Source organism: Nicotiana tomentosiformis, chromosome 3 (genome assembly GCF_000390325.3).
Source record: "Nicotiana tomentosiformis chromosome 3, ASM39032v3, whole genome shotgun sequence".
In the NCBI taxonomy this organism is placed as follows: Eukaryota; Viridiplantae; Streptophyta; class Magnoliopsida; order Solanales; family Solanaceae; genus Nicotiana; species Nicotiana tomentosiformis.
The window spans coordinates 96,570,805-96,642,893 of NC_090814.1; the positions used below are offsets into that span (position 1 = coordinate 96,570,805).

The 72,089-nt window shown below is 39.5% G+C and overlaps 3 protein-coding genes and 1 long non-coding RNA gene across 4 annotated transcripts; 1 reads left to right on the forward strand and 3 right to left on the reverse strand.

The window, feature by feature from the left end:
• Positions 1-3,231: 3,231 nt before the first annotated feature.
• Positions 3,232-4,208, reverse strand: LOC138908204 (zinc finger BED domain-containing protein RICESLEEPER 2-like). The gene is made up of 3 exons (XM_070198852.1): positions 3,533-4,208; positions 3,433-3,435; positions 3,232-3,287 (listed from the first exon to the last, which is right to left on the reverse strand). Exons 1-3 carry the CDS (start codon positions 4,206-4,208, stop codon positions 3,232-3,234), a joined length of 735 nt encoding a protein of 244 aa, XP_070054953.1.
• A 21,291-nt stretch (positions 4,209-25,499) lies between these two features.
• LOC138908787 (uncharacterized) lies at positions 25,500-31,655 on the reverse strand. Its single transcript, XR_011415190.1, has 3 exons — positions 31,399-31,655; positions 28,087-28,258; positions 25,500-25,730 (listed from the first exon to the last, which is right to left on the reverse strand). It is a non-coding gene; the product is annotated as an uncharacterized lncRNA (long non-coding RNA).
• Positions 31,656-41,747: 10,092 nt separating this feature from the next.
• On the reverse strand, positions 41,748-47,635 carry LOC138908205 (uncharacterized). Its single transcript, XM_070198853.1, has 8 exons — positions 46,799-47,635; positions 46,313-46,713; positions 45,184-45,740; positions 44,955-45,081; positions 43,954-44,608; positions 43,089-43,191; positions 42,533-42,900; positions 41,748-42,161 (listed from the first exon to the last, which is right to left on the reverse strand). The coding sequence occupies exons 1-8, from the start codon at positions 47,633-47,635 to the stop codon at positions 41,748-41,750; spliced, it is 3,462 nt and encodes a 1,153-aa protein (XP_070054954.1).
• Positions 47,636-65,663: 18,028 nt separating this feature from the next.
• LOC138908206 (uncharacterized) lies at positions 65,664-70,126 on the forward strand. The gene is made up of 6 exons (XM_070198854.1): positions 65,664-66,252; positions 66,861-67,036; positions 67,876-68,594; positions 68,795-68,993; positions 69,101-69,568; positions 69,620-70,126. Exons 1-6 carry the CDS (start codon positions 65,664-65,666, stop codon positions 70,124-70,126), a joined length of 2,658 nt encoding a protein of 885 aa, XP_070054955.1.
• Positions 70,127-72,089: the final 1,963 nt, after the last annotated feature.

The window sequence follows — 72,089 nt, forward strand, 5'->3', positions numbered from 1 at the left end:
CAGTTGAAGCAGAGAATAATGTGCGATAGTGACTAAACGAGCACATGGTTGTTTTAAGTGTAGTGTTTATTTTATGTTTTAGATTTCATGTATTATGTGTTTTTTTATTGTATTTTAGTTTATGTTAATATGACGTATTTTTTGTGTTCTTGTATTAACCTAATCAATAAGACTAAAACTAAAAACACAAAGCTCATAATGTAAAAAGATCAATACCATTTAAAAACAATTAATCCCATATATACAAATCAAACTACATATCAATGTGTCCCACATCATGTATGCTTTAGTATGTTGGCTGGCCTGAGGCGCATACCATCCCGACCGGCTATGCTATCCGGATCATCCTTATCTCGTCGCCTCTTTATCTGAGGATGCACTGCAACATGATCGTCTGGAAGGCTAGCAGGATCAGTAGAGGCCTCTGTAGGGCCATCAATAAGCTACAAAATATTAGCAGATTAGTATATGATATATAGAATAGTAACATAATAGCTAAAAGAATTATAGTCAAACCAGTATCTCAGCCGGCTCCTAAATAAGATCATGCGTCTCCGACAATCGAGTATCACACGATGTCGCCTCCGTGATAGATGATGGAGAAATCTTAAAAAAATATATAAACAAATTAGATATTACTGACTAATAATTAAGGTCAAATAAATTAAAAATAAAGTAATACAAATAAACATGTGTCTGAGTGGGCACACAATGCTCTGGTGGAACTCCGAGGTGCATTGGAGTAGATGAAGGTTGTGCCGTCTCCACCGGATATGATGTCTCCATTTCTATGCCTAGAGGATCATCAACATCCCTAGATGCATAGCCATAACTCAAACATCTTCCACTCTGCACATCTCGCACCAGACGAGCCTCTGTAATCCTCGATGAGCCTGGAACATGAGGATAATACTCATCCCAATCAAACGACGAAATGGTGGTGCTTGTGATCAACAATAGAGCTGTCAGGGTCAATTGTGAAGTACCCGGTGATAGAAGTCTGAATGTAGGCATATTATCGCTAACATCGTGTGCCTCACCAAATTCACCCGACAAATCCTCACTAATATCTTCCACGGGTGCCTCAGTGCCCCCTTGCTGGGGATCCCGTCCTCGCTGACCACCACGACCACGCGGGCCACCCATTCCTCTTTGGACACGCCTGACTCGTGTACCACGTGCTGGGGGCACACATGGCCCATGGTGATAATCCTCAGGCGGCACATATGCAGCATCAAAACCTAATCGCGCATCCGCTTGAGCATCTACTAATGTATCAACAGCAAGCTGAGAAACCTGACGACCCCACTCGTGCACAAATGATGCTCCATCGCCTACATGTTGTTGCATCTGCAGACCCATATGGTATAAACGGTGTAAGCCAATAGTATGCATAAGATATAACATATTAATTAAGGAAATCTAACATGATAAGTAAGTATATCAAATAATATACCAGTGTCTCATGCCTCCTGGCGTATGGAACGTACAGACCATTCTCCCGATGAACGGGATTACCAATTAGAGTGCGAGTAACATGACGATACCAAGCCATGTACTCATGCTCACCGTCAACACGGTCATGTGGAGGGTATGGCAGAATCAAGCCCACTATTTGATCTCAGTCCTCTATCTGGGATTCTAACCATGCCAAGTGTGCATGGTCAACCCTGCTGCGATCATCCTGCTCATAATGTGTGGCATGCCAATAGGGAGGAGCTGGTATAATCTATCGACGACCAAAATGTCACAGGACGCGTCCGGTCGGATGATGCTCGACTATATTAAGACATATTAGTGGGACCTCAGACATCCACACAGCTTGACCGCGTGAGCAATAATCTGGCAAACCGGCGATGAGATCGTCGCCGTATGGCCTCCATATGAACTATTTATTAAATGCAATAATAGTGAGTAAACGCAAGACAGATCAAACATTATCAAATAAACTTAGTCAAATATTTACCTGAGCGCATTTCCAAGTAGATCCAACAGATCCTTGTAATAAAGGAGATGATATCGAGCCTTGACGTCGCAGGCGCAACCTCGCCTATCTATCCACCTCCTAGCACGTGGTAGAAATAACGGAGGTGATGCATCTGGAGCTATCGGTCGAGGAAGGGGTTGCATTTACAAGAATCGCTCCCAAGCCCAAACCTAATATTGATTGTAGACGTAAATTTGAGTAATTTTTACTATCTCTATGATAATCATGAAATGAACTGATAATGTTATCACTTGTAGTAGCAGAATAAATCCAGCGATGTCTCTCATGCTACACATGGACGCCCTATACAACTGCCTATAAAGGTACGCTTGAACGGCTCCACCCCAATTGTACATGGGTAAGTGATCTAACCGCTATAGATGATGCAAGAATCGCAGGCAAACAAGGTTTCCCAAAGTGTTCGAGCAATGAATTCAACCAAATATCATCAAGATCAACATCCTTGACTGCCGCTCAATAGCCTCAAGTGGTGACTCATCCGTGATATGCTCGTGCATCGCCTCCAAATGCTGCCTAACAAGAGATAGCTATAATCGACTAACGCCACTGATAGCAGTTTGCTCTGCCGGCTGGAATCCAGTGCGCCTCTGCAGCATCTGTAGATAGTCGTGCCTCCTATAATCCCTAAGAGCAGGCGGGTACTGGACATCTAAACTAGGGGTGTCAATGGTTCGGTTCAGTCAGTTTTTTTTTTATAAAATATAAACCATACCAATTTTTCAGTTATTCTATTGTGTGTAACCAAAATTGGACTTTTCAAAACCGTCCCAATCATTTCGGTTTCTCTTCGGTTTCGGTATGGTTCGGTTAATTTTCGGTATATTTTTAAATAGTCACATATAAAATATAGATTAAGACAATACCTAAATATCTAAATAAGTATGTACTATTAAACAGTCAATGACTCCTAGTTTATTACTCCACCCATTTTCTTTTGCCAACATTGATCTGCGAGACTTCTACACCCTCTATAAGAAAAATAAACTTCACACAATAAATATATAAGGTACACGATGTCTAATTTTACTAGCTGCCATACTTTAACGTGGATCATCAAGAACACATAACATGAGAAAAACATATAAAATGCACCCAAAGATAGCATAAGTTTAAACAATAATTGAGTCATATTCCTGTCTCTGCAATATTTATAGCTTCTATTCATTTCTTTTAAAAAAAATTATAGAAATACTACTCATAAAATAACAAAACTTATAATTGATCTAATAAGGCAGTGAGGCAGCAACGATACCATCAGGAACATCAACTGACCTTCTATCTGTAAAGAAAGAGAAAAGTAAGTTGTCATTCTTTTATAAAGAAAAAGCCTATGTGATAAACTAACTAATTTGGTTCTCTTACAAGTGAGTCATGAACCTCAATTATTCATCAAAATTAGCAATAATGGTTGGTGCGATTCAAACAATCTGCAAAAAGTAAAACAAACAAAATTAACTTAATAAATATTGTAATCTTTCACATTAATAAAGAAAATAATAAAATTAATAAAGAAAATTTTATTACCTTCTTCAATCTCTTCAAGACTTTCAATATTACCCAGCGATTCACGTAAATCAATAGGAGTAGAACGTAACCAATTTTGCGCACATATAAGAGCTTCTACGGTTTTAGGAGTTATAGAACTCCTAAATGAATCAATTACATGACCACTAGTACTAAAAACTTGTTCACTCGATACGGTAGACACTGGAATGGATAAAACATCCTTGGCCAACCTTGAGAGAACAGAAAATTTAGTTTTATTTCCTTTCCACCAAGCCAATAGATCAAATTCAATTTTTTTTCCAATCAACTCATCATTCAAGTATTTGGCTACCTCCGATGCATTTTTTGTTTTCTTTTGTGATTCTATGCGCTTTGCAAATTGAGAGTCAAGAAAATCTAAACTTTTATCACATTCATCAGTATCCATGCCATGAAAAACTTTATTAGAAGTTAAATCTTCAAATTTCTCTTGTTCAAATGTATACAATCTCTTATATTCATGATACAACTCATCCAAACACTCTATCACACTAGCAATTCTTGATTTTATTACGATATTATCATGACCATATATTTCACCAAAGCAAAACTCAACATATTCTAACTTAAAACGTGGATCCAACACAATAGCAACAAACAACAAATAATTGGTCTTACTATTAAAAGACCAATATTTATCGAATTTTCCCATCATTTTTAGTGACATGCTTCTCTAGTGACATGCTTCCCATGCCATCATCCTTATTAAGGAAAGAGATCCAATTGCAGAATAGACATCAACCAATTCACGGGAAAAAGTGTTAGAAGTAGTGTACAATGAGCCAAAAAACTTCAATGTCACATTATAAAATAACTTTAAGAACTTTGCAAAGCATCTTGCAGCTTGAAAATCTTCATGCTTAGGAGGGCCAATGATTTTCTTATCTCTTTTTTTCTTATTCACGAACTTCTTCCTCCCATCTCTCAATTCTTCACAAAAATTACTAACATCATTCATATTGGAAAATCCAATAATTTTTTGACCTTTTTCTTTATTATTTTTTGTCTCTTTTTTTTCATCTCCGGCTCCATTATAACCTCCATCAAAGTACTTCTTATAGTTTGAATCATCTAATTCCATCCTTACAAAAGCTTTCTCAAATTTCTCAACATGTTCTAATATTTTATATGTGGAATTCCATCTAGTATCAACATCAAGACAAACAAGATGATTCCATGAAATCTTCTCTTTCTCAACACATTTTTTGAACAAACTATACTTGGAAGGAGAAGATCGCACATACTTTATTGTATTTCGAATTCTAATAATGGCTTTATCCTGTTCTGCTAAACCTTCTTTTACAATTAAATTAACAATGTGAGCTGCACATCTGACATGCATGTATTTGTTGTCTAAAATTGAATCTTTTCACTTAACACACTTAATCAAGTAATCAAGACATGTATTATTAGAACTTGCATTGTCTACTGTTACTGTAAGAACACTTTCAATTCCCCAATTAATTAAATATTCCTCAATAGAACTAGCAATAATCCTTCCCGCTTGGCTCTCAATAAGCTGAAAGTTTAAAATTCTCTTTTGATAAAATCAATCATCATCAATCCAATGTGTTGTGAGACACATATAATTAAGGTTTTGAATTGATGTCCAAGTATCTGTGGTAAGGCACACACAGTGATTTTTAATTATTATTTTCAAAATGGATTTCTCTTTCATATAAAGCTCTAGACAATCTTTTACAACTGTATTCCTTGAAGGGATTATAAATATTGGTTCAAGTACTCTACTATATCTCTTAAAACCTTCCCCTTCTACAATCTTAAATGGCAATTCATCAATAACAACCATAGTAGCAAGGGCATTTCTAATTTCCTCTATATTAAGAGGCCTTAGTTTACCAACTTCTGTTTTATCACCTTCCTCGCCTTTGATGGTAAAATCAGTTATAGATTTTTGATTTTTTTCTCATCTAAAAGGATATAATTTACACCTATTCAGATGGTTCCACATGTCTGAAGTGCCATTTTGCCCTGAAGCGGCAATTTCTTTTTTACAATAATTACATGTAGCCTTAACTGGTTCACTTTTTTCAATTCTAGTAAAATGATGCCAAGCTTCTAACCCATGATCACTATTTTCTTTTGAGGAACTTTTTGATTGGTCATTTTTCGCTTTTGAGGTGGTCGGGGAGGATTACCTGCTTTAGAACCTGTTGTACTATTTTCTGCATTGGCACGATCAGAGATATTCTATTGAAGAGATTGCTCCATAAATTCAACCTGTTATAATAAATCAAAAGTAAGTTATTAGTAACTAAAAGAAAGAATTAATATTCCAAAAAGTATGATTAAATGATAAAATTTCAGAAAGAATAAAACTACCAAATCAACGATTGTAGCATATGAAAGCATCATATACTAGTAGCAACAGTGCGTGTTATAACTTAATAGAAGTACTTATTTAAATTCGATATAGACAATTTGAGTTGTTTGTGCAAAATTTATATTGATATACTATGCATAGTTGAATAATAGAAATCAGTAGGCATACGATACGAGAGGAGAGAAATCAATATCTTGTGCTTTGTGATTTGTTGCTAAGTGCTAACTGCTAAGTTAAGGATGATAGCACAACTTTGGTTTCAATAGAAGCAGTCTTAGACTCTTTACTCTTAGTAGGAAAATTAGGTTTTAAAAGTAGGAATTTGGGATATTAAATACTTGTAGGCTCAAGGCCCAAGGCCCAAGACCAAAAATTTAATTCCTTATTATATATATATATATATATATATATATATATACATATATATAATGGAAGCAAAAGTATTACTTTGCTTAACAGAAGTATCTTTCTGTTTTTGAGCAGTCAAATATGCCTGCAAATGTGCGTATAACAGACTATCTTCTGGAATATCTTCCAGAGGACGGATGGTCCAATCGATGATTCTTCTCTGAGAGATATCCTCTCATTGACTAAATTCCTTCTTCCCATTTGTATAACTGGGGAGTTTGATGAGGATCCGTATGACGATCCCGAAGGTGATGACCTTCCTTTGGACTGTGGGGATGATCTTCCCCAACCTCTACCTCTTCCCCTACCCCAGGGGGTTCCATCCTGTAAATATTCACGAGATAAGAAATCTGGCAGAGAATTATCAATTCCCTTTTTATATTGTATTTCAAAATCAAAAGGGGCTAATTGAGCTTGCCATCTTGCAAATATCATTTTTGAGGTATCATGTTTAAAATCTTTATTAAACATATATTTAACAGATTGTGCGTCAGTTTTTATCAAAACTTTTGATTGTATAAGTCGTCCTGAAATTTTAAAATACATTTTACTATGGTTAACATTTCATGTGCCACAGTAGCGTATTTTTTCTGGGCTTCAGATCATTTACCAGAATAAAATCTAATCAGATATTCATGTTTATCATTGGGATTTATCTGTTTTAATATCCCTCCATAACCAATATTAGACGCATCAGTCTCTATAATTTTTTGCCATGTAGGATTAGCAAGGGTTAAGCAAGGTAAAGATTTAACACGTTGTTTAATATTTTTTACCAAAGTAGTGTGACTATCAGTCCAAGGGCTTTTATAATTCTTTTTTAACCTATCATATAAGGGGGCTAAATCACGTGACAGATCTTTATAAAAAGGTGAAATATAATTTAAACTTCCCAAAAATCTTTGTAACTGAGTTCTATCAGTAATAACATCGGGAAATTTTGAGGCAAAATCAATCGATCGTTGAATAGGAGTAATCTTCCCCTGACAAATATAATGTCCTAGGAATCTAATGTTAGTTTGAAATAAGCTCATTTTTTGTTTTGAGATTACCAAACCATTTTGTATAACAATTCTTTTGAAAATATCTAAATGCTTAATATGCATTTCAAGTGTTTTGGAAAATACCAAAATGTCATCGATATATACAATGACGAAGTCTAGATAAGGGTTGAAAATATCATTCATAATTTTTTGGAATTCTGAAGGGGCATTTTTTAAACCAAAAGGCATAACATTCCATTCATATTGCCCAAATGGAACATTAAAAGCAGTTCTATAAGTATGCTCTTTAAATATTTGAATCTGCCAATAACCAGATTTTAAATTAAATTTTGAAAATATATTGGCGTCATATAATCTAGACAATAAATCTCTTTTATTAGGAATAGGATACCTAACCCATTTCAAATATTTATTCAAGGGCTTATAATTAATGACTAATCTAGGAACACCACGTTCCTTTTCAGCTGCGTTATTAACATAAAAAGCTGTACAAGACCAAGGAGATTTTGAGGGTTTTATCAAACCCTTTGATAGCAGACTATCAATCTCTTTTTTGCAAAATTCCACCAATTCTGCATTCATCTGACAAGGTCGAGATTTAGTAGGAATATCATCCTCAGTGAAATTATCTTCATATGGAAGAGTAACAATATGCTTTTTTCGATTCCAAAAAGCACTAGGATGCTCAGCACAAATATCAATAGCAATCTGCTCGGAAATCAATTTGATTTTTTCCTGTACTTTAGTAGAATTCAGAGTATCAAATATATTCATACTAAACATTTCTAATTGTAAAGAATCAACATGTTTTTGCTTCATATCAATTAAAGCATTAATATCTCTAGTTACTGGATCTGTAACAAAAGTATAACTTATCTCTTTATCCTTATAAGTAGCAGTAAAACCTTTCGAGTCTATGCTAGTAAAAGGATAAACGGCGTTAATAAACGGTGTTCCAAGTATAATTGGAGGGTATAACTGGTTTTTTACCAAGAAAAAGAAGTGAGGAATACAGACTTTATTCTGACAAATACCCGTATTAGGAAGTTTATACTTTATATCTAAAGCATGTCCGGATGCAGATCTAACCATATGAGTAGTTTTTTGAAAATATTTCGTAGGTACTAAACCTTTTTGAATGCAGCTAACATCTACTCCACTATCAATCATGGCAATGTTTGTAATTGAGAAACTATTATCAATGAGAATAGTACATTTGATGTACCATTTATGAGCAGTAATAATTTGCATCATTCCTAAAAACATATCATGTTTAGGATTAAAATTAATAGGTTTTTCTTCAATATCATTTTCAAAAATACCTTTGTTTTTATCATTAGATTTCTCAGCTGGAGAATTGATTTTCTCAATCTGAGTAATCCTATGATCACAAATCATTTGATTTTGTTTAAGAGATTTGATCTCTCGTTTTAAGTTTTCAACTTCAATTTTTAAATCATCGAAAGAAGAATCTCTTGCTGGAGATGCATTTTTGTTTAACAAACGGTTATTAACCTCTAGTAAGGAATAAGGCGGGGAATATTCAAATTCTTTTTCAAAAGGTTTTGCAAAACCAGAACTTGAATTAGAACTTGAACTAGCAGCCAAATTAATAATTTTTTCACGAAGTTTTTCATCATTAACTTCTTTTAAAAGTTCTATTACATTATCAGAAGTAATAGTTTTCATGTTTAGGTCTTGAAAATGTGATTGTAATTTATAAAATTCATCATCACAAGTACATGTATCACCTTTGCAAGTTGTACAAGTATTATCAATATTTTTATCACTATCAGATAAATCAAGCAAATCAATTTCAGCTTCGGATTCTGATTCAGAATAATAATCAGATTCCGATCCAGAAGTATATAACAAACTATAAACCTTATCACGTAGTTCATCTTCTAGTCCTAAGGTTTTCAGCTTTTGAAGCTTACAATTTGGAGCTATATGGCCAAATTTACCACACTTATAACACTTAATGTCAGCAAGATCTCACTTAGACCTATTTTTGGTAAATCTAGTAGACTTGCGATGTGCTTTCTTGGCTTCTCGTTCTTCTTTGGATCTATATCTAGATCTCTTTTTCCTATAAGGACTGTCTTGGTTGGGGTATCTATGATACTTATGTTTCTTTTTCCTATGAGTAGAAGTTTCGGGTAAACCGAACTGGGCGCAAAAGTCCCCTAACTGGTTTCTTTCTTTAAGCTTATCCATCTTAAGTTGTCTGGACAATCTTAATTCATTGCACAGGTTTAATCCTTCCTGTGTGCAAATTCCTATTAATTTACCATAGGTATAGTCTGCATAAGGAATTTCTCCATAACTACCTCTTAAAACCTTTCTAACTCTTTCGGCAAATAAAGAGGGAAGGCCATCTATGAACTTAGCTTTCCAATGTTCAAACTTATTTTCTGGTAGTTCCATCACTCTACTCATAAAGGTGTCTTTATACCACCTAAACTCACTTTGCTTTGCTTAACAGATTAATTCCTTATTATATATATATATATATATATATATATATATATATATATATATATATATATATATATGTATATATTCGGTTCGGTTATTTTTCGGTTCTTTAAATAAAATAAAAAACCTACCCTAATTTTTTGGTACGGTTATAAATTTATAAAAAAACCTATGATTTTAATAAAAAAAAACCTACAAATCGGTTCGGTGCGGTTCGGTCGGTTCATTCGGTTTTTAAATAACCATTGATACCCCTAAATTCCAAACCATCAACGGGCAACCTGAATAATACCTCCACGCCCTCTAGCGTGATGGTCGCCTCGCCGATTGGCAAATGGAATGTATGTGTCTCAAGTCTCCACCGCTTGATCATAGTCGTGATTAGGGGCCAATCGAACTGCAACCGGCCGACCTCTACAATCCGGTAAAAATCAGTCCACTTAAGGCACGCAACTGTACGAGGATAAAGTGGGCGGTCCCTAATAAACTCCCAAAAATCGTTAATACGTCTCGGGTGGAAGTTGTGGCTAAGAAACTATCCATCCCAGATGTGTGAAGACCTATGACCCGTCTAGAACAAAATTAGCTCTCGAGAAGCAGGTCCAGGATGCACAGACGGACGATCCATGATGATGTCTGTAAATTAAATAATATTAATTAAAATATTATTCTCTTTAATCGTTTAACGTCTTAAAATATATTGCAATATTTTTTATATTAATATTTAATTCATAAATTTTTATATTATTACTTAATTTGATATAAAGTATTTATTTATATGTTAGTTTTTAGTATTTTACAACTAAAATTCGGTAGGGTTTTATTTGTACTGTCAACTTTTTATCATATTTATTCGTCGTTATAAGAATACTAAATATTTAATTTGTTTAACTTATCGAGATATTTTTAATAATTATTTTTATTAAAAGTACTATTAAATATTTATTGCGTTCGTAATGATCTATATCTTAATTTGTTGCCTTTTACCAAAACAATACGACACAATCTCTTTTATGTACTGTCAATTTTTTAACAATTTTATTCGTCATTAAGATTATACTAAATACTTTTTTTTTTTAGAATTTGGAACTTTTATTAGAATATACTAAGGTGCTTCCACACTGTTATACAAAATACTAATACCCTTAAGGGCATTACAGTTGCCAAGTTTGGCCAACATCCTACAAGCATCGTCTACTACATGCCTAACAGAGGTAGCACCGTTTTTGTCTGCCAACATCCTGGTTATAACAAGAGAAGGTGGTACTTCTAAATAAATAGGTTTATTGATGTTAGTCTCGTAGGATACTTCCCTAGATAACAAGTGAGCTACTTCATTTCCTTCTCTGAAGTTATGCATGACCTTTAGCTTCCCTATTCTGGATATTAGCCACCTACAATCATGAAGTAAAGTGTTGTAAGTAGGGTATCCTTGATCCAGATATTTTATTACCTCGGTTGAGTCAATTTCCACTTCTAGATGAGTGAGATTCATATCCAAAGCTAGTTGAAGGCCTTGTTTGAGTGCCAAGATTTCCGCGTGGAGTGGAGATACTGCTTGTGAGAAATGTTGGAAGCCAACAACCCAATCACCATTGATATTTCTTATCACTCCCCCATACCACAAACTAGTCTATCTCATTTAAAAGCACCATCTATGTTCAATTTATACCAACCGATTGGAGGCTTATGCCATTGGATTCAGATAAGAATCTTTTTAGCTATGTTGCTTTTTCTATCAGTAAGAAGCTTATATTCCACAGCTTTATTTATGATGGTCTTGGAACTCAAAGTATTATTTGTGTTGTTAAGGTTATTTCTATTCCTGTTCATCCAGAGGCTCCAAATTATAAATGAAAAGAGATCCTTCCACGAAATATAAGAATTTTTACCATAAAAGTTAACTTTAGTTGATTTCGGTCAATATTTTTGGTAAACGGGCTTGGATCCATACTTTGATGGTCCCACTAGGTCCGTATCGAATTATGGGACCTGGGCGTATGCTCGGAATCGAATTCGGAGGTCCCTTGCTCAAGTTACGAATTTTTGAGGAAAATTAAATGTCTGAAAATTTATTTGTTTCTAAGAATTTATTGATGCACTACATTATTGGTATCGGGTCCGTATTTTAGTTCCGGAGCCCGGTACAGTTTCACTATAATATTTAAGACTTGTTTGTAAAATTTGGTGAGAAACGAAGTTGATTTGGCGTAATTCGAACGTCCAGTTGAGAAGATAGGACTTTTAAAGTGTTCTTGAGAATTTCATTTGATTTGATGCTAAATTTATAGTTCTAGGTGTTGTTTTGGCGATTTGATCGCGCTGAAGATTTGGAGGCACTATCTTTACAGCGTGCCATGTGAGGTATTCACTGATCATCGAAGCTTGTAGTATTTGTTCAAGCAGAAGGAACTCAATTTGAGGCAGATGAGGTGGCTGGAGCTATTGAAAGACTATGATATCACCATATTGTATCATTCCGGGAAGGCAAATATGGTGGACGATGCTTTGAGTAGAAAGTCAGTCATTATGGGTAGCCTTGCATATATTCCAGTTGGTAAAAGATCGCTTACATTGGATGTTTAAGCATTGGCCAACCAGTTCGTGAGTTTAGACGTTTCTGAGCCCAGCCATGTTCTAGCTTGTACAGTTGCTCGGTCTTCTTTATTTGAGCGCATCAGAGATCGGCAGGATGACGATCCTCATTTACTTGTCCTTAGAGACATAGTGCGGCACGGTGGTGCCAAGGAGGTTACTGTTGGAGATGATGGGGTTTTGAGGATGCAGGGTCGTATTTGTGTGCCTAATGTGGATGGATTTCATGAGTTCATCCTTGAGGAGTCCCACAGTTCCCGATATTCTATTCATCCGGGAGCCGCCAAGATGTATCAGGACTTGAGGCAGCATTATTGGTGGAGGTGAATGAAGAAGGACATAGTTGCCTATGTAGCTCGGTGCCTAAATTGCCAGTAGGTAAAGTGTGAGCATCAGAGACCTGGTGGTTTACTTCAGAGGTTAGATATTCCTGAGTGGAAGTGGGAGCGTATCACTATGGACTTTGTTGTTAGACTCCCACAGACTCAGAGGAAGTTCGATGCAGTTTGGGTCATTGTGGACAAGCTGACTAAGTCAGCGCATTTCATTCTTGTGGCAGTTACATATTCCTCGGAGCGGTTGGCAGAGATTTATATTCGTGAGATCGTCCGTCTTCACGGTGTGCCCGTGTCTATCATTTTTGATCGAGGTACGCAGTTTACCTCGCACTTTTGGAGGGCAGTTCAACGTGAGTTGGGTACGCGGGTTGAGTTGAGCACAATATTTCATCCTCAGACGGACGGGCAGTCCGAGCGTACTATTCAGATTTTGGAGGATATGCTCCGCACCTGTGTTATTGACTTTGGAGGTTCTTGGGATCAATTTTTGCCATTAGCGGAGTTTGCCTACAATAACATCTACCAGTTGAGCATTCAGATGGCTCCCTATGAAGCATTATATGATAGACGGTGTAGGTCGCCAGTTGGGTGGTTCGAGCCCGGGGAGGCTCGGTTATTGGGTACAGATTTAGTTCAGGAGGCCTTGGACAAGGTCAAGATTATACAGGATCGACTTCGTACAGCTCAGTCCAGGCAAAAGAGTTATGCTGACCGTAAAGTTCGTGATATTGCATTCATCGTTGGAGAGAGAATATTGCTTTGGGTATCGCCCATGAAGGGTGTTATGATATTTGGGAAGAAGGGCAAGTTGAGCCCTAGGTATATCGGACCATTTGAGATCCTCGAGAGAATGGGGGAGGTAGCTTATAAACTTGCGTTGCCTCCAGGGTTATCCTCAGTTCATCCGGTATTCCATGTGTCTATGCTCCGGAAATATCATGGTGACCCGTCCCATATGTTAGATTTCAGCTCTGTCCAGTTGGACAAAGATTTGACTTACGAGGAGGAGCCGGTGGCCATTCTAGACCGGCAGGTTCGTCAGTTGAGGTCAAAGAGTTACCCTTCAGTTCGAGTGCAATGGAAAGTTCAGCCTATTGAGGCAGCTACTTGGGAGTCCGAGTCCGATATGCGGAGTAGATATCCCCACCTTTTCACCAGCCCAGGTATTTTTCTATGTCCGTTCGAGGACGAACGGTTATTTTAGAGGTGGAGAATGTGATGACCCAAAAGGTCATCTTATGTTTTAGAACTCGAATCTGCGCTCTTAAGCCTTAAAAATCTCATTTTTACCCTCCTCGATTTGCGTACGCAGTCCGGGCAGATTTTCGAAAAGCTTTTATGTTGAAAACAAATGAAAATAAGAATTTTTACCTTTAAAGTTGATTTTAGTTGACTTCGGTCAACATTTTTGGTAAACAGGCCCGGATCCATGCTTTGATGGTCCCGGTAGGTCCTTATCGAATTATGGGACCTGGGCGTATGCGCGGAATCGAATTCGGAGGTCCCTAACTCAAGTTGAATTTTTGAGGAAAATTAAAAGTCTGAAAATTTATTTATTTTCTAAGAATTTATTGATGCATGGCATTGTTGGTATCGAGTCCGTATTTTGGTTCCGGAGCCCGGTACAGTTTTATTATGATATTTAAGACTTGTTTGTGAAATTTGGTGAGAAACGAAGTTGATTTGACGTGATTCGAACGTCCAGTTGAGAAGATGGGACTTTTAAAGTGTTCTTGCGAATTTCATTTGATTTGGTGCTAAATTTGTAGTTCTAGGCATTGTTTTGGCAATTTGATTGCGCGAGCAAGTTTGTATGATGTTTTTAGACTTGTGTGCATGTTTGGTTTGGAGACCATAGGGCATGGGTGAGTTTCGGATAGGCCACGAGATGTTTTGGACTTGGGAAAAATCTGCTTTTTTGCAGATTCTGGTGTCTGACATATCCTTCTTCGCGTTCGCGAAGGTCCTCTCGCGAACGCAAAGAGTAATTTGGTGAGACTAAAAATTCTTCTTCGCGAACACGAAGTGATGGGGGGTTTACCCTTCGCGAACGCGACCTGACCATCGCGAACGCGAAGCATTTGGGGACCTAGGGGAGGGTTGGTCATGTTCTTCTACGCGAACGCATCCACTGGGTCGCGAACGCGAAGGCTAGGGGGGAATTGCCTTATGCGAACGCGAAGGAATACTCGCAAACGCGAAGGCCTTAGGCCGCTGTGCATCGCGATCGCGACATGCCTCTCGCGAACGCGATGAAGGCCTGTCCAGTGACTTAAAACAGACTCCAAACACGGGTTTGAGCCATTTCTTCAACATTTTGCAAGAACCAAACGGGTAGAGGCGATTTCCAAGAGTCATTTTCTTCCCCAAATTGTTGGTAAGTGATTCTAAACCATTTTCTTTTAATTACCCATTATATTTCTTGAATTTTTAACCTAAAATCTAGAGTTTTCATGGTATAATTAGGGGTTAGGGTAGAAACTAGGGATTTCTGGAATTTGAGGATTTAGACCACAATTTGAGGTCGAATTCCACAACCAATTATATATTCGGGCTCGGGGGTGAATGTGTGAGTGAATTTTGGTCCGAACCTCGGGTTTTGACAAAGCGGGCCCGGAGTCGATTTTTTAACTTTTTGGAGGAAAATTTGGAAAATTTAATTTATGCAATATAATTGATTCCTTTAGCAATATTTGATACTATTGAGTCATTTTTGAATAGATACGAGTGGGTTGGAGGTAAATTCCAAAGGAAAAGCTGTGATTGAGAATTAAGTGGCCTTCAGAGCGAGGTAAGTATTGTGTCTAACTTTGGCTTGAGGAAATAGGTATTGTGTGAGTATTTGCTATGTGCTTGTTGTTGAATACGACGTATAGTTGAGGTGACGAGCATCTATACGTTGTGGTCGAGTCATAGCATGCGAGTGAAATTCCATTTCTTGCAATTTTGTAGTCTTAAATCTTGCTATCCATGCTTATTGTTGTTGTTGGAATGTTGGAAGACTTGTATCCGGTTCCACCAAGGTCGATAAAATTGTAAATATTGATTCGAGGTTGAGATGTTAAATTGTGAAAGTAATCATTTATGAAATATTAATTTCTTGTGAAACTTCTCTCTATCCGTTCTTATTAATTTAATTATATTGTGAGGAAGAGTGTAAAGCACGAAGGGTGATGCCGTGCATAATTTAATTATATTGTGAGGAAGAGTGTAAAGTACGAAGGGTGATGCCGTGCATAATTTAATTATATTATGAGAAAGAGTGTAAAGCACGAAGGGTGATGCCATACATAATTTATTTATATTGCGAGGAAGAGAGTAAAAGCACGAAGGGTGATGCCGTGCAGTCTTATTTGTTATTTGGTGAGGATGAGAGTAAAAGCACGAAGGGTGATGTCATGCAGTATTATTTGTTATTTGGTGAGGCTGAGAGTAAAAGCACGAAGGGTGATGCCGTGCAGTTCTCCTTGTTGTCTTGATTGCTCAATTCGTTTAAGGATTTCCGATTTAATTATGTCCTTTCATTATTCTCACTCTTTATGTTGTATTCCCCCACTGTATGCTCCCCTCCCATTATTTTTGCATTATTGTTTTACTTATTGTTGTTGCCTCTAGCATGATTATACTGTTCAGGTTATATGTGAGTGTCTTGTCTTAGCCTCATCACTACTTCGCCGGGGTTAGGTTCGACACTTACCAGTATATGGGGTCGGTTGTACTGATGCTGCACTCTGCACTTTTTGTGCAAATTTTGATACCGGCTCAGGTTGATCGAGATTTGCTACTGGTCCGATGTCCGGAGACTCAAGGTAGATCTGTCGGCTTTCACAGACCTTGAAGTCCCCGTTTATCCTTTATGTCTTACTGTTTTCTTTCGTTCAGACAGTTGTATTTCTTTTAGACTATTACTTGTTGTAAATTATAGAATGCTCGTGAATTGCGACTCCAGATCCGGGTGGTAGTAGTTAATACATATTTATGATATTTCGCATTTTTTTAAATATTTTATTGTAGTTAATTAATGTTAATTACTGAATGGAAATAAGAAATTGATAAATGATTCTCTAACGTTGGCTTGCCTAGTAAGTGAAATGTTAGGCGCCATCACGGTCCCGTCGATGGAAAATTTCGGGTCGTGACAAGGTACCACTATTATTGATATCCCACACCAGAGTGTCAAAAGCATTGGGACATATGTTTAGAGGAATAAAGTTAATATTATCAATGGAGAAGGTCCAAATATACCCTTGTACTTTCGAAAATGGTCTAAGAATAACCCTCGTTATATTATTGGGTTATCTATACACCTGCAGTTATACTTTGGGTTCAAATATACCCCTCATTTAAACGGAGGGACACGTGTCATCGTCCTGTTGGCCAATTCTAAATATCTCATAATAAAAATACCCATTACACATACCTGAAAAATAATTTTCTAAAATAATTTTTTTTTGTAAAAACTGGAAAAAGAGAATTTTTTTTTACTAAAAACCTAAAAAAAATGAAAATATTTTTTTTTCATTTTTTACAAAAAAATCTGCTTCAAAAAAATTAATTTTTTTTAAAACAATGTTTTTGTAAAAACTGAATAAAAAAATGAAAAACAATTTTCTAAAGCAGTTAAAAACTGAAAAAACTGATTTTTTTAAACTAAAAACTGAAAAAAAGAAAATATTTGTTTTTCTAGTTTTTACAAAACATTTCTTTAGAAAATTGCTTTTCAGTTTTTACAAAACAAATTGCTTTATAAATTATTTTTCGGTTTTTTTAAAAGCAATGTTTTTCTAAAAACTGGAAAAAAAATATTTTTGATTTTTTCAGTTTTTAGTAAAAACAAACCAGTTTTTTCCCCTTTTTAATTGCTTTAGAAAATTATTTTTCAGTTTTAACAAAAATATTGTTTTAGAAAGTATTTTTTAGCTTTTTTTATAGCAGTATTTTTGTAAAAACTGTAAAAAAAAATATTTTCGTTTTTTTCTTCTTCAGCTTTTAGTAAAAAAATCAGTTTTTTCCAGTTTTTACAAAATTTTTTTTATAAAATTGCTTTTCGGGTATGGATAATGAGTATTTTTAATTAATTAGGAGATATTTAGAATTGACCAATAAGATGATGACACGTGTCCCTCCGTTTAAATGAGTGGTATATTTGAACCCAAAGTATGACTAGAGGGGTATAGATAACCCAATAGTATAACGAGGGGTATTCTTAGACCATTTTCGAAAGTACATGGGTATATTTGGACCTTCTCCGTATTATCAATGATATTGGGTGGTAAAATGAAGGATATCTTGGATAGATCCTAGCTATTATCACTACTAGTGGGGGTAGCCCGGGCTTTGCCCAGGCCCAACTGGAATAAAGGTAAATTGTTTTGGTATACACTGTATTATCCTTCCGATTCTAACTGAAACAAAAGATTATTTCGACTTTGTACTCCCTTACAAATGGAATGCAACTAATTTCATATATTACAAAGTTCCTAGTCACATTCCATAGCTACCCTCACAGAATATCTCAAAAAACTGGTTCTATAACATTAATCTCAACTTTGAAATAAAAACTCGATTATCACCAAAAAAATCTGTAAACATGATAAGAACGATAAATTGAACAACACTAGTATAACACATCACAATTAGGCATATGATTGAGACAATATAAGAAAAACTGAGAAACATGGATAACAGGTAAATTGGCGGCGCATAAGTACTTGTCACCTCACATATACGCCGCTCACACGAATTTCACTTAGCAAGTAATCTAAGGTTCCTAATTCCCTCAAGTCAGGGTTAGACACAACACTTACCTTGCTCCGAAGGCCATTTAATTCTCAATCACAACTTTTCCTTTGGAATTCACCTCCAAACTACTCGTATCTATTCAAAAATGACTCAATAATATCAAATATTGCTAAAGGAATCAATTATATTGCATAAATTTAGATTTCCTAAATTTTCCTCCAAAAAGTTAAAAATCGACCCCGGGCCCGCTCGGTCAAAACCCGAGGTCGGACCAAATTCCATTTACCCATTCACCCCCGAACCTGAATATATAATTGGTTTTGGAATCCGACCTCAAATTGAGGTCTAAATCCCCAAATCCCTAGTTTCTACCCCAAAACCCCTAATTTTACCTTGAAAACCTTAGATTTTTGGTTGAAATCTTGTAAAATGTAGTGAAAGATTGAAAGAAACCAGTTTAGAATCACTTACCTATGATTTGGGGAAGAGATGGTCTTTGGAAAGTCGCCTCTTGTGTTTTAGGTCTTGAAAATTTGGGAAATGAATGAAAATCCTCGTCCAAAAGTCATTTTGTTCAGCTGCAAACGACACATTTGCGACCTGAGCTTCGCAAATGTGAAGCTCGCAATTGCGAAGGGGCTATCGCAATTGCGAAGCCTTCACAATCCTGCTGCCCTTCGAAAATGCGAGGAAAGTATCGCAATTGCGATCATTGACCTCGCAAATGCGGACAAAAGATCGCATTTGCGATCCATACCCCTCCCAGACTCCCTTCGCAAATGCGAAGAAAGTTCGCAATTGCGAACACAGGCTGGCCCAGCTTCTCTTCGCATGTGAGATGAGAAGTTCGCAAATGCGACCTTAACAATGATCGCAAATGCCAACCCTGACCTCGCATTTGCGAGGTCTAAGGCCTGCAACACAGCTGAAGCACACCAGCTATTTTTTCTAAGTCCAAATCACTCCGTAGCCTATCCAAAACTCACTCAAGCCCTCGAGGCTCCAAACCAAACATGCACACAAGTATAAAAATATCATACGAACTTGCTCGCGCGATCAAATCTCTAAAATAACACCTAGAACTATGAATATAGTACCAAATATTCTCAAGAACACTTTAAAATTTCTATTTTCTCAACCGGACGTCCGAATCACGTCAAATCAACTCCGTTGCTCACCAAATTTCACAGACAAGTCTAAAATATCATAATGAACCTGTACCGGGCTCCGAAACCAAAATACGGACCCGATACTAACAATGCCAAATATTAATAAATTCTTAAAAACAAATAATTTTCAGACTTTTAATTTTTATCAAAAACTCATAACTCAAGCTAGGGACCTCCGAATTCAATTTCGGGCATACGCACATGTCCCATAATTTGATACGGACCTACCAGGACCGTCAAAACACGGGTCCTTGCCCGTTTACCAAAAATGTTGACCGAAGTCAACTAAAATCAACTCTTAAGACAAAAATTCTTATTTTCATTAGTTTTTAACATAAAAGCTTTCCGGAAACCTGCCCGGACTACGCACGCAAATCGAGGAGGGTAAAAAAAATGAGATTTTAAAGGCTTAAGAGTGCAGATTCGAGTTCTAAAATATAAGATGACCTTTTGGGTCATCACAATCTCCACCTCTAAAACAACCGTTCGTCCTCGAACAGACATAAAAAAGTACATGGGCTGGTAAAAAGGTGGGGATATCTACTCTGCATATCAGATTCGGACTCCCAAGTAGCTACCTCAATAGGCTGACCTCTCCATTGCACTCGAACTGAAGGGTAACTCTTTGATCTCAACTGGTGAACTTGCCGGGAAAGAATTGCCACCGGCTCCTCCTCGTAAGTCAAATCCTTGTCCAACTGGACAGAGCTAAAATCTAACACATGGGACAGATCGCCGTGATACTTTCGAAGCATGAACATATGGAATACCTGATGAACAGCTGCTAAACTAGGTGGTAACGCAAGCTTATATGCCACCTCTCCCACTCTCTCCAGAATCTCAAAAGGTCCGATATACCTAGGGCTCAACTTGCCCTTCTTTCCTTACCTCATTACACCCTTCATGGGCGATACCCGAAGCAATATTCTTTCTCCAACCATGAATGCAATATCACAAACTCTACGGTCGGCATAACTCTTCTGCCTGGACTGAGCTGTGCGAAGTCGATCCTGAATAATCTTGACCTTATCCAAGGCATCCTGTACTAAGTCTGTGCCCAACAATCGAGCCTCTCCCGGCTCGAACCACCCAACTAGCGACCGACACTGCCTACCATATAATGCCTCGTAGGGAGCCATTTGAATGCTCGACTGGTAGTTGTTATTGTAGGCAAACTCTGCTAACGGCAAAAACTGATCCCAAGAACCTCCAAAGTTAATAACACAGGTGCGGAGCATATCCTCCAAGATCTGAATAGTACGCTCGGACTGCCCGTCCGTCTGAGGATGAAATGTTGTGCTCAACTCAACCCGCGTACCCAACTCACGTTGAACTGCCCTCCAAAAGTGCGAGGTAAACTGCCTACCTTGATCAGAAATGATAGACACGGGCACACCGTGAAGACGGACGAATTCACGAATATAAATCTCTGCCAACCGCTCCGAGGAATAGGTAACTGCCACTGGAATGAAATGCGCCGACTTAGTCACCCTGTCCACAATAACCCATACAACGTCGAACTTCCTTTGAGTCCGTGGGAGTCCAACAACAAAGTCCATAGTGATTCGCTCTCATTTCCACTCAGGAATCTCCATCTGCTGAAGCAAACCACCGGGTCTTTGATGCTCATATTTTACCTGCTGACAATTTAGGCACCGAGCTACGTAAGCAACTATATCTTTATTCATCCTCCTCCACCAATAATGCTGCCGCAGGTCCTGGTACATCTTGGCATTGCCCGGGTGAATAGAATACCGAGAATTGTGAGCCTCCTCAAGGATTAACTCACGAAGCCCATCCACATTAGGCACACAAATACGACCCTGCATCCTTAAACCTCCGTCATCTCCAATGGTAACTTGCTTGGCACCACCGTGCCACACTGTGTCTCTAAGGAAAAGTAAATGAGGACCGTCATCCTGCCGATCTCTGATGCGCTCAAATAAAGAAGACCGAGCAACTGTACAAGCTAGAACACAGTTGTGCTCAGAAACATATAACCTCACAAACTGGTTGGCCAAGGCATGACATCCAATGAAAGCGGTCTCTCACCAACTGGAATATATGCAAGGCTACCCATACTGACTGACTTTCTACTCAAAGCATCGGCCACCACATTGGCCTTCCCGGGATGATACAATATGGTGATATCATAGTCTTTCAATAGCTCCAGCCATCTCCTCTACCTCAAATTGAGTTCCTCCTACTTGAACAAATACTGCAAGCTCCGATGATCACTGAATACCTCACATGGCACGCCATAAAGATAGTGCCTCCAAATCTTCAGCGCGTGAACAATGGCTGCAAGCTCTAGATCATGAACATGGTAATTCTTCTCGTGAACCTTCAGTTGCCGTGAAGCATATGCAATGACCTTGCCACCCTGTATCAATACCGCACCCAGACCAATACGAGATGTGTCACAATATACTGTATAAGATCCTGAACCTGTGGGTAACACCAATACCGGTGTCGTAGTCAAAGTTGTCTTGAGCTTCTGAAATCTCGCTTCACACTCGTCTGACGACCTGAACGGGGCACCCTTCTAGGTTAATCTGGTCAACGGGGTTGCTATGGATAAAAACCCCTCCACAAATCAACGGTAATAGCCCGCCAAACCTAGGAAACTACGGATCTCTGTAGCTGATGTGGGTCTAGGCCAGTTCTGGACTGCCTCAATCTTCTTAGGATCCACCTGAATACCGTTTGCTGATACAACGTGACCCAAGAAAGCAACTGAGCTCAACCAAAACTCGCATTTTGAGAACTTAACATATAACTGACTGTCTTTCAGAGTCTAAAGAATGATCCGAAGGTGCTGCTCATGCTCCTCTCGACTGCGGGAGTAGATCAAGATATCATCAATAAACACAACCACAAAGAAATCCAAGTAGGGTTTGAACACCCGGTTCATCAAATCCATGAATACTGCTGGGGAATTTGTCAGCCCAAATGACATCACTAGAAACTCATAATGCCCATACCGAGTCCGAAGAGCTGTATTAGAAACATCGGATGCCCTAATCCTCAACTGATGGTAGCCAAATCTCAAATCAATCTTTGAAAATACCTTGGTACCCTGAAGCTGATCAAATAAATCATCAATCCTCGCCAATGGATATTTGTTCTTGATGGTGACTTTGTTCAACTGCCGATAATCTATACACATCCTCATCGATCCATCTTTCTTCTTCACAAACAACACCGGTGCACCCCAGGGCGAGACACTAGGTCTAATGAAGCCCTTATCAAGCAAATCTTGCAACTGCTCCTTCAATTCTTTCAACTCTGGCGGGGCCATGCGATATGGCGGAATGGAAATAGGCTGAGTACCGGGAGCCAAATCAATGCAGAAATCAATATCCCTGTCGGGTGGCATCCCCAGCAGGTCTGCAGGAAACACCTCTAGAAACTCACGAACAACCGGCACTGAATCTATGGAAGGAACCTTCGCACTAGAATCGCAGACATAAGCCAAATAAGCTAGACACCCCTTCTCGACCATATGTCGAGCCTTCACATAAGAGATAACCCTGCTGGCCGAATGGCCAAGATTCCCTCTCCACTCTAATCGAGGCAACCTCTGCAAGGCTAAGGCACCATCTTGGCGTGATAATCTAATATAGCATGATAAGGTGACAACCAATCCATACCAAGTATGACATCAAAATCAACCATGTCAAGAAGTAAAAGATCTACACGAGTCTCTAGACTCCCAATGGTGACCACACACGAATGATAAACACGATCTACAATAATAGCATTTCCCACTGGTGTGGACACATACACAGGAGCACTCAAAGAATCATGGGGCACAACCAAATAGGAAGCAAAATACGATGACACATAGGAGTAAGTAGATCCCGGATAAAATAGAACTTAAGCATCTCTACTACAAACTGAAACAGTGCATGTGATAACAACGTTAGATGACTCAGCCTCAGGCCTGGCTGGGAAAGCATAACACCGGGGCTGGGCCCCACCACCCTGAACTACGTCCCTGTGATGATCTCTATCTGGCTGGTCTCCACCTATAACGGCCTGACCTCTACCTCTAACTGTCTGGCCCCTACCTCTGGCTGCCTGACCCCTGCCTCTAGCTGGCTGAGTACGTGGTGCAGCGACCGGTGCCGGGACCATGGCACGAGAACTCTAATATTGTGAGCTTCCCGTTGCCCGAGGGCAAAATCTAGCAATGTGCCTCGGATCACCACAAGTATAACATAACCTCGGCTGCTGTGACTACTGACCCTGAAACTAACCCTATAAACCTGAATAACCACCCTGATAACTCTGGAGTGGAGGTGTACTAATAGGAGCTGGTGGTGCACTGTAGGCTAGCTGGTCAGAATATTGCATCTAAGGGCCATGACCACCTGAGGCACCGTGGGATGCCTGGAGCGCTGAATGAAACGACCTGGGAGGATGGCCTCTACCAAAAGTACTCATGCCTCTAGACGAGGCACCACTGAACTCACCGGAATGACGAGACCTCTTGTCAGACCCCTGACCTCCCTGAGTAAGAACCATTTCGACTCGTCTGGCGACATTAGCAGCCGCCGAAAAAGAAATCTCACTCCTAGTCTCCTTAGCCATCTTCTATCTGATAGGCTGAGCAAGTCCATCAATAAACCTCATCACCCTCTCTCTCTCTCTCTATGGGAAGCAGAAGAATGGCATGACGGGCCAAATCCACAAAACGGATCTCATACTGAGTAATAGTTATAATGCCCTGCTGGAGACGCTCCTCTCTAAATGTGATAGCCAGAAACTTCTCTATGAAGAGCTGAGAGAACTAGTCCCAAGTAAGAGCAGGCAACCCAGCTGGTCTGGTCAACAAGTAATCTCTCCACCATTTCTTGGCGGAACCAGTCATGTGAAATGTAGCAAAATCGACCCCATTGGTCTCCACTAAAGCCATGTTCCGTAGAACCTCGTTCACAACTGTCAAGATACTCCTGGGGTCCTCTAAAGGAGCACCACTAAAGTGAACAGGAAAAAGCTTGGTAAACTTGTCCAATCTCCATAAAGCCTCAGAAGACATAGCTGGCCCATCTCCGACTTGTGCCGCAATAACCGACTAAACTAATCCGATTGGCTAAGCTGCTGGAGCCTGATACTGGGGAGCTATCTGCTCTGGAGCGGTAGTGGTAGAAGTCTGGGCTCCTCCTCCAGCCTGAGAGACTGCTGGTGCCATGGGAAATGCGCCAGTCTGGGCCACACTCTCTATAAAACCCACCAAACGGACCAAAGCATCCTGAAGTACTGGGTAGCAATGAACCACTCCGGAACCTGAGCTGGTCCGGCAGGAACAGTCTGGGCTGGAACCTCCTCGCCAATATCTATCTGAGGCTCCACTGTTGGGGCCACTGCTCGGGCCCTAGGCTGATCCCTTCCCCTGCCTCGGCCTCTGGCACGACCTCGGCCTCGACCTCTGCCCTGCGTAGGAGCTGTCACTGGAGGCTCTGGCTGCTGCTCAACTGAGAAAGCGGTACGTGTTCTCGCCATCTGCAAGAGAATAATAGTAGAAGAGTTCAATCAGCATTGAGGAAGCAAAATCGCACAATAGAGAATAAAAGAAGTGAAACTTGTTCCTAACTTCATAGCCTCTGGAAGATAAGCACATACGTCTCCGTACCGATCCTCCAGACTCTACTAAGCTTGCTCGCGAATCGTGAGACCTAGGCAACCTAGTGCTCTGATACCAACTGTTACGACCCCAAATTTCCCACCGACGGGACCGTGATGACGCCTAACATTTAGCTTGCTAGGCAAGCCAACGTTAGATAATCATTAACCAATTCCTTATTTCCATTCAGTAATCAACAATAATTAACTAAGATGAAATATAATAAGTGCGGAATATCATAAATCTGTATTAACTACTACTACCCGGATCTGGAGTCACAATTGACGAGCATTCTAGAATTTGCTACAAGTAATAGTCAGAAAAAAATACAACTGTCTGAATGAAAGAAACAGTAGAACAAAAAAGATAGACGGGGGCTTCAAGGTCTGTGAACGCCGACAGATCTACCTTGAGTCTCCGGACAGCGGACCAATAGCAAAATCTCGATCAACCCGAGCCGGTATCAAAATCTGCACAGAAAGTGCAGAGTGCAGTATCAGTCCAACCGACCCCATGTACTAGTAAGTGTCGAGCCTAACCTCGACGAAGTAGTGACGAGGCTAAGGCAAGGCACCTACAAATCAACCTGTACAATTTAACAGTGTATACGCAAATAATAGGAATGGAGAACTAAACAGGAAAAGTCGGGAGGGGAACATACTAAGGGGAATACAAGATAAAGAACTACAACAGAATGATCACCGGAGCAGTCAATATACCATGAATCAACAGGAATAGTGGGTACAGTAAGAAAACAAATGCACGGCATCACCCTTCGTGCTTTTACTCTCAATCTCACCAAAAAATCAATAGAAACGGCATGGCATCACCATTCGTGCATTAACTCTCACAATATGGCACGACATCACCCTTCGTGCATTAACACTCACAATATGGCACGGCATCACCCTTCGTGCATTAACACTCTCCCTTACCATAATGCAATGTATAAATATCAACAGAGAGATAGAATAGCAAGTACAAACCTTACCTCAACATTTGGTTCCATAAAATTAATCTCAACTTTGAAATAAAAACTCGATTATCACCAAAAAAATCCATAAACATGATAAGAACGATAAATTGAACAACACTAGTATAACATATCACAATTAGACATAGGATTGAGACAATATAAGAAAAACTGAGAAACATGGATAACAGGTAAATTGGCGGCGCATAAGTACTTGTCACCTAACATATACGCCGCTCACACGAATTTTACTTAGCAAGTAATCTAAGGTTCCTAATTCCCTCAAGTCAGGGTTAGACAAAACACTTACCTTGCTCCGAAGGTCACTTAATTCTCAATCACAACTTTTCCTTTGGAATTCACCTCCAAACCACTCGTATCTATTCAAAAATGACTCAATAATATCAAATATTGCTAAAGGAATCAATTACATTGCATAAATTTAGATTTCCAAAATTTTCCTCCAAAAAGTCAAAAATCGATCCCGGGCCCGCTCGGTCAAAACCCGAGGTTCGGACCAAATTCCATTTACCCATTCACCCCCGAACCCGAATATATAATTGGTTTTGGAATCCGACCTCAAATTGAGGTCTAAATCCCCAAATTCCTAGTTTCTACCCCAAAACCCCTAATTCTACCTTGAAGACCTTAAATATTTGGTTGAAATCTTATAAAATGTAGTGAAAGATTGAAAGAAACCAGTTTAGAATCACTTACCTATGATTTGGGGAAGAGATGGTCTTTGAAAAATCGCCTCTTGTGTTTTAGGTCTTGAAAATTTGGGAAATGAATAAAAATTCTCGTCCAAAAGTCATTTTGTTCAGCTGCAGACGACGCATTTGCGACCTGAGCTTCGCAAATGCGAAACTCGCAATTGCGAAGGGGCTATCGCAATTGCGAAGCCTTCACAATCCTGCTGCCCTTCGCAAATGCGAAGAAAGTGATGCAATTGCGATCACTGACCTCACAAATGCGGACAAAAGATCGCATTTGCGATCCATACCCCTCCCAGACTCCCTTCGCAAATGAGAAGAAAGTTCGCAATTGCGAACACAGGCTGGCCCAGCTTCTCATCGCATTTGTGATGAGAAGTTCGCAAATGCGACCTCAACAGTGATCGCAAATGCCAACCCTGACCTCGCATTTGCGAGGTCTGAGGCCTGCAACACAGTTGAAGCACACCAACTATTTTTTCTAAGTCCAAATCATTCCGTAGCCTATCCAAAACTCACTCGAGCCCTTGGGGCTCCAAACCAAACATGCACACAAGTCTAAAAACATCATACAAACTTGCTCGCGCTATCAAATTACCAAAATAACACTTAGAACTACGGATTTAATACCAAATATTCTCAAGAACACTTTAAAATTTTTATTTTCTCAATCGGACGTCCGAATCACGTCAAATCAACTCTGTTTCTTACCAAATTTCCCAGACAAGTCTTAAATATCATAATGAACCTATACTGGGCTCCGAAACTAAAATACGAACCCGATACTAACAATGCCAAATATCAATAAATTCTTAAAAATAAATAATTTCCAAACTTTTAATTTTCATCAAAAATTCATAACTCAAGCTAGGGACCTCCAAATTCAATTACGGGCATACGCACAGGTCCCATAATTCGATACGAACCTACCGGGATTATCAAAATAAGGATCCCGGCCCGTTTACCAAAAATGTTGACCGAAGTTAACTAAAATTAAGGCAAAATTTTTTATTTTTATTAGTTTTCAACATAAAAGCTTTCCGAAAATCTGTCCGAACTGCGCACGCAAATCAAGAAGGGTAAAAAATGAGATTTTTAAGGCTTAAGACCGTAGATTCGAGTTCTAAAATATAAGATGACCTTTTGGGTCATCACATTAATGGCATCAGCATTTGCATCTCCAAGTGCTGCGTCTTTAAAATGCATGCTAGGCAACTTTACTCTCTTCACATTATGTTCCTGTTGAACAAGCATGCTACCAGTTTCAAGGGGTTTCTCAGTAGTCATTTTTGGTTGCTCAAAAGTGGGTGGTCTGTATCAAAAGAAAAAAATTACACATTAGTTATCATCAACACCATTCTACATCACTAATGTAATTCGGTTAAGGGGGAATACTGAAAAAGAAGTTATAACATTAAGCCAATTTTGTCAGCCAACAAGATATCCCCCTTAAATATTAGGCACAGATTGAAAAATGAGAATAACTCTAGCCTAAGTAAATGAAGAATTAAATAGTATGTTCAATTGGGTTATCAACTTATTAAATAGAGCTTCAGTATCAAACATCAATTATCACCAATTTATACATTTCTACTAATTAGCTCCAATTTTAAGGTGTATCTGCAATTGCTTTGATTTTTTGAAACTAAAAGAAGTATATCTAGATGCCTGACAATAAGGCTCTTCTTTAGCTCTCAATCCAATCCAAGCCAATCAAATATCATAAGTAGAACTAATCTGCTCCTGTTTACAATTTGACACTTAAATATCCAGAAGGAATAAGAGCTTCTTTTGCCAAGTCTAAACCCTTTCTCCTCTCCTCAAATTTAATATCGCTTTAGATTGTTCTGGAAAAAAATGCTGATGCACAAATCAAGTAAGCAGATTACTTGCCTTGAAAGCATGAAAACTTTGATTAAATAATCTAGCAATTCATAGCATGAGCTTTGAAACTCTAAGAAATTCTCGTGTTTTTTTTCCAATACACTCATATGCAGAGTTGTGAAAAGCGGTCGCTTCCTAGCTTAAAGCGAGAAGCGAAGCAAGGCGACCCATTCACCGCTTCTGCTATCAGAAGCGTAGCGGGTATGAAAAAGCGGTCGCTTCCCACTAAAAAGCGAGAAGCGACGATGTAAAGCGAGGCGACTGAACCGAGCGCTTCTTTGTTTTAAAGGGCTGCCTAATTAAAATAGCAGTTCTTTTATTAAAACATATCGACCAGCACTCCAGCAGCAACAGAGAAAGAAAGAGGCGACTAGGGTTCCAAGTTTTCTACACTTTTCAACTTCAAAATCATCTCTTCCTCCTCCTCATCCTTTCACTGTTTCAACGTCTAAATAACAATGAAATGATGGCGAAGAAATTATTTTTTCCCTTCAATTCTTCTTTCTCATTCTTTTCCTCTTCTTCTTCTTCTTCTTTTTCATTTTTATCTTTTTCATTTTTATTGCACTGTTTTTTCGTTTGAAATGTTTCCCTTTTTACTGGAATGGTATACTTCCCTTCCTCTTATTTTTATATCCTTTATTCTTAGTTCTTATTGCCCTTCCCTTTAGTATTTATTTTAATATTTTTTTAAAAAAATTCCGCTTCACTTCAAAAAAGCGAGCGCTTCGCTTTTCGCTTCTCGCTTTAAGCGAAAAAAGGGTTGTCACTTTTTCTCACTTCACGCTCTTCACAATACCGCTCACATGAACAAAAACACTAAAAAAAGTGCATCTTCCACACTTGTTGACGTTGAAATAAAAAATATTGGCTCCTATACTAATTAAAGGGCATGCGAGTATTTCCATTTTAAAGGACTAATGACATACGAACATACCAAACCAAGAAAATATATTATAACTGCATCACAATTTTCTTCACGTAAGTAAGGAAACAAGTGTTCAATGTAGCCATAATTTACCTAGTAAAAAAATAACAAGATTTATCAAGAAAACTATTATACAACATGGTACAGTTCGCTAAAGTCTTTTAAACAATCAGTTACAAATTGAGTGCTTATGCCGCAGTCAGTACTCAACAAAAGGTTTTTGGCAGCATTAAATGCGCACTTCCATAATTCCTTTCATTTTTAGCTCTTAATTTTCAATTCAAAAATGGATTTAACTCGTATACATTGGCACTGTAAAGTTTGATTCTTATCCACCAAAAAAATAGAATATATTGCCAAATATTATGTCCAACTCTTTAGAGTAACTGAAAGACACAAGCAGTATTTTGGTCAGGCAAGTTAATTGAGTATAAGAGTTTTCACAGTTTTTCCCAATTTAAACAATTTCTACTCGGCAGCTATTCCGAAAATCAGAAAAATAAGAAAGCAACTATTCACATGGCTTTGTCGTTTACTTTATCATGATTTCTAAGCTATGGAAGCTATACTAGATTCTCTTTCAAAAAAACAAAATACCTTATAGTTGCACTTCTATGATATTTATTTTATTTCTTTAATGCTCTTTCCGTTTCAGGTATAATCATCATATATTCCTAATACTAATTGCTCTTTTAATTCCAATTTTGGAAGTGAAACTTTTATTTGGTAGCTTTTTTGCTAGTTCGACTTTAGCAAATTTCTCCAAATAGGCATCAATAAAGTTATGGTATGTAAAGTCAATTGGATTTCACTAAAAAAGATATTCGATATACTTTTATGTGTTACTTGAAAAACCTTCTTATGATAGTACATGTTATGTTCTTTGTGTTTTGCCAACAAAATCTAGTGCAAAGATGACTTTGACCAAATCTAGCTTAACTTTAGAAATTCAAGTGTGGGTAACATATCGGCCGGAAGTATTCTAGAAAGTATAGTGGCGACCGAGGAATCTTGAATTAATTCTCTTCCTTACCATAACAGTACTAATGCTCTGGAAGCCATAAACAAGTAAAGAAACAGAAGCAACCCGTACTTGAGGTTGTCAAAGAGCTCCCTTATCAAAAAGGAAAAAGGTAGAGCTAAAATCTGCTAAAAATCATCAAAAAATAGAGATATCAAAGCTCTAGAAGGTATGAGTTAATATTTCTTGAGACACCATATTAAAAAAAAGTTTAGATCAATTACAGTTTCTTTCGGGCAATTTCAAAAACACTTCTAATGCAAACCCAAAGGCAGTTTGTATAATAACAAACCCAAATTTGTTTTTACTGCACTTGGACATAGGTCGAACAGATGAAAATTAAGAGTAAGCCCGAGAAAGAGCGGGTTGAAGATGCAGAATGGTGAGTGTAGCAACACATCACCAATTAGCTTAAAATTTCATACAAAAGTAGTCTAAGCCCAGAAAAGAGAAGGTTGAAGATGCAGAACAGTGAGCGTAACAACACATCACCAATTAGCTTAAAATTTCATACAAAAGTAGTCTAAATCTTCTATCCAAGTTCAAAACATGAGAAACAAACATTGTTCAGATTAAAAACCCACAGAATCTTAAATGTAAACAACCGTAGTAATCATACCTTTAATGTATATAAGACAAATAGCAAGAACATGGAAGGGCTAGCCCAGGTATGTGTAAACGGCAAACTGAAAGACGGAGCATAGAAGAGGAGGAACTTGAGAAATCATCAGAGATTTGCAGGAACAAAACAAAAGAAGCTGACTATAATTTCACATAAGAAGTCCATGAGCAATCCAAAATTTTGGTAGGTAACAGACGTGTCAAACCTAGAAGAAAGCGGGGCAGCACACGTCAAACTATAACGTTGGGTATTTTTATTAAATTACAATTAAACCTTTCTAACCCGTTTTCTAACCGGATGCAGCTCATCATTCACGCTTATTAATAGTAGTAATTGCATAGGTTCTTTACTTTTAAATTTAGGTCAATGTTGTTCAAGGGACCTTCGATAGAGTCCCTAAGGGTTGAACTATTTGGGATCCATCTAGCATTCCAAATATTTAGGTGGAATCAGTGTGAACTGACCATAGAATCCCCATATTGCAGTAGTACCATCCCTTTTGTATACTACGCCATATGAAGGAAGAGCAGGCTTTGTTGGTTCCACAAGCATAGTTGTTAATGAGCAATTGAGACCATAAAGCATGTGGAAAGTTAAGGAGTCTCCAGCATAGGCTAGTTAGCAAGGCCAAGTTCCTTCTTCATACCCAAGCCGCCGGAGGCTTTATTAGTGGTAATAGTAGACCAATTCAGGAGGTGAAGCTTCTTCTTTTGGTCAGTGGTACCCCAAATAAAATTTCTTTGAAGTTTGTCAATTTCCTTCAAAAATTTACTAGGTAATAGGGTAAATTGCATGGCATGATTTGGAATAGTAGCAAGAGTTAAGATAGTAAGAGTAGCTCTGCCTGCTATATTCATATATTGAGTTTTTCAATTGGATAACCTGGAACGCATATTATCCAAAATAAAGTAGAAGTCATTAGCCTTAGGGGAGGCTTGAAAGATTGGGAATCCTAAGTATTTTCCAAAATTGTCACTAACCTTGATACCAAAGTACCTGGAGATCTCCTTCATTGTATCCTTATGACAATTTTTGGAAAATAATATCTTAGGCTTGTCATAGTTAATCGTGTGACCTGAAAGCTCACAAAAAAAGGTTAAGACTCTTGAGAATAGTTTCACTAGATTTGTTGTTAACCTTGGCCATGAGAGTAAGATCATCTGTGAAAAATAGATGAGAGAAGGAGTGGCCTCTACGATTAACTTTTATAGGGTCCCAATTATTAATGTCTACCTGATGGCTAATATATCTAGACAACATTTTCATGCATGGGATAAATATGTAAGGTGACATAGGATCACCTTGCCTTATCCCACGAGTAGAGGCGAAATAATTTATTTTAGCACCATTCACAAGGATAGCGATGTTACTAGTCGAAATACAAGACATAATTAACCTAGTAATATTAGCAGGAAACTTAAAAAATAGGAGGGTTCTGTAAATGAAGGACCACTTTAATCTATCAAAAGCTTTTTCCAGATCTATCTTTAGGATCATGTTGGTTGTCATACTCCTATATTTTCTAAATCTGGACATGATCTCCTGAATAATTATAGCATTATCACTAGCCCTTCTATTCTTAATGAAGCTAGCCTGGAAAGGGCTAATTATTTTATCAAGATTAGGCTTAATTCTATTGGTAATGATTTTTGTAATAATTTTATAGACAATATTGCATAAACTAATAGGGCGAAAATTCTTCAAATTGTTGGCGTTGGGGATCTTAGGGATCAAACAAAGATATGTGTTGTTTAAAGCGGAAGGAATAGCTTGGATATTAAAAACTTGGTGACATAGAGTCGTAACTGATGGGCCAACTATATTCCAATATTTTTGCAAGAAAAAGGGGTTTAGCCCATCTGGACCGGGCGTATTAAAGGGTTTAAAAAAAAAAGAGATGTAGTAATTTCATTATTAGTAAGAAGGTTATCCAAGGCAGAGAGGTCTAGATTGTCAAAACTTTTAGGACTCGTGAGAATATGGTTCCAGTTAGTACAACTATGGGAAGTGGTAAACATCTTCTCAAAGTAATTCAATATATGATCCATGATAGCCTTGTGATCATCTATCCATTCACCATTGTCACTCTTAAAGTAAGTAATAGTATTTCTCCTTTTCCTGTTAGTGGCTGTTATTTGAAAGAACTTTGTATTTGCATCCCCATCATTTAACCAAGAAACTCTAGCCCTCAACTTCCAGTAATCTTCTTCTAGCTTGAGAATATTATTATATTCCAACTTGAGGGAGTCTTCTAATTTCTGAAGAAACATACTAGTATGATAGTTGCTAGAATTCTGGATACCATTTAATCGAGCTAGCAGTCTTCTTTTCCTTCAGAAAAGGTCCCCAAAAGAATTGTTCTTCCAATATATCACTCTCTCCTCAAAGGTATTAATAGCAGAATCCAAGTCCTTATCTTTCCAATTAGAAGTGACTACATTAATGAAATCCGAGTGAGTACACCAAATAGTTTCAAGCCTAAATAGTTTCGAGATGGCACTACTAGAGGAATTGAGATTGATTAATTAGGAGTTACGGTCTGAATAAGTCCTAGGTAGATGGGTAACAGATGCATGAGGAAAAAGCGAAAGCCACTCTTCATTGGCCAAAACCCTATACAGTCTTTCCATAATTAAATCTTTCTTCCTTTTCCTATGATTAGACCAGGTGAACTTGCATCCCTTAAATCCTAAATCAATAAGATTATAATTGTTAATATATTCCCAAACTTTTGAGGTTCTGCCTAGGCTAATAGGTCTTCATCTTAGTTTTTCACTTGACGTAATTATGACATCATTAAAATCTCCTCCTACGAGCCATGGGCCAATATAGGAATTATGAATGTCTTCGAGATTTTTTCACAAGTTATCTCTGACTAATTTTTCTGTACTAGCATATACGACATTGAATAGCCAAGTTTTACGATAAGGGAGAACCTCTATCATAAGGTGGATCTCTTGTTCTCTTCTCAAGAGGTCCTGTACAGTTACAATATTGTGGTTTCACAGGATAGCCATACCACCAGACTGACCTTTTGCGGGAACCTCAATTATCTTAGCAAAATAAAAGTCATTAATAAGAGAGGCGTGAGTCTTCATCTTGGTTTCTAGGAGAGCTACCAAGCATGGCTTGTGAGTGCCAACTAACTCTCTAAAACTCCTCCTAAAGCTTTCATTATTCGATCCACGAACATTCCAAATAACAAAATTAGATTGTCGATTCATCATCACAAGATGGAGTTGATTGTTGTTGTTCTCCCCCACCAAAGGCGAAGACATGCTTTCCCTTATCGGGAGAACTAGGGTCACTGCATGTTTTACTGTCGTTGAGTCTTGTAATGGTCTTATGTCCATGGCGCACCTGCACAGAGCAGGACAACTGAAGATGTGCTTCTTCTTTTGCCTCTCCTTTAAGAACTTGTTCGTGGCTTCGTTTAGGCTTGAGAATTTTTCCCTCGATTCCCTGCCTGGTGGAAGAAATCCTTCCTTCCCCACTATTATTTTTTCTCCTCCTAGTTCTTGAGCATTGTGAGGAGGATTGGTCTCCATTGGAAGAGGTGTGAGTGGATGAAGATTGTCCATAGCTTGGATTCTCAGAACTTGGATTAGTCTGCATCTCTTTTTCAAGGAAAATGGTGTTTTTGGCATTATTCTCAATATTTGAATTTTTAGTGGGAAGTTCAAGTGGGGAAGTAAGAGTATCCGGAGAAAGGATAGGCAAATCAATTATAATAGAGTCTAGTTGCATAGTATGCATGTTATCTTTGGTATGATCTTGCAAGGATGTGCCTTGTGAATTTTATTCTTTACCTCTAGCCATTTGGCTACTTAAATGTATTTCGGTGGCCAAGTATTCTGACTTATGGTCACAAGAGCTTTCAGGGATTTTCTTATTGAAAGTAATAGTAGGATTGGCTAGTTCCATGGATTCGGTAGAGGACAGATACTAGCATCAGGCATTTGCTTATCGAATATATTTTCAGAGGACAAGTGTGAGGAGCTTTTAGATTGATTAGAAGTAGTAATGTTATTAGAATTATTTAAATTAGTAATAACATTGGTAATATAAGTCTCGTTGTTAGTAATGAGGGGGATAGAGAATTCTTATTTTTGAGGTTTTTTATTATTAGCAGGGGTTTTAAGACTAGTAATAGGTTGACTAGTAATTGTGATGGCACTCTTAGAGATATCCATGTTGGGCTCTAGGGAGTCCACCTCAAGGTTGTCCATGCATTGGTCATGATGATCATGAGTAGTGGTTTTCTTATTAGTGGTATTTTCATAAACCATGGGCTGATTTTCTAATAATAAAAAATTATTTTTCCCATTGAGAGGCTCGACTGCAGAAGGAATAACAGTTTTAGAAACTAAGTAGGTGTTTGGACATAAGAATTGTAAAATTCGAAAAAATGTTAGAATTTTTTTTTTAATTTAGAGTCGTGTTTTGACATAAATTTTAGTTTGGGTTGTTTTTGAAGTTTTATGAGTGATTTGAGTGAAAATTTTGAAAAACAGTTTTTTGCAGTTTTTCAAATTTTCGAAAATTTCTAAAAGGCATCTTTAAGTGAAAATTAAAAATTTTATGAACAAACGCTAATTTCGAAAAAAAGTAAAAAATTTTTGAAAAAATCTTCCATCAAATTTTATGTCCAAACGGGCCCTAAATGAGATTTTCTTTTGTCTGTGTCCAGCACCAATGGTGAATCTCTGCTTTTATATTTTAGTTTTTGGGTATTGGGATACTTACATGTTGATGCCTCAAAAATCTTGACATTAATACCTGTGACAGGTGATTCACCGATTGGCTCAGCCTTTGCTTTATGAGAAACTTTCTTTCTTCTTGAGAATACCATCGTTTGCCATTCTCCACCATTTGTATCGGTAGCTATTTGTTGAGAATTGGCATATAACATAGTTTCTTGTGGAGCATACAAGACAACATAGGGACACGGTAGGGATGAATGGCCTAATCTTCCACATCTTTTGCATAAAAAATTGTCCCCTTCGTATAAGATGTGTTGCTTGTGCGAACCAATAAAAATGTATGGCTTAACTGGATAATCAAGAGGAGTTTCGACACATAATCTAGCATATCGTCCCCTCAAAGTGGCTGATCCTTCCAACTTTATTTCCAATTTTTTGTAAGATAATTCCATCATAAAATTCAGTTGGAAGTTGACGCAAACGAATCCAAACTGCAGTGAGCGATTGTTTTGCTTCTGAAGCCACAAAATTTGGTAAAAATTGCATGGGGCGCACTATTTGGTCGCTCCTTTTTAACTTATACCCATTTTGTTTTTTCGTTTGCATCCGTACCCACTTTTTTGTTAAAAATATTTTAAAAAGATAATTTTACCCTTCTTTAATAAAAGACTATTGACAAAATTGTAGACTGCAGGACAAAACTTAAGCATGTTTTGGTATGAAGTTTTAACAAATGAACTAAATAACTTCACCATGCATTAGAAAACAATCATTAGAAAATTACATACCGCAAGACAAAAACTTAAGCATGTTTAGTCTGAAATTTTAGCAAATGAACTAAAAAACTTCAGCTTATTTAGACTGAAGTTTCGGATAAAACTCATAACAAAACTGTAGACTGCAGGACAAAATTTCAGCATGTTTTGGTATGAAATTTTAGCAAATGAACTGAATAACTTCAGCATGCATTAGCAAAATCTCATTAGAAAATTACATACTGCAAGACAAAAACTTAAGCATGTTTAGTCTAAAATTTTAGCAAATGAACTAAAAAACTTAAGCATATATAGTCTGAAGTTTTAGTAAATGAACTAAAAAACTTAAGTATATTTAGTCTGAAATTTTAGCAAATGAATTAAATAACTTAAGCATGTTTAGTCTGAAGTTTTAGCAAATGAATTAAATAACTCCAGCATGCATTCGCAAAAACTCATTAGAAAATTACATAATGCAAGACAAAACCTTACGTATATTTAGTGATAGTAGGCTATATTTATACAATTTAGAAACTACTTACACTCTAATTTAGCCGCACTTTATTGATATTTGAATGCTAAAAGATAATAAAATGCTCTAATTAGGAATTTGATGCTTTGCAGGAGCTACTCCGAGCTAACGAGTATTTTGGAGTCATGGAGTGTGAAAGGCCAATCGAAGGTTAGCCCGGTCGAAAAGGAGCGAGAAAAGCAAGCGAGACGACCCCTCCAGGTGCGCGACCGCGAATTGATCCACGAACTCAAGGTAGTGAGGCAGTGGAAATCCGCGGTCGAATCCGCGGCTGCGGACGGGCGGACGAAAGCCAAACACGCAGGGTTTTCCTAAGCGACTAACCTAAACCTATATGAAACCTAAACTCGCCCAGAAGTGAATGATAGCTGTTTTTAGAAGATTTTAGAGGCAAAAACGAGGGAGAGAAGACGGATAATTTTCTAAGAGTTTTCATTTTCTTCTTCATACTTATATTTGTTGATTATGAATTATTTTAGTAATTTATTTTCCATTAGTATGAGTAGCTAAATCTATTATCTAGGGTTGATGGAACCAATTGTTGGAAGAAGTCTTGACTTTATTTTGTTATAATTGAGCTGTGCTTGTTCTATGATTGTTCAACTACGTATTGTATTGTGGTTAATTGGAAGGGCCCTCGATTAATCGTGCTAGTTACCTTGTGTTGCTTGAGAAAGAACACTTGGTTAGATTGTTGTTGAACAACACCACTTTTGGGTAAGTTAAGAGATTAATTACTTGAATTTAAAAGTGAGGTTAGAAATAGCGAAGCTTTGGTGGGATAATTCTGAGTTGCATAAATTGTTAACTAGAGTAGTTCGAGAGAATGCTTCTAGTAAATTATCGTAATTGATCGAGAGGTAATTACGGTATCCGGGAACTCATAATCCTCATAGAGTATTACGGCGAGATTATAGCTAAAGAGTTGAGAATTAATCCGGCAATTGGGGAAATCAATAGCCCTAGATCCTTTTACCCTTGAATTCAATTTTAGTCTTGATTATTGCTAATTTTATTGTTATTTTTCCTTAGCTAAATAAATTCCACTGATTATTCATAAAACTCTTGCATCCGGAAGTTGTCTGAGTTTATCATTAGCATTATTTAAAGTTGTAGTAAATAGATTAGTTCCTTGTGGGATTCGACTCCGGACTTGAACCGGATTATATTTGCAGTGATCGCTTAGTCCTTTTTACAAGGCATAGTTAGGCGTGATCAAATTTTGCAACTCAGAATTTTCGCGACATCAGGTCCTTCATCATTTTTGCATACCATGGCATTTCTCTCAAAGCATCCATCAGTGGAATATTCAATTATATCTGTCGAAGCATTTCCATCATTTTTGACTTCCAGGACCTGTCCAATATATGAAATTCATGGAAATGCTTCGACAGATTCAATTGAATATTCCACTGATGGATGCTTTGAGAGAAATGCCAGGGTATGCAAAAATTATGAAGGACCTGATGTCGCGGAAATTCTGAGTTGCAAAATTTGATCACGCCCAATTATGCCTTGTAAAAAGGACTAGGCGGTCGCTGCAAATATAACCCAGTTTAAGTCCGGAGTGGAATCCCAAAGGGAACTAACCTATTTACTACAACTTTAAATAATGCTAATGATAAGCTCAGACAACTTCCGGATGCAAGAGTTTTATGAATAATCAGTGGAATTTATTTAGCTAAGGAAAAATGACAATAAAATTAGCAATAATTAAGACTAAAAGTGAATTCAAGGGTAAAAGGATCTAGGGCTATTGATTTCCCCAATTGCCGGATTAATTCTCAACTCTTTAGCTATAATCTCGCCGTAATACTCTATGAGGATTATGAGTTCCGGGCTACCGTAATTACCTCTCGATCAATTACGATAATTTACTAGAAGCATTCTCTCGAACTACTCTAGTTAACAATTTATGCAACTCAGAATTATCCCACCAAAGCATCGTTATTGTTAACCCCTCTTTTAAATTCAAGTAATTAATCTCTTAACTTACCCAAAAGTGGTGTTGTTCAACAACAATCTAACCAAGTGTTCTTTCTCAAGCAACACGAGGTAACTAGACACGATTAATCGAGGGCCCTTCCAATTAACCACAATACAATACGTAGTTGAACAATCATAGAACAAGCACGGCTCAATTATAACAAAATAGAGTCAAGACTTCATCCAACAATTGGTTCCATCAACCCTAGATAATAGATTTGGCTACTCATACTAATGGAAAACCAATTTCTAAAATAATTCATAATCAACAAATAGAAGTATGAATAAGAAGATGAAAACTCTTAGAAAATTATCCGTCTTCTCTCCCTCGTTCTTGCCTCTAAAATCTTCTAAAAATAGCTATCCCCCACTTGTGGGCGAGTTAAGGTTTCATATAGGTTTAGGTTAGTCGCTTAGGAAAACCCTGCGTGTTTGGCTTTCGTTCGCCCGTCCACGGCCGCGGATTCGCCTGCGGATTTCCACTGCCTCACTGCCTTGAGTTCGCAGACCAATTCGCGGCCCACTTTGCGGCCGCGCACCTGGAGGGGTCGTCTTGCTTGCTTTTCTCGCTCCTTTTTGATCAGGCTAACCTTCGATTGGCCTTTCACACTCCATGTTGACTCCAAAACACTCGTTAGCTCCCTCCTAGCTCGGAGTAGCTCCTGCAAAGCATCAAATTCTTAATTAGAGCATTTTGTTATCTTTTAGCATTCAAATATCAATAAAGTGCGGCTAAATTAGAGTGTAAGTAGTTTCTAAATTGCATAAATATAGCCTACTATTAATACCTCACACTTAAACTGTTGCTCATCCCTGAGCAATCAAACCACACTCTAAGAGGCCTAACTTCACTGAGCGACTTCCCTACTCATCACACCAAGAATATTTCACATAAATTGAGGACATTAGTGCAACATCTACACCTCAAGAGTTGACTCCCTCTAGCCATGCAATGTTCCTTACCAGCTTACTTACTCTAATTCATAGGTTCAGACTTACCTCTCCTTCATGAATCAAGTGCATGCTCACAACAAAAGAGACTCATTTCAGAATCAGTAAAATTCACACACACTGAGGAACTTTAAAAGGAACAGAATTCACTCACCCTCAGAAATGACATTCTTGTGCCACAGAAAATGCACCATAAGCTTGCCCGTAGTGTACAACTCTACTAATTGAGCTCACTTAGTCTAGGATGAAGTAGGACTTTATTTGGATGTAATGTAGGCTACAGGTTGGGTAGGATATATTTGGATATGATAGTGACTACACCTCGCTAAGCACTTTATTATATTTATTTTACAATCAAGTCCACATCTAAGTTAAACCAATATTTTCATCTTTAACACCACATATACCACCCCACACTTCTTCTTTGAGCACAATCACCTTAAAAGCCACCAAAGAATTATTACCAATCAACATGATACACTATTAACAATGTTCTTTTTTTTTCACAAGTGGCCTTTTCCAACAAGATATACATTTCTCCTTATTTCTCTAGTTCCACTCAAAAGCTCCACCAACTACCCCCACACTTTATCCTTTGTAAATTCATAGTATTTCGAGCGCTTACGAGAGGTAAATGGTTCAAAAAGATGGTCAATTCAAATAAGGGATAGGGCTTGTAATGTGGTTGCCAAGGAAACATGATTACAGGCTCAACGGGGTTAACTATGGTACATAGCAAATAGGTGGGTGGAGTATGTGTATATATGGTTCAACAAAGAAATGCCTATATCACTTCCCAGACTAAACAAGACTACCATTTCGCTTTGCAGACATAAGGGGCAAGTTCTAGGCGTTAAATGTCGTGCACAGAATATAACAAGCCTCACACACACAAGGCACATGACTCATTCCAAATTAGATCATCAAACACTCAGATCAGGGTACTTAAGCCAAATTAAGAACATACATTTTAAGGCCTTCTTACAAGAGTCAACAAATGAGCCTAAGCGTCACAATAAAGTAACCGCTATATTCAAGGCATTACGGAATTACGAGATCCTATTCTAATTCTGCCCATAGCCGATAAGTTCCTAACTAAAAATAAAAAGCTAACTACACCGAGTTCAAACAAAACCCTTAGAAAAGAACCGTGGTTTGAAGAAAAACCAAGGGGGAATTGATACACTACTACAAAAGAAAATCTTTTTTTTTCTTTTCTTTTCGACTTTAGTCCCTCAAGAAACCCATCGAATGATATCCATCGTCGGGCCAAGTCGAAATTGATTTATACAAATAAACTACGAAACTATCTACATACAACATACAACAAAGTATCCCCCACCCCACACTTAAAAAGATGGTGTGTCCCCATGTCATACAAAGTAAAGTAATATGAGGTAAAGGAACTTCCCTAGTGGATCAGTCTTGATCGGAGACAGTGCCAGGGTCGAGATGACATGCTCTCCCTAGCGCACGCAGCCAGCCCATGATTTTCTTTTCTGACTTCACATTTTGGGTGGCCAAAGCATCAACTCTGGTCCCCAATTCCGTGATGGAAGTGCGCAGTCCTGCCATGTCTTGTTCTAGGGCTGTCATTCGCGTGCTCCGTCTGCCCTGGGATGATCCTTCAGCCACTGCAGCTTGTTCCTGTGGGGGTGAGGCAGGTTCAACCTCCTCCTGCCCTTCATCTCCCTCTTCCGACGCATTAGAATCGTCACTATGAGTTGCCCCTAGTGCCACCGGGTCTTTCCCGATGGTCACTTTGTCTGCCCGAAACTTTACTTTTTTCTTTACCATGCCATCCGCATTTGGGTTCTCAGGCACCCTTGCTGCCTGGCATAATCTAGTGATCAGAGAGGGGAAAAAGAACCATACCTCTTCTGTGGTGAACGGACGAACATCTCAGACTGAATAACCTTGGCCACATCGAAGTCATGGCCATTCACGAAATACCATATCAAGGCAGCTCTCGGACCATTTACCTCAGTGGTGTTGTGGGATGGCAGCAAGCGACTATTGATGATGTACAACCAACATTTTCCTTCAAAAGTGAGTGAGGAAGAGTGTAGCTTCGATCCCGGCACAACCCACACTACTTCTTTGTCTGTGCATAGATAGTTCTGAAAAACTTGTTCCATGTGATGGGTTCTCTCCTATAAGTATCATAGAAATCCTCCTCCCCATTGAATTCAGGCAATCGATACACTCTCCTGATGGCTTCTGTGTCGCACAGTGCATATTCTATCCTCATGTTCGGGGCAGTTGGCATAGAACTCCTGAACAAGCATCAAGTTACCCTCCTCCGGCTCTTCGAAAAAGTTGTCCAATCTGCGCCTGATCAACTCCCGATACATATTAGGGCACTCATCCTGGAGGGATGCCCTGTCAATACCCCTTTCCGATACAGGTTTTTTAGTGGCCTTCAAACTGAAATGGTCTTGGGCAGCTCTGGAGACAAACCTGGTACGATCAAACTGAGTTGCACTGGCCGGTGCCCGTCCCCAAGATGAGCCTCCATGAACACGTGATGAGGCCCCGGTAGCGCGTCTCTTCCTTGAAGGTTGCATGTTACCTACACAATAAATACTACTATCAGTGGAGAGAGGAATATGTGTCCCAATGGCGGTTACTCAGACTTCACTCGCACAATTGGTCACAATTTATATTCAACACTCATTAAGGCAAATCAACAAACAGGTAGTGTGCATATGTTCCCCCAAGTCACCCAAAGACCCAATTAGACTACCATTCCTCACAAACCCAACAATGGCTTCCCCCAAATCAACCAATTCACATAGCCTCCATATACCACATATAAACCACAATCCAAATCCCAGACAAAAGCACCTATGATTTTACTACCCTATACATACAATATCAAGGGAAAAGATTGAGAAAAACAAATTACAAAAAAGAAAAAAAAAGAGGAATACTAAGAAAGAGGAATAAAATCATGTACTTACTTGGAGATCTTGAGAAGAACAGAGGTTGGAGATCGGTTGAGTGGAGAAGAGAAGAAAGGAGAAGAGTCTTGTGTTGAAAGGAAAATATAGGGGAAGGGAGGGGTTTGGGTTCTTGAAGTTAGGAAGGGAAGAAGAGAAGTGGGGGAAATGAGGGTTTGGGTTAGGGAAAATAAGGGGGTTTAAGTGTGTGGTGGGGGACTAAAAATAAAATAAAAACTTACATGGACACGCTCGCGCATCCGCACCCCAATTCGCGGTCCAATCCGCGGCCGTGGACGGGGGGCAGAACACAGGCCAAAATCTGCGGCCATATCCGCGGTCCAATCCGCGGCCGCAGATCTCCGTCTCCAGCCAAGTTTTGTGTTTGCTGCATTTTTACCTATTCTCGGGTTAATATCGACCCCCGAATCCTTCCGATGCACATAACTTTTGCCCTGCACACTAGTAGATCGGTCAAAGTCGTTCAAAATCAATTACAACAACCAAAGTAAGAAAAATAATGGGTTGCATCCCAAAAAGCGCCTAAGTTAACGTCGCGGCATGACGATTTACAACAAACCATGGGTTGCCTCCCAGGAAGTGCCGGATTTAACGTCGTGACACGACGCAGGCTTTCATTATCACTCCTCGTTCGCGTACTGGGGCTCTTCCAAAGTTATCACCACTCTATCCCCTTTCTCTTCGACCATTCCAAGGTAATGTTTTAACCTTTGCCCATTTACTGTGAACTTGTTTGTCCCATCTTCGGATTCAATCTCTACAGCTCCACTTGAGAACACTTGCACCACTATGAAGGGTCCTGACCATCGAGACTTCAACTTACCCGGAAACAATCTCAATCTCGATTTGTATAACAACACTAGATCTCCGGGCTTGAAGTTCCGATCTAAGATATGCTTATCATGGATCATTTTCATCTTTTCTTTGTATAATCTAGCATTCTCAAATGCATGGAACCTGAATTCCTCGAGCTCATGTAACTCAGTGACTCTGCTGGTGCCTGTGGTCTCTATATCCAGATTCAACTGCCGTAGTGCCCAAAGTGCTTTATGTTCGAGCTCTACCGGAAGGTGGAATGCCTTTCCAAACACCAACTTGTACGGTGACATACCAATTAGAGTTTTGAATGTTGTGCGGTACGCCCATAATGCATCACCCAACTTCTTCGCCCAATCAATCCTTGTTGCATTCACTGTCTTTGTTAGGACACTTTTAATTTCTCTATTGGACACTTCAACTTGCCCGCTCGTCTGTGGGTGGTACGGTGTGGCTACTTTGTGGCGAATTCCATACTTTTCCAACAGACGTGCGAACGCTCTATTGCAAAAATGGGTTCCACCATCACTGATTATAGCTCTCGGGGTGTCAAAACGTGTGAAGATATTTTTCTTTAGGAAATTTGTTACCCCTTTTGCATCATTGGTTGGGAGAGCCACCGCTTCGACCCACTTAGAGACATAGTCAACCACTACCAATATATATTTGTTACCATACGAGTTGATGAACGACCCCATAAAGTCGATCCCCCCACATGTCAAAAACTTCCACCTCTTGAATTGTGGTCATCGGCATCTCGTGACGGTGAGATATGTTGCATGTCCTTTGGCATTCATCGCAACTTTTGACCCAAGCATGGGCATCCTTGAACAGGGTAGGCCAATACAATCCCGATTCCAACACTTTTGCTGCTGTTCGGATTCCTCCAAAGTGTCCACCATATGGTGAAGCATGACAAGCCTGCAAAACAGAAGGTTGATCTTTCTCGGGGATACACTTCCGGATCATGTTATCTACACATATTTTAAACAATAGAGGTTCATCCCAATAATAGACTCGACAATCGCGGAAGAACTTTTTCTTTTGAATTGAGGAGAGTTCATAAGGTACAATACCGCTTGCTAAATAGTTAGCAATATCAACATACCACGGCGTCTCCTCCATTGTCACAGCAAGTAACTGTTCATCTAGGAATGTCTCTGTTATGTCTTCAACCTCCATTCTCTTTTCAGCTCCTTCCAATCTTGAGAGGTGGTCTGCCACTTGATTGTCTGTCCCCTTTCTGTCACAAATTTCCAGATCGAATTCTTGTAGCAACAGAACCCAGCGAATCAAGCGTGGCTTTGACTCCTTCTTTGCAATCAAGTACCTAATTGCTGCATGGTCAGTATAAACAATAACTTTTGAACCAATTAAGTACGACCTGAATTTGTCGAAGGCAAACACTACAACCAGTATTTCCTTTTTTGTTACAGTGTAATTGAGTTGTGCACCGCTGAGCGTCCTGCTTGCATAGTAAATCGGGTGCATCATTTTGTCTTTGCGTTGCCCCAAGACTGCTCCTATAGCATAATCACTGGCGTCACACATGAGTTCGAGTGATTGCTCCCAGTTGAGTGCCACTATGATGGGTGCAGTCACCAATCTCTTCTTCAGCTCCTCAAAAACCAACCTGCAATCATTAGAAAACACAAAGGGCTGATCCTTTTCAAGCAACTTACATAAGGGGTTAGCAATTTTGGAAATCTTGAATGAATCGCCTATAGAACCCGACGTGCCCAAGGAAACTTCTCACTGCCTTTACCAAAGTGGGCGGTGGCAGCTTCTCAATCACATCAATCTTAGCATGGTCGACTTCAATGCCCTTGCTGGACACTCGATGCCCCAACATTATTCCTTCTTGTACCATAAAATGGCATTTTTCCCAATTCAGCACTAGATTTGTCTCTACACATCTTTTGAGCACTCTTCTTAAGTTGTGAAGACAATATTCAATGAATCCCCCACCACGGAGAAATCATCCATAAACACCTCCATAATATCCTCCACCATGTCAGTGAAAATGGCTAACATGCACCGCTGGAATGTAGCCGGTGCATTGCAAAGTCCAAAGGGCATTCTCCGAAAGGCAAAAATGCCATATGGACAAGTAAGGATGTTTTCTCTCTGTCTTCCGGGGCTATTGAGATTTGGTTATACCCCGAGTATCCATCCAAGAAATAGAAGTGGGACCGCCCAGCTAACCTGTCCAACATTTGGTCAATGAAAGGCAATGGGAAATGGTCCTTTCGAGTGGATGTGTTCAGTTTCCGATAGTCCATGCAAATTCGCCACCCCGTGACTGTACGAGTCGAGATCAACTCGTTATTCTCATTTTGTACGACCATCATTCCTCCCCTTTTCGGCACACATTGGACAGGACTGACCCAGTTGCTATCAGAGATGGGGAAGATGATACCCGCATCCAGCCACTTGATCACTTCCTTCTTTACTACTTCCTTCATATTTGGGTTCAACCATCGTTGATGCTCCCTGGAAGGTTTTTGCCCCTCTTCCAGAAGAATCTTGTCCATGCACAAGGCTGGGTTGATACTCTTTATGTCTACCATGGTCCAACCAATGGCAGTCTTACATTCTTGCAATACCTACAATAGTTGCTCTACCTGCACAACTAGCAAACTAGATGATATAATAACATGCAAAGTAGAATTAGGCCCCAAGAAAGCGTACCTGAGGTGGGCTGGAAGTGGTTTCAAGTCCAACTGTGGTGGCTCCTCTATTGATGGTTTTGCAGGTGGTGTTGCTCTCTCTTCTAAGCGTAAGGGCTCGAACTGAGGTTCCCTTTTTCCAGAATCCTTGACCTTCGAGAGCCATGACCCACTCTGTCAACCCTTCACCGTCCATATCTTCCAAATTCATCAAGCAGGCTTCTAGTGGATCCTTGACATTAAGGGTCTCATCCTCTTCTTGCAGTATCGCATCCACGACCTCCACTAGTGAGCAATTTGCAAATTCACTGGGTCTCCTCATGGATTGTTGAACGTTGAATATTATTTCTTCATTGTTAAACCTCATTTTCAACTCTCCAGTCTCACAATCAATTAAAGCTCTCCCAGTGGCTAAGAATGGCCTTCTCAGAATGATGGGTATCTCTTTATCCACCTGACAGTCAAGAACAACAAAGTCTGCAGGAAATACAAATTTCCCCACTTGCACAAGCACATCATCAAGAATTCTTGTCGGTCTTTTGACTGTGCGATCGGCTAGTTGCAGCAACATTGAGGTCGGTCTAGCTCTGCCTATGCCCAATTTTGTATAGATTGCCAAGGGCATCAAGTTTATGCTGGCTCCCAAGTCACGCAATGCTTTAGCAAAAGCATAACTCCCAATATTGCATGGGATAATGAAGCTACATGGATCAGACACATTTTGGGCCATTGGTCTTGTCACTATCGCGCTGCAGGTCTGTGTCAGAATTACAGTGGACAGGTCCTGGAAGTCAAATTTTCGCCACATCAGGTCCTTCATCATTTTTGCATACCCTGGCATTTCTCTCAAAGCATCCATCAGTGGAATATTCAATTGAATCTGTCAAAGCATTTCCATGAATTTCCTGTATTGATCATCTTTCTTTTCTTTTTTCCCTCTCTGATCACTAGATTGTGCCGGGCAGCAAAAGTGCCTGAGAACCCAAATGTGGATGGCATGGTAAAGAAAGAAGCAAAGTTCCTGGCAGACAAAGTGACCATCGGGAAAGACCCAGTGGCACCAGAGGCAACTCATAGTGACGATTCTAATGCATCGGAAGAGGGCGATGAAGGTCAGGAGGAGGTTGAACCTGCCTCACCCCCACAGGAACAACCTGCAGTGGCCGAAGGACCATCCCGGGGTAGACAGAGCACACTAATGACAACCCTAAAACAAGACATAGCAGGAGTGCGCACTTCCATCACAGAATTGGGGACCAGAGTTGATGCTTTGGCTACCCAAAATGCGAAGTCAGAAAAGAAAATCATGGGCTGGCTGCGTGCGCTGGGGAGAGCATGTCATCTCGACCCTGGCACTGTCTCCGATCAAGACTGATCCACCAGGGAAGTTCCTTTACCTCATATTACTTTACTTTGTATGACATGGGGACATGCTATCTTTTTAATTATGGGGTGGGGGATACTTTGTTGTATGTTGTATGTAGACAGTTTCGTAGTTTATTTGTATAAATCAATTTCAACTTGAACCGACAATGGATATCATTCGATGGGTTTCTTGAAGGTCTAAAGTCGAAAAGAAAAGAAAAAAAAACCAAAAAGATTTTCTTTTGTAGTAGTGTATCAATTCCCCCTTGATTTTTATTCAAACCACGGTTCTTTTTCAAGGGTTTTGTTTGAACCCAGTGTAGTTAGCTTTTTATTTTTAGTTAGGAACTTATGGACTATAGGTAGAATTAGCATAGGATCCCGTAATTTCGTAATACCTTGAATATAGTGGTTACTTTAGTGTGATGCTTAGGCTCATTTGTTGACTCTTGTAAGAAGGCCTTAAAATGTATGTTCTTAATTTGGCTTAAGTACCTTGATCTGAGTGTTTGATGATCTAATCTGGAATGAGACATGTGCCATGTGTGTGTAAGGCTTGTTATATTTTGTGCACGACATTTAACGCCTAGAACTTGCCCCGTATGTCTGCAAAGCGAAATGGTAGTCTTGTTTAGTTTGGAAAGTGATATAGGCATTTCTTTGTTGAACCATATATATACATACTCCACCCACCTATTTGCTATGTACCATAGTTAACCTCGTTGAGCCTGTAATCCTGTTTTCTTGGCAACCACATTACAAGCCCTATCTCTTGTTTGAATTGACCATCTTTTTGAACCCTTTACCTCTCGTAAGCACTTGAAATACTATGAATCTACAAAGGATAAAGTGTGGGGTAGTTGGTGGAGCTTTTGAGTGGAACTAGGGAAATAAGGAGAAAGGTATATCTTGTTGGAAAAGGTCACTTGTGAAAAAAAAAAACATTGTTAATAGTGTATCATGTTGATTGGTAATAATTCTTTGGTGGCTTTTAAGGTGATTGTGCTCAAAGAAGAAGTGTGGGGTGGTATATGTGGTGTTAAAGATAAAAATATTGGTTTAACTAAGGTGTGGACTTGATTGTAAACTAAATGTATTAAAGTGCTTAAGGAGGTGTAGTCACTATCATATCCAAATATATCTTACCCAATCTGTAGCCTACATTACATCTAAATAAAGTCCTACTTGATCCTAGACTGAGTGAGCTCAATTAGTAGAGTAGTACACTACGGGCAAGCCTATGGTGCGTTTTTTGTGGCACAAGAATGTCATTTCTGAGGGTGAGTGAATTCTGTTCCTTTTAAAGTTCCTCAGTGTGTGTAAATTTAACTGATTGTGAAATGAGTCTCTTTTGTTGTGAGCAGGCACTTGATTCATGAAGGAGAGGTAAGTCTGGACCTATGAATTAGAGTAAGTAAGCCAGTTAGGAACATTGCGTGGCTAGAGAGAGTCAACTCCTGAGGTATAGATGTTGCAATAATGTCCTCAATTTATGTGAAATATTCTTGGTGTGACGAGTAGGGAAGTCGCTCAGTGAAGTTAGGCCTCTTAGAGTGTGGTTTGATTGCTCGGGGACGAGCAATGGTTTAAGTGTGAGGTATTGATAGTAGGCTATATTTATGCAATTTAGGCACTACTTACACTCTAATTTAGCCGCATTTTACTGATATTTGAATGCTAAAAGATAACAAAATGCTCTAATTAAGAATTTGATGCTTTGCAGGAGCTACTCTAAGCTAGGAGGGAGCTAACGAGTGCTTTGGAGTCAACATGGAGTGTGAAAGGCCAATCGAAGGTTAGCCCCGTCGAAAAGGAGCGAGAAAAGCAAGCGAGACGACCCCTGCAGGTGCACGGCCGCGAATTGGTCCGCGAACTAAATGCAGTGAGGCAGTGGAAATCCGCGGCCGGATCCGCGGTCAATTCGCGGCCGCGGACGAAAGCCAAACACGCAGGGTTAATTATGTAATTTCCTAGGCGACTAACCTAAACCTATATAAAACCTAAACTCGCCCAGAAGTGGGGGATAACTGTTTTTAGAAGATTTTAGAGGCAAGAACGAGGGAGAGAAGACGGATAATTTCCTAAGAGTTTTCATCTTCTTCTTCATACTTCTATTTGTTGATTATGAATTATTTTAGTGATTTGTTTTCCATTAGTATTAGTAGCTAAATCTATTATCTAGGGTTGATGGAACCAATTGTTGGATGAATTCTTGACTCTATTTTGTTATAATTGAGCCGTGCTTGTTCTATGATTGTTCAACTACGTATTGTATTGTGGTTAATTGGAAGGGCCCTTGATTAATCATGTCTAGTTACCTTGTGTTGCTTGATAAAGAACACTTGGTTAGATTGTTGTTGAACAACACCACTCTTGGGTAAGTTAAGAGATTAATTACTTTAATTTAAAAGTGAGGTTAGAAATAACGATGCTTTGGTGGGATAATTCTGAGTTGCATAAATTGTTAACTAGAGTAGTTCGAGAGAATGCTTCTAGTAAATTATCGTAATTGATCGAGAGGTAATTACGGTAGCCCGAAACTCATAATCCTCATAGAGTATTACGGCGAGATTATAGCTAAAGAGTTGAGAATTAATCCGGCAATTGGGGAAATCAATAGCCATAGATCCTTTTACCCTTGAATTCAATTTTAGTCTTCATTATTGTTAATTTTATTGTCATTTTTCCTTAGCTAAATAAATTTCACTGATTATTCATAAAACTCTTGCATCCGGAAGTTGTCTGAGTTTATCATTAGCATTATTTAAAGTTGTAGTAAATAGGTTAGTTCCCTGTGGGATTCGACTTCGGAATTGAATCGGGTTATATTTGCAGCGACCGCTTAGTCGTTTTTACAAGGCATAGTTAGGCGTGATCATTTAGTGTGAAGTTTTAGCAAATGAACTAAATAACTTAAGCATGTTTAGTCTGAAATTTTAGTAAATGAACTAAATAACTTAAGCATGTTTAGTCTGAAGTTTTAGCAAATGAACTAAATAACTTCAACATATTTAGACTGAAGTTTCGGATAAATCTCATGACAAAACTGTAGACTGCAGGATAAATAACTTTAGCATGTAGCATGAAGTTTTAGCTTCAATATGAAACAACTTCATGCTATATTAGCATGAAGTTTTAGTTTCAACATGAAACAATATCATGCTACATTAGCATGAAGTTTTAGCTTCAAGGTGAAACAACTTTGTGATTCTGAAGATGAATCTGGACAAGTTATTGGTTTTTTTTATAAAGCTGCTGAGAGGAGATGAGGATATCTTTTTTCACGAATGAGATTGCAGATCACGCGATTAATGCGTGATGCAGGTTTTATATCTTTTTTCAGGGGTGTAATTGTCATATTATTACGAATTTTTTGTTAGCTGGCTATCAAATCAATAATTTTTTAAAATATGGTACGGATTAAAAGGTAGCACAAATATAGGTACGACTGCAAATCCCCCAAAATTTGGCTCCCATTTTTGGACTGAAAGGAAGTGACCGTTTACAAACCAAGGCCCATTTTGCAAAGCTTTAATCATATTTTCCTCCTTGTTAAACTTAAGGATGTAATAGACAGCACCAAGATCTATTAAGGATGATCAGCTGGCAAAACAAAGATAATAGAAGACAAGGTGAAGAAGGACAACAAGCCAAGCTCACCTAGCGATAGGCTGGCGATGCCAGGCATAAAACCAGGCTCACCTGGCGATAGGCTGCGATGCTAGGCATAAAGCCAGGCTCCCCAGGCATTAGGCTGGCAACGCCAGGCCTAAAGCCAGGCTCCCCAAGTGTTAGGCTAGCGACGCCAGGCCTAAAGCCAGGTTCACCTGATTAGGCAGCTACAGTAAACCCCAACCTTAGTGCCACTGGAGAGATTTTGGCCTATGTAAATGGTGTTCCGGCGTATGTATCAGAGAACAAACTTGATGAAGATGTTGATATGAATATTAGGGATGATATAGTGGGTTCAGACCAAATTTCAAGCAATGGGAAGGGTGGTGATCTCACTAGGACAGTGCTTTTAGAGCAGACTGCTACATTAACTCCTGGGCTAGGCAATGTCTCTGAGCTACAACTCAAGGAGTATGAACAGGCTGATGAGCGAGCAATTGTTCCAAGAGCATCTGGGGAAATAGAGGAAGTGCCTATGGAATCTGGCACCGATCAAATTATGCAACTATATCTTAATGTTCCACTTAAGACTTCTCTACAACAGTTACATAATTTAGTTACACACAATGTGACACCAATTGATGAAGACTTATTGAGACAAAATCCAATGGAGGATGAAGGAGAAAATGAATCAACTGCAGAAAACTTCAAACAAGTGGCTAGGGAAGGGGATTTATCACCCACAACTAGTGCTAAAGGAGGTAAGAAAACTAAGAAGAATCAGAGTAAAGATCCACCACAACCTTCAAGAATAATGCCAGGAGGGCAGCTTCTCTATCTAAATGATGATGATCAAAACATTAATATGGAACATAAGGTCTGTGAATACACAACATGCCTTTCCTAGAGTGATCAACATGAATATGGAGCATAATTTTTGTGTAGTTGCATTGATGGAGCCTTTTCAAAAGAAGGGACTCATTGATAGATATAAAAGGAGGTTGAATATGGAGACTGCTTATGCAAATATTAATGGGTAAATATGGTTGTTCTTTGATGCAGTGGTGGAATAGGAATTAGTGGAGGATACTGAGCAACAGGTGACTGTGAGAGTGTTTCACCATGACCTGCGGCAGCACATGATGATGACATTTGTTTATGCAAAATATTCAGCAATGGAGAGGTTGGATTTGTGGGATCACTTGTATTACTTGGCAAGTGATATGGAATTACCATGGTTGGTAGGAGGGGATTTCAACGTGGTATTGCATGAAGATGAGAAAATAGGGGGACTTCCAGTACACCCTCCTGAATATGAGGATTTTGCATTTTGTGTAAACTCCTGTGGTTTGTTTGAGCAAGGGTACAAAGGAAGTCCATTCACATGGTGGAATGGGAGATCCAATGCTGAGTGTATATTCAAGAGATTGGATAGGATTTTTGTGAATTTGCCATTTCAGAACATGTTGCCAATTTTTGAAGTTGAGCATCTAATCAGACCTGGATCAGATCATGCACCATTGCTAATGACATGTGGGGTGCAGACAACCAATTTTGTCAAGCCTTTCAGATTCTTGAACTTTTGGACAAAGCATGCTACATTTATGGATGTGGTGAGGCAGAATTGATAAGTTGATTTCATAGGGGATCCGTTTTTTATGTTTAAGAAGAATATCAAGAGGGTGAAGGCAGCACTCTCAAAATGGAGTAGGGAAACATTTGGTGATATCTTCAAGCAATTGGCTATTTTGGAGGACATTGTTAGGGTAAAGGAGATGTTGTTTGAAGAAGAGCCTACAACTGAGAATAGGATTGTGCTTCAAAAGGCTTAATCTGAATTGAAGAAATACTTGAGTATTGAGGAGCAGTATTGGAAGCAAAAAGATGGGATGACTTGGTTTGTTGAAGGAGATAGGAATACAAGTTTCTTTCACAATCGTGTCAATGGGCAAAACAAAGAAATTGCAACTGAAGAGGATCAAAAATGGCAGTGGGGTATGGATTGAATACCAGGAGCAATTGGCTACAGCTGCAGTGGACTTCTATCAAAAATAGTTCACAAATGAAGGGGATGCTTCTGAATTTTCAATGCTCAATAATGTACCTTCAATGGTCACTATGGATCAGAATTTGGAACTTAGCAGATTGCCAACAATTGAAGAAGTAAGGGCAGCAGTTTTTGAGCTTAGTGGGGAGAGTGCTAGTGGTCCTGATGGATTCACTGGCTTGTTTTATCAAACATGGTGGGATGTTATTGGTGCTAATATACACAACATGGTGCTACACTTCTATGGAGGAGCTGCATTGCCTAAATCCATCACTCACACCAATCTAGTGTTGCTACCCAAGAAACCTATAGTTGAGACCTTCTCTGACTTAAGACTTATTAGTTTGAGCAACTTCATTAACAAGGTCTTGTCTAGGGTGTTACATGACAGATTAGAGAGTTTTTTGCCATCTCTAATAACTCCTAATCAATCCGAATTTGTAAAGGGTAGGAGTATATTTGAGAACATCTTATTGACTCAAGAAATTGTCACTAACATAAGGTTTAGGGGAAAGTCAGCTAATGTAGTGATCAAGCTTGATATGGATAAGGCCTATGATAGGGTTTCATGAAAGTACTTATTGCATGTGCTAAGGAAGATAGGATTTTCTGAATACTTCATCAATATGGTGTGGAACTTGATGTCAAATAACTGGTATTCAGTATTGGTAAATGGGCAGTCCTCAGGGTTCTTTAAGTCGACAAGGGGTGTGAAACAAGGGGATCCCCTATCTCCAGCATTGTTCATTCTGTCAGCTGAGGTACTATCCAGGTCTTTGAATAAGCTCTTTAAAGACAAGTCATTTGTGGGATTTGGAATGCCTAAGTGGTCTGATCCTTTAAACCACTTGGCATATGCTGATGATACGATAATCTTTGCATCTGCTCATCCTCCCTCCTTGAGCAAGATTATGGTAGTATTGGGGAACTATGAGAAGATATCAGGCCAGATGATCAACAAAGATAAGAGTTCATGCTACATGCATTCAAAGGTTGCTAATGGATTGTTTCAGGCAGTTGGAGCTATTACTGGATTTGCAAGAGGTAAATTCCCCTTCACATATCTAGGGTGTCCTATTTTTTACATTAGAAGGAGGAAGGACTATTATGAGGATCTTATCAAGAAGGTAAAGACTAAATTATATTCTTGAAAAGGAAAGCTGCTGTCATTTGGAAAAAAGGCAACACTCATCTCTAGTGTGTTGCAAAGTATGCCAGTTCATATGTTATCAATCCTTGATCCACCAAACAACATCCTGGAGCATCTACATAAGACTTTTGCTAGTTTCTTTTGGAGCACAAAGGAAGAAGGGAGAAGCAGACATTGGGCTTCATGGAAAAATCTCTGCCTTCCTAAAGAGGAAAGGGGCCTAGGTTTTAGGTCCTTACATGATGTCTCAAGGGCACTGTTTGCTAAACTATGGTGGAGATTTAGGACCAAAAAATTATTGTGGTCTAATTTCATGTGGAATAAGTATTACAAGAAGGAGCTAACAACAGTGGTGCATTTTAGGGAAGGGTCTCATATTTGGAGACAAATGCTGAATGCTAGGGAAGAAGTAGAACATGAGATCGTATGGGAATTGAAGAGTGGAACCACTAATATTTGGCATGAAAATTGGACTGGATTGGGTGCACTTTATCACGTATTACCTGAAGACTTTCCAATCAATGAAGGTCTTCAGGAGGTGGAAGAACTGCGGAAATGGGAAGCATGGGATGATCAACTGCTAGATCAAACTTTCAATGAGGAAATTGCAGAACATATAAGGCTAAATGTGCACTATGAAGGCGGTGAGGGATATTGGGATAGGCCATACTGGATGCCAACTCCTTCAGGCAAGTTCAGTGTTAGTAGTGCTTGGAAAATATTAAGGCATAGGGTTGATCCTAATAAGGACTTCAAGTTAATATGGATTAAAGGTTTGCCATTCAAGATATCCTTCTTCTTGTGGAGGAAGAAAATAGCCACCGATGACATGTGGAGGAGGCAAGGGCAAATTGTGATGTCTAGGTGTTGGTGTTGTCAGCAGCCCCAAGAGGAATCCATTGAGCATATATTTGTCACAAGTCCTACTGCCTCTAAGGTATGGAACTTGTTCATGGGGGCTGCTGGAATTACTGTGCAATTGATTCAATTGAAGCAGATTATAAGGCACTGGTGGTATGCTCAGTGTTGTCCAAAATTAAAGCCACTATTTCAAGCAGTACCAGCTATCATCACTTGGGAGCTTTGGAAGAGAAGAAATGCAGGTAAACATGGGGGTTCAGTGTCCACAAATAGGGTGATTCATGAGATAAATAGGATATTGCATCAACTGACAATGGTGAGGTATGCTTGGATGCCTAATATTCCATTGTTATGGCCAGACATGATTCAATACTTTGAAGGATATAAACCTATATTGATCACTACAAGAGTAACATGGCAGCTTCCTTTTCATGGTTGGTACAAATATAATACTGATGGAGCTTCAAAGGGCAATCCTGGACCTAGCTCCCTAGGATTTTGTGTGAGGGATGATGAAGGTGATGTGGTGTATGCTAGGGTAGTAGACCTGGGAGTGACAACTAATGTGGTAGCTGAAGCTAAGGCTATTCTTCAAGGGTTGGAATACTGTGTGGAGCATGATCTTCAGCCTCTCATATTGGAGACTGATTCATTGGTGATGAAGAAGGCGATAGAAGGGGAATGGGATCCTCCTTGGGTAATTGCACAGGATGTGAAGAAAATTGTAGAGATGAAGGACAACTTCAATGTGATCTTTTAACATGTGTTCAGAGAAGGAAACTCAGTGGCGGATTTTATAGCTAACATTATGTTCTTTTTTGCAGGTACATCTGAGTTTCATTCATTTTCTAAACTGCCTAGTGCAGGGAGGAGGTTGATCAATCTAGACAAATCTCAATCACCTAACTTTAGGGTTAGGATAGCAAAGAGAAGAACCCCAGACTGATGGCTTCACACGATTGGACTCTGCACAAACCTGTATGTTTCTTTGTCTCATTCAGTATGCTATTAAGGTACTTTCCAATGGTATTAGCATGGTCCCATGCTCATTCTCGGGGTGCTTTGATAGTGTATAGAAAAAATACGATAAGCAGGTGTGGGATGGTATAATTTATCCTACTTCTGATATGTCCAAATGCTAAGGAATATGCTGAACCCATCATATGGTATTTTTGGAGATTGTTGAATCATTTCTCAGTGGTATTAGCATGCTTTCATGCTCAATCTGAGGATGGTTTAACAATGTTTAGAATGATGTCTACATTAAAGGTACTAGTAGGGAAGGATCTGAGCTTACAAGATCACAAAAAGGAACAATTTCAAAGCCTGGCCTTGGCCTTGCAAAGCCTGCTTAAAGCCAGCTCATTCCTAGCTTTTGCCTTGCAAAGCCGGCCTAAAGCCAGCTCATGCCTGGCTTTTGCCTTGAAAAGCCTGGCTAAAGCCAGCTCATGCCTGGCTTTTGCCCTGCAAAGCCTGCCTAAAGGCAGCTCAAGCCTGGCTTTTGCCCTGCAAAGCCTGCCTAAAGCCAAGCACCTCTTCTACACATTAATTTTGATGAGTGAGCACATGATTAATACTTGGACAAAATCAGTCCACTGCATATGGAGATCATATAGTAGCTACACTTGGAAGACTATGCTGGCTTCAACTCTGTAGTGGAGATGTTTGGAATTTATTTTAGCCAATGGACAGTATACCCTGGCACTTGGTGAGAGCTTGATAGGTGCTGCTTGGTATTTGCCAATGACAATTGGATTCACATACACTGATATAAGAAGGAAGCATTCAACTTATTATGTTATAATTGCTAGTTCATTAGATTTTAGCTTTTCTATCTTTTTAATAGCTAGTAGCTTCATGCAACTTCTATTGTGGTTTGGACATCTTGTAAGCCTTGGACCCATTTTGAGATTTTATTTATATATTAGCCACTAGGAAAGTGATGCTGAGTGGTATAGTTGCTAAAAAAAAAAAAAACCGGACTGGGCCAGTCTCTAAGAGGCCCCAGTCATTTTTTCGCCCCAACCCAGTTCCCCTTTTGCTCGATCCAGCCTCCCCAAACCCAAAACGACGCCGTTTGGACCAAGTCAATCCCAACCCTTCATTTAATCTAATCCAACGGTCCCGAACTCCCCACCCCTTTCTCTTAAATTTGTCCAAACAGAGACCCCCCCTCCCCCCAAAAAAAAAACAAAACCCTAAAAACCATTTCACTTCTTCTTCATCTCCCTCACCCCCAAACCTAGCCGCCCTAAAACTCCCCAACCCTACTTTGTCGGCGGCTACACCCAAACAACTCCCTCAAATTCACACCCCACAATCCCCTCTTCCTCCTCATCTTATATCTCATTTTAGTTTCTTTAAAAAAAAAACCATAATTTCGCAATTTTTAGATCTTGGAACCGTCAGAATTTTTCTTTCGAGACTCGACCTTGTGAATTCGAAATCAACATCAGTTGTTTGCTCTTGATAAGAGCAATCAATTGATGATGAGTTCAATTCCCATTTTTTCCGTCGATTGGGTCTCCGAGCAGAAGCTTTTAGGTATTTTCTTCCTCATTTCTTATTTTCTTTGTGTTTTCTTTCTTTCCTTCTTTTCTCTTCTTATCTTTTAAAATTTTGAAATTAGGATTAAAGTGTTAAACTTTTTGTTTTGTTTGATTAGGTTAGTTGCATTATCAAAATGATTTTAATTTGTTTAAGGAAAATGGAATTATGATTGGTTGCATTTTTTTGTTTTTGTTTTTCTTTTCTTTTTTTTTTTGATTGACTTGCTGATTTATGTTGGGTCAATTTGTTATGGGCCATTTGGTCATAGGCGCCCGACCCAGGTCATGGGCACCAGACCCGGGTGTTTTTGAAAAAGAAGATAAGGGAAAGAATCAACAGGGAAAAGGGCAGCTAGCATTATTTTCGGTTAGGAAATATTCCCTACTCCTCTCACATTCCCTGATTCACGCGGACAGAATTTCCTCTCCTAACAGACCCTCTCTGATTTTTTATTCACAGCATATATACCCCTCACAAACACACGTTAAAGAGGAGATAGAGATTCACACTAAAAGGACACAAAGAGGATTGGCGATTTTTTCCATTTTTCTGCTCTCATCTCATACAGATTTCTTCACCAAAAAACACTCTAGGATTCTATTTTAATACAAAAGCAAAAATGAAGACTTGGGATCACCTGAATCTCCCGCTGCTTTTCTGTATTGCTAGGTTTCTTTTGAGTAATTTCTGGATTGCTGGTTGAAGATTGGAGTTATTTTTGTGCTGCTTTTCTACTGCTTTTGCTGTTACTGCTAAGTTGTGTTCCTGCTGCAACTCTCAACTTCAGAGACTTATTTTCTGCTTTGTTTGGATTATTCAAGTTTGTTTCCAGCTTTAGGTACACATCTGTAAAACTCGCATTTCTTTTAATATAGTGACTGAAGCTTGTTCATGCTATTTCTTACTTATGCTATGCTTCTAATTGATTATGATGGACGAGACATGTAAACTCATGACTTAACTTGTGTATGTTTAGTTTGTTTGTGATAGATGGGTTTAGAATCATACTGGTTACTGTTAAATGCTCATTTTCCTCTTTGGTGATTTGCTTATTTGGTAAACCGTGTGCATTCCCGTACTTCACCTCTGTTTGTTAAGTGTGTTTCATGATATTAAATCCTCACTTGTGAACTTCTTGTTCAAAGTTAGTTCGTACTAGTTATCTGGATAATCTTGCTTGTTTTGCCAATCAGATTTTGAAGTATGTTTGTGCGTTACTCTAAAATTTATTTATTGCTGAAGATCAATCAATTGGCAATTGTGGCCACCAGTTGGTCACAATGGTAAATTGAGGAACATAGACCCGCATCAAATCCATGTAGGGCGTCGTAATGCTGCGTTTGCCAAGAAGAATACATGCTGAAATGAGCTAGGAGATCTGCTAGTTTTAAAAGTGTTAACTGAAATCGATTGCGTATTTTGTAGATTCAATCGAATTGGATTGTAAATTTTCTGTGTTTATTCAAACTGTTTGAAGTAATAGATGTTTGGATGATTGTATAATTACCCCACAGATTGAGTTTTACAATGCGTTAATAGCCTTAAAATTAGAATATTATTTCATTGGGCTGGAGAAGATAGATGGCCCATTCTGCAGCAAGTTAATAATAATGGGATTAGCCTTCGGCCATGAAAGTTAATCAGGGCCTGGTCACCACAAATACTGCCAGGCCCACTCTTTATTGGCAGGCCCACTCTGAGCTTCTTCATCAGTTAATATAGTAGCTTACATGCCTAATGTGTTATTTTCTGGTTTTGACAGCCAGCTTAGAATGTATCAATAATGTATTTGAATTAGCCCAACTTGTTTACAAATATAATCTCTCATGTTTGCTAGGTCCTTTTGCTCTTTAATAATTTTAAACACGCGAAATCTCACAACATACATGCATTTAGTAATTGGATGATTCCTCTTAAAACATTAATTGTCTGCTAAAGTTAGCAAATCTCATATCTGCCAATTTCCGGTTTCAATTTCTTAACTATTTGACCTCTTCTATTAATTTATGGTTTACTACTCTGTGATGTAAAATATTTGTTTAAGCCACAGGTTAGTTCGTAGTCCAAAATGGCAATCGAATTTATTTATGTTTCCTTCTCAAATATTCAATCTTATGAAGCCTTGACCTTCACATAATCTCAAACATAGGAAATGAACAACTTCTAATATCGAAGTTTGCTTTAGGCGCGTGCAATAATAAATCATCGTGACTGTGGATACGGTTCCCGTGACATGGTCATGATACGTAATCCCCAATTCGAGTGTGCGTTTCATGTGACTCGACAACAACTTCGAATAATAATAATAAAAAAAATAATAAACATGTTGCAAATCGCGGGTGCGTTTCACGTGACGCGACTCGCAATGTGTACAAAAACAAACGAGTACACGACATCGCAACTTGTTCAAATAGATTTCATAAATAATTAAAAGTGGTTTAAAAGGTTAAAAATACACAATAGGTTTTAAACATGTAATAAATCAGATAATTAGGGCAATTATTAATAGTTGAGTGAACGTGCTAAAACCACGGAACTCGGGAGTGCCTCACACCTTCTCCCGGGTTAACAGAATTTCTTATCCGATCTTCTGTGTTCTTGGAACGTAAAAATAGAGTCCATTTCCTCGATTTGGGATTCTAAAATAAACCGGTGACTTGGGACACCATAATAACTATCCCAAGTGGCGACTCTAAAATAAATAAATAAATAATCCCATTTCGTTTAATGTCACTTTAATTGAAAAAACTCCCACTCCCCTATCCCCCTTGGAAAAAAAGAGGTGTGACAGTTCTGACGACTCTGCTGGGGATCGAACCCAGAATCTCTGATTCAGGGTTCAGAATTCGAGCTTAGAATAACTGTTATACTTGGCTTTCTTGTGATTGTCTGATATTACATGTTTGGGCCTAATGTGCTAAATGCCGCTTTTTACCGCTTTGATATTGTCTGAAATGTATATAAAACTGTTACGAAACCCTTCTTCTCTCTGAGTCTTCTAAATATTCTGGGAAGTGCACGCTGGCGTGACTTCTTTTCTGTTAGTGTCATACCCTAATTTAGAACGAGGATCAGATCAGTTAGAAAGCCGGATGGCTTTTTGGTTATCGGTATGTTCCCCCCCTCCTCCCCCTCAGCTCGAGTTGTCCGCTCGGGTAAGTCAGGTCTAGAACAATGCACCCAGGTTTTAAACCTAGAATAACTTAACCTCATGCCGGATCCCTAGTAAGTACGCTTGTTTGCATCACGTGCATTTGACTTTGGGGATTCATCACAGGGGTTGGGTCCGTCTAGGACAAGTGTACCCGAAATAAAAAGACCACCCTGATGCATTTTACGTGCTACTTGTACATTTATTTGCTTCGGCTTGCATGTTGACCGGCTTCTAGAATAGGGAAGAAAAATAAAGAAAAACCAAGATTGAGGTAGGAGAGAGAAAATTACCCGTTTCTGAAAACCCCAGTGTTCAAAATATCCCGAAACTCTGCCGAAATTTTAAAAAAAAAAGTCATTTCAAAATAAATCATATTTTCCTGTTACGTCAAAACTTACCGAACTATCCGGGTTTGATTCTCACCGGACGTGGGATACGTAGGCAACCCTCATCGAGTCCAGCCCCGCTTTTGCAAAAATAACTAAAATATGAAATGCCGTCATAAATAAAGATTAGGTGATGCCGTTTTTGTCCAAATATCCAAAAATGTCCCGATCGGACGCCAAAATGCCGTCTTTGCAAGAATAGCCGCTTATGGTCCTTTTTTCTAGTTTTTGACCATTTAGCAAATACAACCCTGAAATCTTCCCTTTCGAAGTGCTGAAGGGTCGTATTTACAAAAGTAGTCATGATTTGTTTTAAATTGAATTTTGCAAAAATAATCTTTTCTGATCAGTTTTCAAACAAAACTCACATGTTTTAACCTAGTCACCCTAATTTAAAAATGTGCAGAATAAGCACTGTTCAGAATTTACCGGTAAAGGTTATGGATCAGATTCCACTAGCACTCCACATGTGGTGGGAGGACTTGGGAAAACAAGGGCAAGACAAGGTCAACCGATACCTAGGGGCACTCAGTGGACTATTGAAAATTCAACCTAGAAATAATTTGATAGAAGCATTAGTGTCATTCTGGGACCCCGCTCACAATGTTCTGCACTTCTGACATTTTGAGCTTACACCTACCTTGGAAGAAATAGAGGGCTATGCCGGGAGTGCGGAGGGATTAAGACACAAGTATCTGATATCTCCAAGGACCGTTACTCCCCACAAGTTTCTAGACCTACTGAAAATAAACAGGCAGATCAAGAATGAAAGTCTAGCAGGTGGAGCTTCCACTTTTCACTTTCTATACCAACGGTATGGGCATTTAAGGGGATTCGAGGGTCCAAAAAATGGACTCTGCAGTAAGGAAAACCGATCAAAGTGGGAAACACATAGATGTTTTGCCTTTATGGTGGAATTTTTAGGACTTTTAGTGTTTCCGAGGGAGGACGGGCACATTGAATTGCATGTAGCCGGAGTTGTCCATGTTTTGACTACCCAGGCCAAGAGCACCCTTGCACCCATGATCGTATCAGATATATACCGAGCCATCACATCCTGCAAGGCCGGAGTCAGGTTCTTTGAGGGATGCAATCTGCTGTTGCAGATGTGGATGATCGAGCACCTTTGTCACCGTCCCCGATACATGAATTGCGGGTCTACGGGGAAGAACTGCATCGAAGAGTTTGGTATACGGGTGACAGGATTTGAAATGCCGGAAAGGGTCAAAGATTTGATGTCCCGCCTTCGTTTTATAACCGCGGATCAGATAGAATGGATATTGGGTTGGCTTCCCGTTGATGAGATTATTTACATGCCTGCCACTGGTCCCTACTTCCTTCTAATGGGTCTCTGAAGCATCCAGCCCTATGCCCCGTACCGGATTTTGAGACAACTTGGGAGATGCCAGACAGTTCCTAGAGATGAAGATCTTAGTACTTATGTAGTCGAGATCCACTCCGATGGCCAATTTCCTGAAAAAGTGGTTCGCCAAATTTGGAGCGAATGCCAGTATTTGGGGGCATACACCCGAGTACTTGATTTGTCCAGGGGCGAGACATTACCTGGTTATGTCGCTTGGTATGGAAAGAGAGTCGCGATAAATGATGAATCTGAAAGGCCGACTAAAAGGCCTCATATCCAAGAATTTGTCGAAACATCGCAGGAACAATGGGCTTGGTTAGCCAAAGAGAATGATTACCGGACCACTATAAGCAAACTAGAAGATCAAATTAGAAATATCAAATTTGATAGTAGCTTGTAGGCTGCTGTGGATGAAGGAGAAAAGAAGAGATTGGTTCGAAAAAACGAAGCCCTTCGAGCTCAGATTCAGAAGATGAAAATAGCCGTTGAAAACCCAGGAAGAAGCGAAAAAGATGAAAGACTCATAAGCAGTCTTAGGCGAAAAGTATGTGATTACGGGGCTGATCTGACAAAGGCCGAGGATGAATTGATAAAAGCTCAGACAAAATTGGCAAAAAATATAGAAGAACGGACAAGCTTTGTTCAGCAGTTAAAGCAAAAGTATGACAGAGGGGTCACGATCTTAAAGAAAAAGCTGACCACTCTTGAAAATGAAATGGTCCAGCAAACAAAGGATTTTGAAGCAAAAAGAGAGCATTGCTATATATTGATTTCCCGATTGGAAGTAGACATGCAACAATTGCAAGACCAAAACCACACGGCCACGCAAGTGTTGGAGGCCCGATCTCAGCAAATTGGACGCCTGCTCCAAGAAAAGGGTGTCATTAGAATGAGTATTAAAGAAATCGCTGATTATGTTGCAATAAAGTGCCATGAATGCGAAGATATGACCAGGTCCATGTTCTTTGCTTCTGTGATGACTTTTGTCAGTCAGGTGATGGCTGCTTTAGAGTACCTTCAAGAAGAGATTGCACGCAGGTCCGCGTCGAGACCGACTGATGTCCCGCGGGCCCCCGGAGTAGTATTGGAGGCTCTTATGTATTCCTGATTTTTTTTGGCTTTGAGTCTGTATTTTACCTTTTCGAGTCTGTTTAACTTTTTCAAGTCTGTTTATTTTTCTATTTTGAGTCTGTATGTTTAATCGTCAGTATTTCCAAAGTCTTTGTCATTTCCAAAATATTTTATTTAATGAAATATTGAAAAAACCAAAAAATTCTTTTCTTTTATTCTGCATTTGTTTCCTGAACTACGTAATGATCTGATTCATGCGGCGTCATGATACGTAGGCAATTCCCATCAGATTTGATCATAGCTATAGACAATCTGAGTGAAAAATAAACCAAAAGGATAAAGAAAAAGAGAGAAAAAGAAGGAAAATTAAGTGAACAAGAAAGAAAAAAGAGTGAAAGCAGCAAAAAGGGAAGGGAAAAGAAATCAGGATTTGAAATTTGAGAAAAGAGATAGTAAAGCCGGGATGAAACACACAGCCATTGCAAAGACATTTAGAAACATTTAACTGTTCAGGTGCATTACATCCCCAATATGCGATTCCTTATCTATTAAATATCTCAAACTAACCAGGTTGTTGTGTGTGCAAATAAGACATGTCTTGTTTAGGTTGTTGGTTTTGTGGTAATCTGGCTTCCCATCCCTACTTCACAAGATCCAAAGGCAGTGTTCCTATGGCCTCCGAAAGTTGTCTACCAATCATTGATCCTAAAGATAGCCCAGTATCGGCTATTCCATAGCCTAAGTCAGTAGCTGCTGAAGAAAATAGGAGGATGCGGCTCCGTATGTTAGAAATGTGGGACGCTTGGTCTAATGGCAAAGAACCACCCAGTACAATCCCCGAATTTCCCGAACTGCTTCCTAGGATGAGTGAAACCTCCAATGTCCCCATCCCCATAACCAACCCATTCATCCCGTTTGGGTACCCCACTATATCAGCCAATTTCATCGGTATGCCTTCTGAGGTTCGCCCCCATGCACCATTTGCAGGGGTACCTTCTACATTATTCACCGCACCACTGGTCTCTATTACGGCACAACCAACAGTGCCCAGGCCATGCTTCGAGCCTTCAGCTTTCACTTTTTAAGTCCCGCAATTTCAGCTAGACACTGCTCATGTTACCCCAAACTCTTACCCTCAGCACCCATAGTTTGAGTCTCTCATGGAACATGAAAGAGCCGTGAGAAACCACAAGCAAGAAGAGATGGCTCGGAAGATGAAAAGCCTCGAACAAAGTCTAAAGAACATGCAAGGCCTGAGTGGCCAAAAGAGTGTCTCATACTCCGATCTGTGCATGTTTCCCCATGTTCACCTGCCCGCTGGCTTTAAAATGCCAAAATTTGAAAAGTACGATGGGCACGGAGACCCGATCGCTCACCTGAAACGATACTGTAACCAGCTGAGGGGTGCTGGTGGAAAAAAAGAATTATTGATGGATTATTTCGGGGAAAGCTTGACGGGAATTGCATCAGAATGGTACATGGACCAGAACATCTCCCATTGGCATATATGGGACGACTTGGCCCAAGATTTCGTCAGGCAATTTCAATACAATGTTGATATAGATCAAGATAGGAATTTTCTGACCAATTTCAAGAAGAAAACCGTAGAAAGCTTCCATGAATACGCTATCAAGTGGCGTGAGCAAGCAGCCAGAGTGAAACTGCCTATGGATGAGACAGAAATGGTCAATATTTTCTTGCAAGCCCAAGAGGCCGATTATTTTCAGAACAAGATGTCTGCCATGGGCAAACCTTTTGCAGAGGCTATAAAAGTCGGAGAAATGGTAGAAAATGGCTTGAAAACTGGTCGAATCATAAGTCAATCTGCTTTGAGAGCCACCTCCCAAGCCATACAGAACAGCTCGGGAGGTTTAGCAAATCGAAAGAAGATGGAAGAAGGAGCCATGATGGCTTCAGGTTCGAGAGGCCCCCGTCGATCCTGTAATCATTCTTACCTGCCTCCCAGAACCCCACAATACTACTACCCCCATCAAGATACAGCATATGCCGTGGCACCGCCTCCCTATGCGGTGGTGAATACCCAACCCTATACACGGCCACAACAGCACTAGAACCAAAACTGAGCTCCACCTCCCAAAATAACCATCCTCACCAAGCTCCATATAACCCCCGTCCACCACAAAACAACTACCAACATAATACATGCCCCCGTGAGCCTCCCAGGAGAAATGACTTCACCCCTATTGGTGAGTCCTACTCTAGCCTGTTTCCAAAATTAATCCAGATGGGTCTGTAGCAACCTGTGCCTCCAAACTGGCAAAATCCGGAATCTCTATCATACTGGCCCGGTACCAGGTGTGCCTATCATTCGGGGGCAGAGGGTCATGATGCGGAGGATTGTTGGACTCTCAAGAGGGCAGTTGAGAATTTGATAGAACAAAAACGAGTGGTGCTGAGGGACGAGGAAGTCCCCAATGTGACTAACAATCCATTACCGGCTCATAACAATGAGCCAGTCATCGGAATGATTTGTGATGATAAATAGTTTTATCCAACCTTAAAAGCCATCATTTCCATTGCCGATTCAGAGGCAAAACCCAAAGCGGCGGCAAAACAAGCTAGAAATGAGAAGAAAATCACTCCAATCCCTCAAGTTGCAGAAAAAGCTGTAGAAACAAATATTGGGGCAGCACCTGCTAAGGACGCAATTCTCTATATTCCTAGGGCCTCAAGGAAACATGTTGAACACTCCCAAAAGATTTGAGCATAAGAAAGTCACGCATGCCAAAGTTGTATGTGCCAAAAGGGACTTATGTGACGTTGGGGCCGGTAATTTCACCAAGGCTGACTGAGCCCATGGTTATCAGCCGCGCACCACATAGCCTTATGAGATACCCCACTGCAGTCCCCTGGAATTACAACAAAATAGTGGTTAGTTACAAGGGGAAAGAGATTATGGGAGAAGTGAACGAAATGAACCAATCGGGGAAGTACCACAACACAGAAGAGCTAAAGAAGTTAAAACTGAACAAGGAGAAACGGTTTCCACCCAAGAAGCCTATGAGTGCTGAAGAAGCAGAAGAGTTTTTCCGAAAAATGAAAACTTAGGAATATGCCATAATTGACCAACTCCGGAAGTCTCCTTCCCAGGTCTCGCTTCTATCTCTGTTATTGAGCTCGAATGAACATCAGAAGGTACTCCTGAAAACATTGAACGAGGCATATGTCCCGGTTGAAACTTTAGTTGAACAACTAGAGAGAATGGCTGAACGATTCTTCAAAGTCAATAGGATTTCCTTCAACCGTGATGATCTGCCCCTAGAGGGAGCCGCCCACAATAAAGCCCTTCACTTGACTGTCAAATGCGAAGGTTATTATGTGAAGAGAGTCATGCTAGATGGCGGGTTCGGGGTTGACATTTGCCCTCTCTCAACGCTCCAGAGGATGAAAATTGGAATAGAAAGAATTTGACCAAACAATGTCTGTGTGAGCGCTTTTGATGGTGTCAAGCGAGACACAATAGGGGAAATTGATTTGATTTTGACCATTGGCCCTGTGGATTTCGAAGTAACTTTCCAGGTTCTGGACATAGATACTTCATATAAGTTTCTCCTAGGAAGATCATGGATTCACTCTGCAGGAGCTGTGCCCTCCACTCTCCATCAAATGGTCAAATTTGAGCATGAAAACCAAGAAATTGTTGTACATGGGGAGGATGAACAGTCCATTTACCGGGACCCTTCAGTCCCGTGTCTCGAAGCTAGAGAAGGAAGTGAGCACATTGTATACCAAGCTTTTGAAATTGTGGTCGCCGACCAATGCGAAGAAGGGGCCTCATTCCCTCAACCCTGCTTATCTAATGCCTCGGTCATGGTTGCCACTGAAATGATTAAACATGGGTACAAGCCCGGAAAGGGGCTCGGGGTATCTCTACAAGGCATCATAGAGATCGTTACTTCGATCGTCAATGAGAAGTTCTTCGGCGTAGGTTTCCGAGATACAGAGATCGACGAAAAATGGGCTGATGAGCGCAAGAAAATTGGGTGGGTCCTGCCCCAGCCCATTCCACATCTTGCCAAGTCATTCGTTAAACCCAAATATGCGGAAGAAGAAAAAGAAGAGGCCTTCACGGCCGAAGAGATTGAGGATATTTGTGAAGCCATGAAACAAATGTTATACGAGTCCCAGATGGCCCAGCTGGGGGAAAGCACAAGCACTGCTGAGGTGTTGTACATGAGACCAAATGCCAAGCTTCAGAATTGGAAGGCTACCCCATTCCCTGTCAGGCGGGAATCCCGGTAGTCCAGTCTTGCCATATTTTCTACATTACGAGTTATTTCAGGGTGTAACTCGAATGTTTTTATTTTATTGTCTTTTGATTTCGATGTAAACCTTCTTATATTCAATTCAATGAAATGAAATCAATATTTCATTGTCAATGGATGTCTCCTTTTTCTCTATTCTGATTTTGCTATTTTTCTTATCTTTTTCTTTTCAGTTCTAATAATACGGACTTAAATAACATGACATGCTTGCGGTCTTCATGCACAGATCCTAAAACGATGTCTAACTGTGAAATAATGAATCAAGAACTGGAATATGACGAAGATGAGGATTTTAGAGAAATAAATCGAGAACTGGAACAATTTGAGAATAAGCCTAAGCCAAACTTAAATGAAACTGAGCCAGTTATTTGGGTAGTCCAGAAAAGGTTCGGGAAACCATGATAAGCATTCACGCCGATGAAAGAACTAGAGATGCGTTGATCCAACTTTTGTTTGAATTCAAAGACGTGTTTGCATAGTCCTATGATGATATGCCAGGGCTGAGTGTCGATTTGGTAGTGCATAAATTGCCAACTTATCCCGGTTATCCACCCGTCCAACAAAAGCAGAGAAAGTTTAAAACGAACATCAGTGATAAAATCAAAGAAGAAGTCACCAAACAATTGAAAGCTGGTGTGATCCGAGTGGTCCGATACACCACCTGGTTGGCTAATGTTTTCCCAGTGCCAAAGAAAGACAGGAAAACCCGAGTGTGTGTTGATTATCGGGATTTAAACAAAGCAAGCCCCAAGGACAACTTCCCATTTCCAAACATCCACATTCTTGTTGACAATTGTGCCAAACATGAGATACAATCTTTCGTGGATTGTTATGCTGGATATCACCAGGTTCTGATGGATGAAGAAGACGCAGAAAATATGGCTTTCACCACACCTTGGGGAACTTACTGTTACAGGGTCGTGCCATTTGTTCTGAAAAATGCTGGGGCAACGTACATGAGAGCTATGACTGTCATCTTCCATGACATAATGCACTAGGAAATTGAGGTGTATGTGGATGAGGTGATCATTAAATCAAGAACACACGAAGACCATGTGCGGGATTTGAGAAAGTTCTTTGAGCATCTGCGCAGTTATAATTTGAAATTGAACCCAGCTAAATGTGCATTTGGGGTTCCATCTAGAAAACTTCTAGGGTTTATAGTCAGCCGGAGGGGTATCGAGTTAGATCCAACAAAGATAAAGTCTATTTGGGATTTGCTACCTCCGAGAACCAAGAAAGAGGTCATGAGTCTGCTAGGAAGACTGAATTACATCAGCAGGTTCATTGCTCAGCTTACTACCACATGTGAGCCCATATTTAAGTTGCTGAAGAAAGATGCGGCGATCAAATGGACGAATGAATGTCAAGAGGCTTTCGATAAAATCAAAGAATATCTGTCAAATCCACCAGTGTTGGTTCCGCTCGAGCCAGGAAGATCTTTATTCTTGTACCTGACAGTCTTGGAAAATTCGTTCAGCTATGTCCTGGGCAACATGATGTGACCGGGAAGAGAGAGCAAGCCATATACTACCTGATCAAGAAGTTCACCAGTTATGAAGCCAAGTATACTTTGTTGGAAAGAACTTGTTGCGCCCTAACTTGGGTCGCCCATAAGCTTAGACATTATCTTTTGGCTTACACCACATACCTTATAACCAGAATGGATCCTCTGATATACATATTCCAGAAACCAATGCCCACGGGAAGGTTAGCGAAATGGAAAATCCTGCTCACGGAGTTCGACGTCGTCTATGTCACCCGCACGGCGATGAAAGCTCAAGCCTTCACGGATCATCTAGCTGAGAACCAGGTTGATGATGAATACCAAACCCTAAGTACTTACTTTCCGGACGAGGAAGTAAATTCAGTTGAAGTAATTCCAGAAGACACCAATGTTTGGAAAATATTCTTTGATGGAGTTGTAAATGCAAAAGGTGTCGGGATTGAGGCAATTTTGGTTTTGCCCACTGGTCAGCACTATCCGGCCACAGCCCAGCTTCGGTTCTTTTATACCAACAACACCGCTAAGTATGAAGCCTGCATTATGGGCATTAATATGGCAGTTGATCTGGATGTGGAAGAGTTGTAAATCATGGGAGATTCTGATATGATAATTCGGTAAGCCCAAGGTGAATGGGAAATGAGAGATATCAAGCTTATCCCATATAGGCAACATGTGGAAGATCTTAGTAAATGATTCAAGTCCGTCGAGTTCAGGTATATTCTTCGGTTCCACAACGAGTTAGCTGGTGCATTAGCTACGTTGGCCTCAATGCTGCCGTATCCTGGCAACGTCCATATTGACCCGCTGGAAATCCAAATTCAAGAAAGACATGTTTATTGTAATGCAATTGAAATAGAACCAGATGTTCAACCATGGTATCATGATATCAAAAGGTCTTTGAAAACAAAGGAATACCCTGAGCAGGCCAGTGGAGATCAAAAGAGAACTATCAGAAGGCTTGCCAACAATTTCTTCTTGAGCGGAGAAGTCTTGTACAAAAGAACTCCATATTTGAATCTTTTAAGGTGCGTAGATGCCCAGGAAGCTGAAAAGATCATGAACGAAGTGCATTCAGAAGTATGTGGGCCTCACATGAACGGATATGTCCTTGCAAAGAAAATCCTTTAGGCAGGTTATTTCTGGATGACCATGGAAAAGAATTGCTTCAGTTTTGTCCGAAAATACCATCAGTGTCAGATACACGGTGACCTGATTCATGCACCGCCTTTAGAGTTGCATCCTATATCAGAACCTTGGCCATTCGTTGCTTGGGGTATGGATGTCATTGGGCCACTCGAGCCAAAAGCTTCAAATGGGCACAGATTCATCTTGGTTGCCATTGATTATTTCACAAAGTGGGTTGAAGCAGTCACTTTCAAAGCCGTCACCAAGAAAGCGGTGGTGGACTTCGTGCATTCCAAAATTATTTGTCATTTTGGTATTCCTAAAATTATCATTACAGACAATGTTGCAAATCTGAACAGCCACTTGATGAGGGAGGTAAGCGAACAATTTAAGATTACGCATCGTAACTCTACCCCTTATCGGCCCAAAGCTAATGGCGTCGTTGAAGCTGCAAACAAGAATATCAAGAAGATCCTCAGGAAAATGATTCAAAGTTCTAGACAGTGGCATGAAAAGCTGCCTTTTGCATTATTGGGATATCACACAACCGTGCGCATATCAGTTGGAGCCATGCCCTACTTATTGGTTTATAGCACTAAAGCTGTAATACCTGCAGAAGTTGATATTCCCTCTCTTCGAATCATTGTTGAAGCCGAGATCGAGGATGATGAATGGGTCAAGACCCGATTGGAATAATTGACCATGATTGATGAAAAGCGGATAGCCGCAGTTTGCCACGGGCAGTTGTACCAGCAAAGAATGGCCCGTGCCTACAATAAGAAAGTGCGGCCTAGAAACTTTGAACTGGGGCAACTCGTTCTCAGACGTATTCTCCC

Coding starts and splice junctions, on each gene's coding strand:
- LOC138908204 (XM_070198852.1), bottom strand. CDS start 4,208: ATGATGGGAAAATTCGATAAATATTGGTCTTTTAATAGTAAGACCAAT.
- LOC138908205 (XM_070198853.1), bottom strand. CDS start 47,635: ATGGATGCTTTGAGAGAAATGCCAGGGTATGCAAAAATGATGAAGGAC. Junction 46,714..46,798: donor CCACTTCCAGCCCACCTCAG/GTACGCTTTCTT, acceptor CAACTATTGTAG/GTATTGCAAGAATGTAAGAC. Junction 45,082..45,183: donor TGCTAACTATTTAGCAAGCG/GTATTGTACCTT, acceptor AAATATGTGTAG/ATAACATGATCCGGAAGTGT.
- LOC138908206 (XM_070198854.1), top strand. CDS start 65,664: ATGCCAAAATTTGAAAAGTACGATGGGCACGGAGACCCGATCGCTCAC. Junction 66,253..66,860: donor AGGAGCCATGATGGCTTCAG/GTTCGAGAGGCC, acceptor CAACCTTAAAAG/CCATCATTTCCATTGCCGAT. Junction 67,037..67,875: donor CTAGGGCCTCAAGGAAACAT/GTTGAACACTCC, acceptor GTAACTTTCCAG/GTTCTGGACATAGATACTTC.